Here is a 72,089-nt window from a genome sequence, read left to right on the forward strand (position 1 = left end):
TGATGTGGTCTGCAGGCGCTAAAGCTAGGACTGATACTGTCACAGACAGGCTGAATATTCTGTCAGAATGTTGGCACGCCTCCAGCCACAACCCCCACTACCGTTGCTTCCCCTCCAGATTAGCAGTAGCAGTAGCTGCGGCAGCAAAACAAGGGGCCTGCACTCTACCTACCCACATCCCATGGCTGCCAACCCCACCCCCTTTGACATCACTTCTCATTCTAGAGCAGAGCTGGTAGGTAGGATTCAGGCCCTATGATCGTATGTTTTTGTGGAAATCTTGAAAACCTGACTGGTTAGATTAAGGCTGCCAATTGGATCCAGATTTGTGGGATAGAATTGATCCAGTCCTTAGTTTACCCTGTTGCATGCAGGGACTTGTAGGTTCTTCGGATTTCCCATTGCATTCTCTAAGAAAAGCAAAACAAGTCCCAGCATGTACCGGGGTAAACCCAGGACTGGATCAACCCTGTCCTGCGAATCTGGATCCTGTTGGCAGCCTTAGGTTGGGTAAGTTCCAAGGACCATGTGAGAACCATTGCTCTAATGCACATACACCACACACATTCCTCCCTCATTCTAGCCCTCATCTTCCCTCACTCCATAACTCACAGCTTCCTGACTCATGCTCCAGTGTATTTCCTTACTCCTCCCCCCATTCTGTCCTCAGCTAAGCCTGGGATTGCAACAGCTGTGTTCTGAGTTGTGTCTGTTCCAGCTACTCCCTACCTGTTCATATGTGCCAGCGGAACAATCCTGCCAGCTGTGATCTGTTCACAATTTTAAAGAATATCCTGCTATTAAGATTGTAGGACTCAAGATCTGTTTCCAGAAAGCTATATCTTCCTCGTATTAACTTTAGTATGTGTTGCAGGAGCGGAGGAGTAGCCTAATGTTTAGAGCAGTGGGCTGGGCATCAGAAGGGCCCCAGTTCAAATCCCCAAGTTTCTCCTTGTCACTTAACTATGCACTCATATCATGTTGAGGGGGAGGGGGGAGGTTGGGTCCCCTCATTGTGTCTTTGCCAGGAGTCAAATCTGAAACAAGGGCACTTCTGGATCTGGATGTGTTGTAACCATGGCTGTGAGACATTGTCTTGCTCCTGTATGCCAGTTTTTTTGTGTTGATTTGATTTTTGGCTTTATGGAGGTGATTTGCTAATCCCAAGCTTTTCATTTTGTATTTGATTGAAAATCATCTTGTCATGCACAGGGAAAGGTGGTAAAACAAATGACTAAACAAAATTTAACTAAATATAGTATACAACGGGGCTAGTATCATGGTAAATATTGACTTTACTAGCATGACCCATAAAGGGAATGGGATGCCTGCTATTTATTTATTTATATAGTTCTATACCACACAATTCAAAGTTATTGGTGGTTCACAAGAGAACATACATAATAAATCAAACATAAAGATACATTTGATCGATTCATTCTTCTAAATTTGTCTCAATTATGTCACCCAAGCCAATAGCTACTACTACTATTACTATTTATCACTTATATAGCACTGAAAGGTATATGCAGTGCTGTACATTTTGACATTTAATAGAGAGTCCCTGCTCGGAAGAGCTTACAATCTTACTTGATAAGACATATAGGGTTAGGGATGCAGAACCCAAGGTTCATTATTCATTAGGGATATCTTGAAAACCCAACTGGCTGTGGGTCCCCCAGTACAGGCTCAATATGGGCAATATGTTTGTGTATATACCTTAATTTATGATTTGTCCAGTTAAACATTAATTTTTGTAGGGACTGCAATGTCAGGTAAAATTGTAAGGGAGATATGCATTTATTTATTTATTTAAATCAATTTTATTAAATACTTTGCACCAAGAACACAAGTTGAATGCCAACAACACAATACAAATCAACCCCCCAAATATCCCCATGCCCCTCTCACCAATCTCACAGTAACCCCAATAGCAAAATCAAAGTGCAGTACAGCTGTGTAAACCACGCAAGACAGCCAAACACATCGGGAAATACCTCTCAAAACACAATAAGGTAACCACCCACCCCTGATGAAAGAAACTACTGTACAAGAGTCCTTCCGAAGAGCAAGGTCAGCTTAGACATCAAATAAATGTGATCCAACTTAAGTAGGTCATCCTTAGTAGGAATTGCACTACGTTTCCAGTAGGAAGCCACACACAGTCTAGTTGCCGTGACCACCAAAGCAAGGAAGCGGCCTTTAGCCGGTGCCAAAACCCCCAGTACATTATTTAACAAATACTGGTAAACATCCAAAAGTAAAGGAACGAGATTGCAGCAACTGTTTCCAACGGTTCACAATCATAAGCGCGCGGGACAAAGGCGCGCCGACATTTGAGAGCAGCCAATTGAGCGCAAGACTCCAGTTTACTTAATAGTGTTTGCGCTGCTGTTGGGGGTGGTTTTGGGGGGTTGTAACCCCTCATAGAGGAAACAACTTTTTCCCCTAAAAATAGGTAAAAGTTTTCTGTATAATGTGGGGGGTTACACACCCCACACTCCCAACACAGCAGCGCAAACACTATTAAGTAAAGTGTGGGAGGGTTCCCCCCACACCTTCTGTCGGAGTCCTTTAAAATAAGCTTTTACGGCGGCGTGCTGGAGTCTTGCGCTCAATTGTCTGCTCTCAAATGTTTTAGAGAAAAAGGTCTAGCCTACCTCCTGATGGTGTCATCAAATCATATCTAGTACTGTACTGCTAAAGCTCTGGGGGAACAAATACATACAGCGAAAGATTAGAGAAACTGGGCCTCTTCTCCCTCGAACAAAGGAGATTGAGAGGGAACATGATTGAAACATTCAAGGTACTGAAGGGGATAGACTTAGTAGATAAGGACAGGTTGTTCACCCTCTCCAAGGTAGGGAGAACGAAAGGGCACTCTCTAAAGTTGAAAGGGGATAGATTCCGTACAAACGTAAGGAAGTTCTTCACCCAGAGAGTGGTAGAAAGCTGGAACGCTCTTCCGGAGGCTGTTATAGGGGAAAACACCCTCCAGGGATTCAAGACAAAGTTAGACAAGTTCCTGCTGAACAAGAATGTGCGCTGGTAGGGCTAGCCTCGGTTAGAGTGCTGGTCTTTGACCAGAGGGCCGCTGCGTGAGTGGACTGCTGGGCACTATGGACCACTGATCTGACCCAGCAGCGGCAATTCTTATGTTCTTAAAGTGCATCTCTTCAAATGGCACAGCCTATAAAGCAACCAACGTGCTCTACACATGTCCCACAGCTGTGTATAATGTTAGATAAGCTTTATTGGCCAGTCTACTGAGTTAGCAAATGGGCTATGCAACAATGTGTCCAGTGTTACAACTGCATTTATTCATGACCTTTTGCAGTGACTTGTCAAATGGCAGACATAGACATTTTGCACTCAGAAAACATTTGCACCTGCTGGTAATTCCCATGAACATTTATCAGTTGCATTGTAAAATAGCAGGCAATAGATGTTTTGCAGCCCTAAATATTTTCATATGCCGCCAGTTTCAGAAATTTCATCATACAAATTAGCAGCATTTACAGCCCTCTCATCTAGACATTTTTCTAGTGCATATTTATGCATTTAGCTTACAGTTTTACAATTTCTGTTGGTATCTATCAGTGACATAGTGAGGGTGAGAGGTGCCTGGTGGTCCCCCTCCTCTGCCCCCATGTGGTCCTTCCCTGCCCCCTCCTGCCGCATGCGCTCCTTCCCTTCTCTCGTACCCTGTTAATGTTCGCGGCATGAGCAGCATCCCCAAACTGCTCTTCCTCTGATGTCACTTCCTAGGCGTGGGTCCAGGAAGTGATGTGAGAGGAAGAGCCAATGCTGGCACAAACAGCAAGTGAAGGATGCTATTTGTGCCGCGAGCATTAATGACGTAGGGGAAGGAAAGTGTCACACATACACAGTAGTGAGGGGAGGGGGGGAGGAAGGAATGGGACGGAGTGGAGGATGGGTGTCGGTGCCCCCACAAAGATGGCACCAGGGGCAGGCTTCCCCCCCACCCTCCTCTTACTATGCCAGTGGTATCTACTTAGGGAAGTTTGGAATGGCTCCAAAACAGCAGCTCATGCCCTGCTGAAGCTCTCCTCTGATGCAAACATGATGAATCTGTAGGTCACAGAAAGCACAGAGCACATGGAGCTGAGCTGTGACACGATGGGCACCATGTGGACCACTTTCCTGCAGGATGGAAGCAATTAGTTAGTGGTTGGCCCACGTGACATGACCTATGGGGCCTGACCCCCTCCCCCCCGACTCAACACAGTGGCTACCAGCCATAACTCACCCACCCTCCTTCCCATGCCTGCATGGCAGCAGCAGAGGAGTCAGACTGCCTCCACGGGGCTGATCAGTGACAGGCACAGGGCTTGGCCTAATAATTCCTGGGGACATCCATGCTGTACAGGTTGCAAAGGAAACAAACATTTGTTACAGAGACTGACCCTCCTTCCTGGTGTTTCCACCATGTGCTCAAGCTGCCAGGGCAGCTGGCGTGATGACAGAGGACTCTTCTATTACTTAGACTGAGAGCTCTGGATAAAGAGGGAGAGGCACAGAACTCCAGCGCTGTTCTCTAGAGCAGAGTTTCTCAATTACTTCAAGCCAAATACCCCCTAAGTCTAACAAATATCAACTGAGTTTCCTGCCCAAGCTCTGCTCCGAACCCACCCCCATAATAATAGTACTAATTGTAATGCAATTTCTTCCATTCATTTTTCATATACACACAATATAATACATAATGTTAACCACAAAAATTTTTTTAAATCCACACAAAGCACATTGTATGCAGAGAAAATGTTAATTATCATTTATATTCGGGGGCTTTTTTTAGAAAGGTTAAGGCAGATGACTTTAAAATATGCAATAGCCGCTGGTAACCCAGATGTGATGAAAAACCAATGTATGATAGAGTAAACACTTTCAACACTGAATGTGAAGATGTCCAAAAATGTAAGACAGGAACAGCATAGACCTAACTCAATCCAAAAAATGAAGGAAAAAGCCTCAGAAAGGGCCCTCCCACCTCACCAAAACGTCTCAAAGAGGTGGTCGAGCGTTCACCTCTCTGCTGGAACAGTTATGTCCTGGGTTCACAATGCTTCAAGTCCAAAAGTGCTTAGTGCTCCCTGTTCACATCAAAAACGCCAAAAAGCATAATAATAAAAATTAAAAATTAATCCACAGTCATAGTCAATTCCATACAATTCATCATGCCAAACTTCATAAACTTCCTCGACACAGTATGTGTTCTCCGGTAACTACTTGACACAATCCCCACAATAGGGATACCCCAATCCTCATCTAGCATATTAAAACCACCTATTAGTAATACTTCCCCTTTTACAGCTATACTGTAGTTTGAATGTCTTCAAATTTCTGTCTACCTCTTCTGTCTGTGAAGGAGGCCTGTATATCGTACCAATGTAGATACATTTTCCATTCCCTCTTTCCAGATTGACCCAAAGTGCCTCTTCCTTACCCTGTAGATTCTGCAATTGTGTGGCTTTAATATGATCTTTAACATATATCACCACTCCTCCTCCTTTTCTTCCTATCCTGTCTTGCCTGAACAGATTATGCTTTTCCCACTTGCTCATTTTAGAACATAAGAATAGCCTTATTGGGTCAGACCAATGGTCCATCAATCTCAGTAGCCCGTTCAGTGGTGGCCAATCCAGGTCCCTAGTACCTGGCCAAACCCCAAGAGTAACAACATTCAGGGCAAGCAGTGGCTTCTCCCATGTCTTTCTCAATAATAGACTATGGACTTTTCCTCCTGGAAATTGTCCAAACTTTTCATAAAGCCAGCTACGCTATCCGCTCTTACCAGAACCTCTGGTAATGTGTTCCAGAGCTTAACTATTCTCTGAGTGAAAAAATATTTTCTCTTGCTGTTTTACTTTAACACTGTCTTATACGTATTCAATAATTTTTCCTTTATGTAGTGCCTCCAGGGCTATCCTGACCCCCCCTTAGTGGGAGATGCAGCTACATGAATGTAACTAGTGATTACAAAGTTTTCATTCTTTTGTTACATAATCATAGCATGTAAGTTGTGTTCTTTTTTTAATGGGCAACTGCTTGACCAGTTTTTTTGAGATGACCCTCTGTTCTCTGACCTGAGCCTTTTGGTTTCCCTTGTATGTGGGACACAATCTCATCCTCACCTCGTCCCTCCCTTGCCTTGAGCTGCCCCTGCTGCCTGTGTGAATAGCTGCATTAATCTTAACAGAGCAGCATAAATGTGATGCACTTTAGTGAATAGAGTTCTGAAAATATTACACAGTAACTATAAATTTAGTTTTTTATTTTTTATTTTATTTATTTTTTTTTTTAATTCATTTTTCTATACTGTTCTCCCAGGAGAGTTCAGAACAGTTTCCATGAATTTATTCAGGTACTCAAGCATTTTTCCCTGTCTGTCCCAGTGGGCTCACAATCTATCTAATGTACCTGGGGCAATGGGGGGATTAAGTGACTTGCCAAGGGTCACAAGGAGCAGCGTGGGTTTGAAAGATGCTCTCTGCAAGTGGGCTATAACTCGGTGGCCTTTATGGAGGTGAGGGGCACAGGAAGGAAGGAAATGTTATCAGATAATAGGCAAAAACCTCCCAAACCTCAAGAAATGAAACTAGATAAGGGGGAGAGACAAGTACAAGAATGGTAAATCTACTCTCAAAACAATCTACTAATAAATTTTGTGTGCTCGGGAGAGCCCTCAGTCACACAGCCACCCACTGGAAACTCCCAGAAGTAATGGCTGTCACTGACTTACACCCAGAAGAGTGTTCAAGGTCACAGCCAGTGGGCGGCTGTGTGACTGAGGGCTCTCCCGAGCACACAAAATTTATTAGTAGATTGTTTTGAGAGTAGATTTACCATTCTTGTACTTGTCTCTCCCCCTTATCTAGTTTTATTTCTTGAGGTTTGGGAGGTTTTTGCTCTTTTTGTGATTTTTTTATCTCCCATTTATTTTCAGGTTTTGCTATTTTTCATCAGATAATAGGCAGCATGGTCATTCTGCATAATAATGTCAATGATACCCCCTATAAAACAGCTAAGTTTGGTCATTAGGGCATCACAGTATTGTAGCCTATTCTCCCATTCTGTGTCTGTGGGGAAAATAAGTTCAGCTCTTAATTGCTTAAACCTCAATTTTATCCTATAAATATTAAGCCACCTAGCCAAGCTAGTCTAGTCCACATCAGCCCCACCCTGCAATTCCATTTCTGGTCCAACAGGTCCATGTAATTTATCAGCCACTTATGTGAAGGCGGAGCTGAATTGGTACCATCCCAAGAGTCATGTTTATATAATAAAAGCTCTCACACCAACAGCTCCAGAAACGGGGAGTCCTTCCTGTGACAAGTGTGAGATCAGCTGCTCCTGCCTCTTCACTGTCCTTTTTTGCTCCATTCGATTGCTGCTGACAAAGTTTTTTTTTGTCGTGTGGTCTGCAGGACAGGCAAGATGCTGAGGTGCGGTGTTGACTATCCACGCTGCAAGTGTATCTTGCCACTGCTGCTCCTCTGCGCTATTGTCTTTGGCATCATTGCTCTTGCAGGGACCCGATGGCTGGAGACAACAGACGTTGATGTGGAAAATGCCTCCCTGTGGCAGAAATGCAGGAAGGGGACTGGGACCGGGCCTGGAGACTGGACGTGCATATCCATCCTGGACTGGGGTAAGTCACAGTATTCATAAATTTGAATGTGACTGTTGGGCAGACTGGATAGACCTTGCAAGTCCTTTATCTGTCATCATTTACTGTGTTACTATGTTGTTTGTTACTGCATTTGTATTATTTATTAGTCAGCATTTGAAGAAAAGAATCTGCTTGACCATGTATACCAGTGGTCTCAAACACGCGGCCCGCCAGGTATTATTTTGAGGCCCTCAGTATGTTTATCATAATCACAAAAGTAAAATAAAAGTTTCTTGATCCTATGTCTCTTTAGCTATAAATGACAATATTATTATTAAGACTTAGCCAAAAGGAAAGATTTATAAACTATAAAGAGTTTTACCTCATGCAAAATTGTCATTTCTTTAATAAGACATTAACTATTTTTTTCTGAGGCTCTCCAAGTACCTACAAATCCAAAATGTGGCCCTGCAAAGGGTTTGAGTTTGAGACCACTGATGTATACTATTGTATTCTTGCGATTTATTAGTTGACATTTGCAGAGAAGAAATTGTTTCATTATTTTAGATTTTATGATTTGGTTTGCTATTATGTTATGTATGCTTTAATTGATGTAAGCCGTTTAGTTTTTTTGTAAACGTTATAAAAAAAGTTTTAAATAAACAAATAATGAATATTTTGACCTGCTAGAATCTCCCAACACTGTCATCAAAAAGCTAGATACTGTGAAGAATGTTTGATTCTGAAAGACTCCATTGTCTTATTCTCTATACGAACTTGATACTTTGAAAGGTGTGGAACCGTCCCTTGGCTGAGTATAAAGAAATTATTCTTGGCTGTTTTTGTATCTTAGGCCTTCTGCAAATGTTGCTACAGGCAGCTGTAAAAAAGGAGGCAAACTTTATATTACCACTCCTTTCCGCCGCCTCATTTTAAATATTTTCACAAGTTCCTTAGTACTGCATGCAACAATTAACAGATATTTCTGTGTATGGAAGGGAGTCTAGTCAAGAAAGGGGAGAATAACTATCCTTCGACAGGGAAGGAATCAAGAGAATGAGAATAGAAAAGTGAAGTGGGTCAGCATCAGCACTGCTCTAAGGTAAATCTGGATTCCATTCCTGTGCTTCATCTCTGCATCCTGGGTTCAGGAAACTTGTATGTACGAACGTGCCACTTGATTGAAATTACTGTGTGAATAATAATAAGCCACAGAAAATAAATTCTAATTTTGTATGTTATCAGTAAAGGAACATTTCTCAAGCAAGGGAAAGTGAGGGGGGGGGGGGGGGAGGAAGGAGCCATTAGTTGTGGTCTTGAGGATGCTTGGGTACCGAAGAGATGAACTTCCAGATTGGTCCGAGACACATTTTAAGAACAGATCTTTATAATGTGTAAAACTTTGGAAGAAAAAGTACAGTAAACACGGTCTAGGGGCACTAGGCTGGAACGTCATTGTCTGCATATGGTGCTAAAGTACATCTCGCTTGTTGCTACTGCAATCTGTATGCTTTATCCTGTTTTATTTATAAGTTGCCCTTTATCATCAGTACAATGTATGCCTTTGGAAAATACAGATTTCAATGGCTTCTTCTCAAAGGAAGCATGAATCCCCGTCCTATAAATATCCAAGCAGCCAACAGTGATAAAATGCACAATGCTTTTGCTGCACAATGCTTTTGCTATTCAGTCAGCCATGTTAACTTTCATAGAATCCGTTGGTTGTGACAGTTTGTACAAGACCAGCAAAAGGATGTTGTAGGACATAAGTCTTCCAGATATTGTACACTAACATATTTCTTGTCGGTCCTTTAAAAGTTATTGAATCTACAAAGACTCTCGGACCAGTATGATTACTGGAACTTACAGTATATCTTGACCAGTTGGACTAGAACAGGGGTGTCCAACCTGCGGCCCTGTGAAGTATTTTGTGCGGCCCCGGTCGAGGGTGATGCAGTGTTTTCCTCTGCTGCCCCCGAGTGTTTACCATCTTGCCTGCTCCCTCCTCTGTCTTGCTGCAGAAACATTTTTTTTCAGCCAATGCGGCCCAGGGAAGCCAAAAGGTTGGACACCCCTGGACTAGAAGATTTACCCAGAGACAAAACAGGAAAACCTCTTTAGTTCATCTGGTCCATAATAGGTTTAAAGGGACATGCGTAGTACATCTAATCTGTAGTAAATAGTTATTTGTATAGCAGCATATATTCACCCTGTCTGCTACGTATTAAACCTTTACATAACACTGCAAGATGTTTGCAATTCTTTATAGATACATAGAAGAAAGTCTTTGCTATATGGCGCTTACAGTCTATTTGAGAGACAGATACTTATGGCCAGATTCTATAAATCCAAACAAGCCAAACACTTAACTATGTCAATCAAGCTCATACAGCAAGTTCATTAATTAATCAGCTCCTGAACATCTTCTTAAATAAATTTTCTCAATCTTCTTCAGGATCTCAGCGATGCCACCCCTTTGCGATTTAAACTTTTTTGATTGCTAGAATTTTACACCTTATTTTCACTGATCCCACTTTCAATATTTCAATAACTTACAATCCAGTAATTTTTAAACTCATCGATGATTACTCAATAGATATTTCTTTAATATTTTCAATATTTCATTAATCTGAATGTGTTTCAAAAGAGTTTGATATGTCGCTTTTGCTGAGTAGGGGGACCTTTCTACCAGATTCTCTAAATAGCACCCTAGTTAGGAGCCGCTAGGCAGCCTAATTGAGGCCACTTAGACACACCTAACTAAAATCTGCACCTAACCTAAATCACTTGAACTAGCTTAAATGGCATGTAATTGACCACACCATTGAAGTTAACTGAATAATTAATTTAAAAAATAAAATTAAAATTAGGTGCGGAATTCTGCACAGCGCCTAGCAATGCCTACCTGTAAAGTAGGCATGTTTGTTGTTGTTAGGTGCCATCAACTCGAGCTCAAGTCCTAGAGACTTGATGAATTGCAGATCTAAAAAGAAATCTGATTTGTTGCTAGTTGGAAAGGTCCTCCAGCGTTATCCCCATGATCTTTGCCTGGTTCTTTCAACTTTCCCGAACGTGATATCCTTCTCCAGTGATCTCTCTCTTCTGATGGTGTGACCAAAATAAGATAGTTGCAACTTCATCATTTGGGATTTGAGTGACATAGCTGGTTTGACCATTTGGACATGGTTGGCTTAGGTGCTGCTAGGCATCTGACTGGTAAAACCTGGCCTAATATACTAGTGCCTACCTCCAAGATGCCTAGCAATGCCTTACCACGTGTAGGCACTACTAGATGGGATTCTATAAATGGTGCCTAGTGGTTAATTGACAACCGTGTCAAGCAGTGCCTACAATGTAGGCGCTGCTAGGCGCCCTTTAATGATGATTGAGGACAGATGGTCATTAAAGGGGGGAACATGAATGCTAAAGTGTAGGCAAGTTGTTAGAGCAGCACTTCCTCCTTCACTTCTTTATCCCTTACAACAAATTTATTTTTAAAATTTATATACCATTTATATCTAGACGGTTTCCATATAAAACATACATAGCATAAAATTAACATTACCAAAAGCTGAGTCTTCATGACATTTCTTGCCCACTTCCATCTATTACCTGTACATACAGAAATCTTTCCTTACATGAAAGCAGATACATATAGCAGTTTTCTGCGTTTTCAACAGTTTTCAGCGTAATTGCCCCATCAATGCGTTCTACATTTTAGCGACTTCCACACCAGTAGCAGCTGCTCTAGTCTCAGCATATCGCACTTTAGTCAGTGTTTCAAGTAACGTGGCATTTTCTGAATGTTTGTGAGATATGTTTCCCATAATTTTGTATTTTATTTAATGTGCATCGCCTAGAATTTGGAATAGGCGATTAATCAAATTTCATAATAAACTTGGAAACTTGGAACTCTGCTGGGACAGTATAACATCAGCAATTGCTTAATATATAAAGGTATTAGACGTTAAAGCTTTTGATGAACAATCGAGATTACTTTATATTGGACTCTCTGTGCTACTGGTAACCAGTGCAGCTTCCGAAGGACTGGGGTTATGTGCTCTTTTCTTGCAATGCCTATAACAGTGGTCTCAAACTTGCGTCCCGGGGGGCCACATGCGGCCCACCAGGTACTATTTTGAGGCCCTCGGTATGTTTATCATAATCACAAAAGTAAAATAAAACAGTTTCTTGATCATTTGTCTCTTTTGTTAAGACTTAGCCAAAAGAAAAGATTTATAAACTATGAAGAGTTTTACCTCATGCAAAATTGTCATTTCTTTAATAAGACATTAACTATTTTTTTCTGAGGCCCTCCAAGCACCTACAAATCCAAAATGTGGCCCTGCAAAGGGTTTGAGACCACTGGCCTATAACTAACTTTGCTACTGCATTTTGGACCAAATGCAATGCACTGATCCTTGTATTAGTTATTTTAAGGTACATTGCGTTACAGTAGTCCAGTCTGGAGATAACCATTCCCTGAACTACAGTAGTAAAATCAAAAGGTGTCAACATTAGCTTTAAACAATGTAGTATATGTAAATAGCCAAATCAGGCCTCAATAGTTTTATCAATTTGACACTTCATCATTAAACCAGAGTCCAGTTTTACCCCTAATACTGTCATTTCCTTTTTGACCAATAAGTCTACATCCAATACATCCACAACCTCTGGCCACATCTCTTCACCACCCTCTCCCACAAGCATTACTTTAGTCTTTCCCACGTTCAAACTCAAATCATGGGCATTCATCCAATCGACAAAATTTCAACATGACTTGACTGTTGTGGAATTTGTGATGGAATGTGTAATAGAAGCCATAATAGGAGCTTTTATTAGCGGTAATAGAGAGCAATATTCATTAGAAACAATCAGATTAACCAACCTGATTATGGCTGAGACAGAGAACTCAGTGTTAGTAACTTCAAATGGGTTACTATGCAGGAACGGGTTTAATCTAAATTGTACCAATGAACTAGAGCCAAATTATGAATCCAAAATATTTTAAATTAGCCAGAATAGATCAAATACAATAGTCTTTCTTTAATAATATATAGTGAACATCAACAGTTCTTTAAGAGAATTTGCCAATTAATATACTGAATAACTTTGGAGGATAATATTTGAGTGTATTACTTAATCACTATCTATATATATAAAATCGGAGGTATGTATGTGTGTATGTATGTGTGTGTGTATGTGCCGCGATCACGCAAAAACGGCTTGACCGATTTGAACGAAACTTGGTATGCAGATCCCTCACTACCTGGGATGATATGTTCTGGGGGTCTCGCAGCCCACCTGCACACGTGGGCGGAGCTACAAACATAAAATCAGATTTCACCCATTCATGTCAATGGAAAAAATGTAAAAAGCTGCCATTCTCACAGTAATTCAAAAACGGCTTGACCGATTTGAACAAAAATTGGTATGCAGATCCCTCACTACCTGGGGTGATATGTTCTGGGGGTCTCGCGGCCCACCTGCACACATGGGCGGAGCTACAAATTGAAAATCAGATTTCACCCATTCATGTCAATGGAAAAAATGTAAAAAGCTGCCATTCTTACAGTAATTCAAAAACGGCTTGACCGATTTGAACGAAACTTGGTATGCAGATCCCTCACTACCTGGGGTGATATGTTCTGGGTGTCTCGCGGCCCCCCTGCACACGTGGGCGGAGCTACAAACAGAAAATCAGATTTCACCCATTCATGTCAATGGAAAAAATGTAAAAAGCTGCCATTCTCACTGTAATTCAAAATCGGCTTGACCGATTTGGACGAAACTTGGTATGCAGATCCCTCACTACCTGGGGTGATATGTTCTGGGGGTCTCGCGGCCCTCCTGCAAACGTGGGCGGAGCTACAAACAGAAAATCAGATTTCACCCATTCATGTCAATTGAAAAAATGTAAAAAGCTGCCATTCTCACTGTAATTCAAAAACGGCTAGACCGATTTGGACGAAACTTGGTATGCAGATCCCTCACTACCTGGGGTGATATGTTCTGGGGGTCTCGCAGCCCACCTGCACACGTGGGCGGAGCTACAAACAGAAAATCAGATTTCACCCATTCATGTCAATGGAAAATATGTAAAAAGCTGCCATTCTCACATTAATTCAAAAACGGCTTCACCGATTTGAACGAAACTTGGTATGCTGATCCCTCACTACCTGGGTTGATATGTTCTGGGGGTCTCGCGGCCCACAACTCTATGTTGCTTGCTCAAGGGTGGGTTCACCCAAGAATTTATATGTTCTTGCTCCAGGAGGTGAAACTAAAATTGTTGTTTATAATCACGTTTTGCGTTAGTTGTATTGTATTCATTTTGTCAAATATTTCACATTATTATTTGAATATTGTACTTTTTATTAAGCTGTAAAAAAATACTTTCATTCACCACTATAAAGTATCTTTATTTGAATCCATTTACAGTGTTATTGCTATAATTAAATACCCGTGCAACGCCGGGGCATCAGCTAGTTTATTATAAAGCAGGTCATTTGGTCTATAAGAAGAATGGGAAACTGTAGGAAGATGTTTTGCCAGGTATGAGAATAATTTTGCAAACTGTACAAAAATGCAAAAGCTTACTTTGATTCCAACTATTTAGCTACAGTAGTATATATGCAATATACAACTTGTCTCATAGTAAGATATTTCAGCTGAATTTGACCAATCTTGAGGAATCGGTGCATATATTTCATAATGTTATTGTGCGTAATATGATTTTCCTCAAATTCTATATGCTTGCAAGTTTCAAGTTTATTAAAAGATTTTTTTAAACCGCTTAATCATGTTTCTAAGCGGTGTACAATATAAAATTTACATAAAAACATATTAAAACTGGGGATACTGGATAAAATCTAAGTGTTATGCAATTTAATTAACAAGCCAATTAGCGCCAACAATTAACTGCTAACAATCAATTCTTGGCATTAATTGGCAACAAGTAGGATTGGCGTGCACATCTTGCTACATGTTATTCTATAAAGATGTGTGCGAACACTTTCTGTGTGCCTCCTGACACACTGACGAGGAGGAGAGTGGTCCACGCTGGCTGACTGCCTACAGGATGTGCCTCTTGTGGTGAGAGGCATGTCCTGTAGGAAGTCAGCCAGTGCAGATGACTCTCCTCCTGGCCGCTGTCTCTCCTCCTCTCCCTGCACCTCCTGGATCCCTCCACTGAAGCGGGTCGCGGACAGATGGGCCATCGCGCACTTCCGGGTGCCTTCCAGCCGGTGCGCTGGAGTCAGTGTGCTGCCAGCCGGAAAGATTGCGAGATATTGCTTTAGTGTGTAACTGAAAAAAGGGAGCATGGCCATGGAAGGAGCATGGGCAAATCAGATGCATTCACTAGAAAACCCTCTAGACCACCAGGTAAGGCTGGGAAGGCGGCAGGGAGGAAAAAAAGACTGATTTTTATATTTTCCCACTCCCCAGAAAAAAATCGCGATTATATGAAACTGCGAGTGCAGGAACCGCAAATGGGGAGGGGGAAGTGTATTTGATTTTAATTGTTATCTGCTGAGAACTGTTGTAAGCTTAGGCGGGATGTCAAAAATTTAACATCCTCGCTTTCAAAACCTTCCATGAAACGATTCCGTACTACATGAAAACTAAACCACAAATCTACTTCCCAAAGCGACCACCGAGGTCCCAAGGAGAAAAACGACTGACCATACCTCCCAGCCGCTCCCTCAAAACTGAGCCCGCAAACGCTCCTACTCACATTTCATACCCAGACTTTGGCACACCATCCCCCATCTGTTAGATCACTAGATGGACTTTGGAGCTTCAGGAAGGCCGTGAAAACCTTCCACTTTACAAACCCAGCGCCTTAAAGTCATGCACCCAGAAATGCCACTCAGTCAACGCACCTACGCCACCTAATCTCACCAGATGCTACTTAGTGCATATGTTTTATTATCATATCTATATTGTAAATCATTGTCATGTCTATATTGTAATTTCTGTAAATTATGTCATCTCTGTCCTGTCTCAATTATTATGGATGTACTTTATAACCCATTCTGGGCTCCGTTGGGAGGAAGGGCTAAAAAATTGAACAAATAAATAAATAAACAAAAAAACATTGTTTTCAGCGGCCAAATATGGGGCACCATTTACCAAATCTACTCCTGTGCAATTTGAGGAAGTCATGACTACACACTAGAAGGAATGAGGATGATGAACTCTATGCCGCTCTCCCGTTCCTTATTATTGCAGTGCAGATAAAGACAGCAATGCCACCTTTTTTCTTCTTTTTTTCCTAATTTTCAAGTTCATTTTAACACCAATTTGCTACATTTCTAGGGCCTGTGTAAGCTCGCCTCAGACAAGGTGGGGAGATGGTGATATTCATCTCTGTTCTCCACTTTATATTCATGTGAATGTGGTATAAATGTATGAGAGTGATCCCTAAATAATGTCCTATCTATTGGAAATTATTATTTATTAATTTACTCTTTACATTAAACAAGAATCTGTGGATCACACAAAGGGCTCCTTTTACTAAGCTGCGATAGTGTTTTTAGCGTGCGCTGAATTGCCGTGCGCGCTAAACCCACGCTACGCAGCTAGAACTAATGCCAGCTCAATGCTGGTGTTAGCGTCTAGCACACGCAGCAATTCAGCGCGAGCTAAAACCGCTATCGCCGCTTAGGAAAAGAGGGGGTGGATTTTTCTTTGAATTGAATTTTTGAATTTTTTATTGATTGATGGGGTGGGTTGGATTGGTTTGGGTTTTGAATAATTAAATATTTATATAGGGGCTTATTATTTCCTTATAAAGATGAAAAATATGTTATTTGCACTTTTTGAAGGATATGAATATATTTCATTAAGAACTAATAATTTTTTGATGGGAAAAATGTATTGATCTATTTATATATTGTAAGGATTTTAAGTGATGTATAAAGTGTAAAATGAATTTTTCTTGTATTCACTTAATGAAAGTATTAAAAATGAATAAAGATATTAAAAAAAAGAAATAAAAGGAGCCCATAGTTGCTTCAGTCTATTAAGCATTACAACAACCAAATTCTCCATGTTAAACAGGCTTCCACTTTTGAATAAATCCATCAAGTATGTGGTTGGGTGAGAAACTATATTAAACCTTACATTAAAATGTTATAGGATAGGAGGCAATGATCTGTTGTGGATTAGGAATTGTTTATTGGAGAGAAAACAGAGGGGAGGGTTAAATGGCCATATTTTTCAATGGAGGAGGGTGAATGGTGGAGTGCCCCTGTTCCATCCCTCCACGCCCCTGTTCTGCCCCCACCACACTTTGCCCTGCCTCCCACACAGCCAACAGCTGTGCTGTTCACCAACTCTCCCTCTCCCCACCAGAGGAGAAAAGAGTGAATGGCTGCATATTGAGCTGCTTCCTCCCCCTGTGCCTGCCCAGAAAACTGACTGCTTTTGGGAATCAAGGGAAGCTGTACATAAACCTGCAGTTCATGAGCAATTGACTCTAGGCTGCTAGGCAGACACAAGAGGAGGAAGGAGCCCAATATGCAGCTGTTCACTGTCTCCTCCTCTTGTAGTGTGACTTCGGCAGGGAAGAAGAAGAAGAAGAGAGAGTTAACAGTCCTGCTTCTGTGTGTGACAGTATGGCTGCCTGGGGTTGGACTCAGTCTGGGGACTTACTGGCTCTGTCATTGGCCACAGGGGTAAGCAAGCACAAGTACACTTCTCCCTCCGATTTCACTGTGATAGGGGATTAACAGAACCGCAAATACAGAAAAAACACAAATAACTTTTTCATATGTTATTCACTGTTATTCTATTAAAAATCATGGTGAGGGGGAGGAGTGGCCTAAGGAAGATGGCTGCGGGAGTCTGGAGCTAGACGCCACGGATGTTCCCTGACTGCTGTTTCTTTTTCTAAAGTGGAGAAATGGTGAAACGAAAATCCAAGATTCGGATTTTCCCTGACGAATCCTTACCAGCAGCAACGGGCCCGATGGACGCCTTCCTTCAGCGAGGGACGCCAACACAGCCGGAGGCTTTCTCGGCTGGGAGAGACACGCTGGCTGAAGCGTCGCAGCTCTCCCTCGAGGCAACATCTCTGACCCCGGAAGAGCGGAGTCCTCCGAGTCGCCCGGGGGCGTTTGGCCAGTCGACGGTGGAGGAAATGCACCAGGGTGTCTGCTCTCCAGACATGCTGAGTTCGGAAGTCGGCTCAGTAGGAGGAGGAGTGAAGCCACTATTATCTGTGCATTCGGAGGAGCTGGGACAGAAACTTCCTCAGGATTTCCTGACATTAACTTCATCACCTGCTGAAGTTCCAGGTACTTTTACACCAGAGGTTCTGGGTGCTGAACTGACACCAATGCAGAGGCCCAAGGTTTTCAATATGGAGACAATTTGGGAAGCAATATCTACTTTGCAAATCTCTTTGGGAACTCAAATGCACAACTTACTACACGTTATACCTCTGTTGTGTCTGAAAATTTGGAAATGAAAAATAGGATATCCAGCGTTGAAAATAAAGTGGATGGATATGAAACTAGATTAAAAACAGTGGAGTCCCAGGCTTCGGTCTGGGTAAAAGACAGTGGAAACCTTAATTTTAAGGTGGAAATGTTGGAAAATATGACTAGAAGAAGTAATCTTCGGATTATTAACTTCCCAAAATTACCACTTATTTCAGCGCAGGATACATTAAAAAAATATTTGAAAGAAGTTTTGAAAGTTTCCGAAACCTCCTATCCGCCTCTCACTAAAATTTATTATTTACCAACTAGAGCATCTGTTCAAAAACTAAACCAGCAGAATTTGTCTGCTGATAGTTTGGATTTGACAAATTTCCTGGAGAGGTCAGGTGAAGAGATACCGGCAACTGCTACGCTATTTGTACAATTTGCTATAGATGCTGACAGGGAATGGATGCTTAAATTGTTTTTCAAGTTTAAAGATGTTCCATTTATGACTAAAATAGTGAGAATGTATCCAGACATGTCACGAATGACCCAAAAGAGAAGAAAACAATTTCTTATTTTGAGACCAAGGGTTCTGCAGTTAGGTGTGACGTTTGTACTCAGATTCCCCTGTAAATGTGTAATGACCTATCAAGGGAACAGATTTATTTTCTTTGAACCTCAGCAGTTGACAAAATTTATTTCTGCTAAAGAGCAAACTTAAATTCTTGAGAGAAGTTCAGTCTCAACCTGCTCAAGTATAAGGTTTTTGGTTATGTTCTCTCCCGCTACCATTTTCATTTTTCTTTGTACTATTTGATTAAGATTTCAGCAATTTTAAAGCTTTCTCCCCATGGATTGAGGTCTAACGATACAAACCAGTAAAAATTTATTTTGTGTTTAATGTTATGCCGTATGAGAAAGGGAAAAATTTTGCCTTGATTCCTTTATTTCAATTGTAAATGTTTATTATTACCTATTGTCTCATTTTAATCTTTGAACTGACTTGTATTATTTTCTTGTTTTGACTAATATTATGTCAATACTATAAAATGAAAATAAAGATTTAAAAAAAAAATCATGGTGAAACCGTGAATAACATGGTGGGAGACCTGGCCTGTTCCTGAAGGAGAAGTAAAACATGGTGAAGAAAGTGCTGGGAATCAGCGATTTTCTCTGTAAACACTTGGAATCAGCGATTTCTCTATGCAAGCTGATGTAATTTGGGGGGAGGAGCCAGCAAGCTAAAAACTGCGAATAATCAAAATCGCATTTGCTGAAACCGCGAATACGGAGGGAGAAGTGTACTGGCTCTGAGTTTCTTCTAGCCTAGCATCTGTCCCTCTTTCTCTCATCCCCATCCTCATAGCCTTTTATCTCCCTGTCCCTTCTCTCTTCCCTTCTGCGCTGTGTCCCATGGTACAGCATTCTTCCTCTCTTCTTTCACTTCGATTGTTTGGTATCTCTCCCTTTGCTTCTGGATCCAACATCTTCCTTTTTCTCCCTTTCCATCTCCTATGTATATCTCCCTTCCTTGCATTCACTCTCATATCCAACATCTCTCTTTCCCTCCCTTGTGCCTTGAGCCCAACATCTCTCTTTCCGCACCCTGCCCATACATCATCTCTCCCTTCTTCCCCTCCACTATCTTATCCAATATTTCTTCCTCTCTTCCCCATGCACCATGTCTCCCTTCCTCCCCAACACCATCTTATGTAACATATCTCCCTCTCTCCTCTATGATTCGTCTCTCCCTTCCACCCCTCTACCATATTATCCAATATCTCTCCCTTCCCTCTCCCATGTGCAACATTTTCTTCCTCTTCAAGCAGCATCTTTCCCTCCCCTATACCCAGTGGCGTAGTAAGGGGGGCAGGGGGAGCAGACTGCTCTGAGCTCTGTCTTTGGGGGAGCACTGGTGCCTCTCCTTCTCTCTGCCCCCGCGTACCTTTTTAAATGTTCGCTGGCGCAAGCAGCATTTTTCACTTGATGCTCACACTGGCTTTGGTTCTCTTTTGACATCACTTCCTGGTCATGGGATAATGATAAGTAGTAGTAGTTGTATGGAGAATTCAAAATCTGAATAGGGAACTGTAAGCCAAAGGTTCAATAACTTTGAATGGAAAGATGACAGTTGGACTGAAATTTCCAGAAAGACTGGGAGAGAGCATTTTCAAATTATTATGCTCATAATTATTGGAGACGCTTCTTTTATGATTAGAAATAGTAGGGGTGGATCTCTCGTTGGCAGTGCTACAGCTGTGCTATCTCCAAAGCAAGCAGCAGCATGCCAGATGTGTGAAACAAATGCAGTTGAGTTACTCCCTGTAGATGGAAAGAACTCCTAGGCAAGTAGGACTGGTTCCTGAAGAGACCCACCCACAGATATGCTGGTAGGAAGCCTGTCCCACTTCTGCTGCTATAATCTTCAGGAATACAGAGAAATGCTGAGGTGAGGGTAGTACCATCTTTGGGTCACTGTACATGGTACACTGGAACCCATGATTAGAGTAGTCCTGCTGTTTGCACCTGTACAGGCCTAAATACAGGGTGAGGGTGAGACTGTTCCATGCATCTACCACCCTTTCTGTAAAAAAGTATTTTCTTAGATTACTCCGGAGCCTATCATCTCTTAACTTCATCCTGCAATTGACTCCAGTCCACTGAATTCATCTTCCGGCAAAACGGTGTGCCAACACATACAGCATGCATTGTGCAGGACTTTCTTGGGACAACTGTCCAAATTTTATTACAAAGGACTAGTAGCTTCCAAATTTGCTGGACCTAAACCCCTTGGACCACCATGTCTAGGGAGCAATGTTGGAGGCCTACCACATGAACTTCTCAAAGCATCTGAAGGCCTATGCTAAAGCTGGGGGTGGACACAGCATTCACAGTGTCCACAAAATGCTGACACATTGTTAATTGTATTGTTTGAATAACATTATTTTGTTGTGTTTTATTTAGCTCAAACATTTTTAATGTGCAAAAATCACTAGCTAGTAAAGCTAAAATATCAGTAACATCAACATAGATTAAATAATTAACTCCACCTGCACTAGAGGCTAGAGGTCTTTAATGCGGGCCAGGAAGGTAAGTGCTCCGACACTCATAGGAATTCTATGAGGGTCAGAGCATTTACCACGATGGCCTGTGCTAAAAGTTTCTAGCGCAGCTTGATAAAAGGGGCCATAAATGTTGTTTAATAGTAATTCATAAGTATGATGACTAAATAAGTATGTAAAATGCAATTGCTTAAAAAATGGCAAAAATCTCTAAGAAGTTCCTTTTTTTTTGCCTTAATCTGTACATGCTAAGCTTTTCTAGAGATGGGGAAGTGGTAAATAGAACTAGAGCACATGAATTGAGATTACAGAGCAGTAAACGTAGGAGTAATGCCAGGAGGTACTTGTTCATGGAGAAGGTGGTAGATGCCCGGAATGCCCTCCTGGGGGGAGGTTGGTGATGAAATTCCAAAAATGTGTGCCATAAACACAAAGGATCTTTACATGGTAAAAGGATGGAATCCAATGACATGGTGACAAAATTCATCACTATTCCCGTCCCCGCGGATAACTGCGGAAAATCATCTCCATGTCATTGTGTAAGGAGAGAGGGAAGGATCGGAGTATGAATGGGCTCAGCCACTGACTCTCAAGCCTTGTATTGAAGAATCCTGGTGTAGAAGGACTGAGGTTGAGAATGACACAGGATTGGATGGGAATGGTGATTAATTTTGTCATCATGTCATTCTCTTAACAAAAGCTTGTCAGTGCTTAGACAGCAATTCCAGTAAGAAAGCTAGTATTGGGCTGACTTCTAAGGTCTGTATCCCAAATATGAATGGGCTTTGACTACTACAGTGATTGGGAAGTAGGACCAGTACTTGACAGATTTCTTTGGTCTGCATCCCAAAGATAGCTTCACTCAGTGGCGTAGTAAGGGGGTGTGAGGAGGGCGGTCCTCCCTGGGCGCCATTTGGTGGGGGCACCGACACCCCTTCTCCTTTCCGCTTCCTGCCTCTTCCTATTCCTCCATTCCACGCGCGTGCCCCCTTCTCTTCCCCCCATACCTCTAGTTGAAGTTGTTCGCAGCAGTCAACAACGTGCTGTTTGTGACCCCGTCAACTCCCCCACTGATGTCACTTCCGGATGCCGCACATAGGAAGTAATGTCAGAGAGAGAGCTGACAGGTCACGAGGAGCACATTTTTGACCGCTTCGAGCAACAACTTCAACTAGAGGTGTGGGGGATGGGAGGCGTGTGCAGCAGGTGGGATCAGGGAAGGAGTGGGGAGGCATGCACAGTAGGTGGGATCAGAGCAGGGGTGGGGGTGGAGATAAGGGTGGGGGAGGGGTGCCACTGCCCTGGGCGCCTGTCACCCTCGTTAAGCCACTGGCTTCTCTTTGAGTTTTATGCAGTATTTTTACCTACATTCTTCATTCTGTGTTCTCCTATACTTCATAAACGCCATCTGTTTTTCCTTTATTCCTTCAGCCCCTTGTTTGGTGAACCATATAAGTTTCCTTTTCCTCTTACTTTTGTTTACTTTTCATACTAAAAGATCCTATGGCCAACTCTACTTTCTTTATTTGCAAATTGCTGCAGAAAAATGTGTAATTTATAGCGCCCACAGGGAAGAACAATTTCTCTTTAGCAGGTGCATTTTCTGGACTTGGATTTTGATTTGAGATGTAGGGGAGAAGTTGTCATCGTGGACTGCTATTAAGATGGCATATTTTAGCACAGGCCCCATTTTATGTACTGAGACCTAGTTAGTAATAATCCATCTCAATAGTAGTCCACGTTGATAATTTCCTCCCTTAATTACGTGCCAGTTTCAAATCTAAGCCTGTGTTTGTGATATGATACTGGTGGTGAGTGAAGGCCATTAGGTTGTTTATGTTATCAACTTCATCGCTAAGGGTGTGAGCCTTCTTGTTCTTCAACCTGTCATCATTTCATAAACATTAGAGACAGTTTTAGAAACCCAATTTTCTTTATCTGGCTTGTTTGTGACTTGAAAGGAGAGATGACTACATTTCCGAGAATGCCTACAAAGGGAGCATATGATAGCGCCTTATGCAAACTTTGAAGACATATTGCCTGTGTTGACTAAAAATTTGGTATGAGAATCAGAAAAAAAACACATATTAAACTACGATTGTCACTGAGCTTACAGTTAGTGAGGAGTTTCTGTAATTTTTATATGACCATTTCTCTGTTCTCTTTTTTTTTTCTTCAAAGCTTGGGGAAGAGCAACCGCTGCCCTAATGGTCCTGGGCTTCATATTTCTAGTCATCTGTTTCTTCCTCTCTCTTGTGGCCCTCTGTGTTCCAGTGCTTGGCATGGCAAGACCAATTGGAGGTTTGCTCTTTCTTGCTGGTAAGACATGGTTCTTGGGGTTTTTTTTCTACTTTTAAGGGTGTAGTTGCAACCAGTGGAGTAATAAGGGGGTGGGGGGCAATCCGCCTTGGACGCCATCTTAGTGAGGGTGCAGACGCCCGTCCTCTTCTTCACTCCCCTGTTCCTTCCCCGCCCTCCCACTGCTGCGCATACACACCGCTTCCCTTCCACGTACCTCTGTAACGTTCCTGGCGCGAGCAGCAACGCCCAAGCTGCTGCTGCGCCAGTGTAGGCTCTTCCTCCGACATCACTTCCTGGACCTGCACCAAGAAAGTGATGTCAGAGGAAGAGCCAATGCTGGCGTGACAGCAGCTTGGGGGCTGGTGCTCGCACCAGGAAAGTTACAGAGGTATGAGGGAAGGGAAGCGGCATGCGTGAAACAGGAAGGGGTGGGGAAGGAGTATGGGGAAGAGGGTGCGGAAGGGGTGCCACTGCCCTGGGCACCTCTCATCCTTGCTACACCATTGGTTGCAACATGGGCTATCATTAAGAAGGGTTATTTACCACTAACTTGTGCTATTTTACTACAGGTACCATTTTATACAATGAGACCTAGTTGCCAATAACTGAGGTTAACAGTAAAATATGATTTTGTAACAGTAGCCCACACTGACATTTATTTATTTTAAAAATTTCTATACCGTTTTATTCCAAAACGGTTTACAATAAAATTACATACATAAAATATTAAAACAGGTCAGAACAGATAAAAACAAAAGCAGAAAGATTCAAACACTTTTTAATCATTGTAAACCACATAGAACATCACAGTCCTGTGGTATATAAACTGTTATTTTTTTAATTTTTTATCAAAATAATTACAAACATCCACTTGTTCTGGAAATACAGAGAATAAAGAATTAACAAAAAGTAAAATTCTTCAAACAAAGAATAATAAATGTAATCTCTTCCTTAGACCACAATAAAGCTTGAAGGGGAACACAGAAGATAAGGAAATCAAGTAAAGTTATATATTGGATTAAGGCATATGCTTAACAGGTTATAACAACATCTGCAATTTAATTAATTATCCCTGCTTTAATGGAGCAGTTTCTCAGTATCTACAAAGGCTTTAAGCTGATCAGGGGCAAGAAAGGTATATTTGGTCCCAGCATATCTTACACAGCATTTAAGTTTCAAGTTTCAAGTTTTATTTCACATTTGATGAATCGCCTATTTCGAAATTCTAGGCGATGTACATAATAATATAATATAGAGACTTAAACCTAATTACAATAAAATCAATTAAGACTCACATGAAAGATAGGGTAGGAGGGTAAAGTTACAATGGGGGAGAAGAAAAAACAAAAAACCAGGAAAGAACGAAAGGTAGGGTAAAATTTTCAAAGTTTTTCTTGCATAAAAAAATGATTAAAGGCATCCTTTAGTTAAATTATAAATCAAAGGCGTCCTTAAATAAATAAGATTTTAAAAGCTTTTTAAATGTTAGGATATCACTTTCAATTCTGATGTAATGGGGAAGGGAGTTCCACCATTGTGGCCCTGCAACAGTAAACATCTCAGCTCTTCTTGTTCCGATGACTTTTAATGATGGCACAGTTAATAAATTTTGATTAGATGAGCGCAAAGATCTTTGGGGTTTGTATAGGATAAGTGATTTTAAAATAAATTGTGGTTCGCTGAATGTGAGGGATTTAAAAATTAGGAACATCAGCTTGTAGAGGATCCTATGGTTAACTGGTAACCAATGCGCGTCAATTAATAATGGGGAGACGTGATCGAATTTTTTTGCATTGTAGATTAACTTTATGGCCGTGTTCTGAATGATTTGCAGTCTTCTTTTTTCTTTTTGGCTGATATTTAGAAAAAGGGCGTTACAGTAGTCGATTTTAGTTATGATGAATGAATGGATTAAAATCTTTAAAGATGAAGGATAGAGAAATTTGGAGATTGATCTTATCTGTCGAAGTTTGTAGAAACAATGTTTAACAATGGAAGAGATGTGTTCATGATAGAATAAATTATTATCGAAAAGCACTCCAAGAATTTTAACTGTAGGTTCCGTGCTGATAGGTATATTATTAATAAGAAAAGGTTTTATGAGTGAAATATCTTTTTTCCATTTAAATAGAATGGATTTTGTTTTGTTAATATTCAAAGCTAGTTTGTTTGAGTTCAACCAGTTATGTATTAATTCTAATTTTTGATTAATAGAGAAGATGTCAGTGTCGCTTTCGGGATCTACAGGGTGAATCAATTGGATATCATCCGCGTATGAAAAAGGGATGAAACCTGTTGCCTGACAAATTTCTAGGAGTGGTGATAAAAAAATGTTAAATAGCAGGGGAGACAGAATGGATCCTTGAGGGATTCCAAAAGTTGAGGTAAAAATAGAAGATTCTTCATTGTTAAATCTAACGGATGAAGTTCGGTTGTTGAAATAGGATTTGAACCAATTTAAGACATTCCCGGTTATTCCTTTTTCTTCAAGTCGATGTAGAAGTAGTTCGTGGTCAATTGTATCAAAGGCGGCCGAGATATCTAAGGAGAATAAGACGACAGATCTGTGGTGGTCTAAATAGTATTGAATATTGGATGTTAAACCTATCAGGGAGTATTCTGTGTTATGAAACTTTCTAAATCCGGTTTGATGTGGATGTAACGCGTTTGTTTTTTCAAAAAAATCCGAAAGCTGGTTGAATACTAGTTTTTCTGTAATTTTGGCAAGAAATGGTATGTTAGATATCGGACGGTAGTTAGATAACTCATTGATACTGATTTTGTAATTTTTAACAATAGGAGTAATAGATGTATACTTCCATTGAGATGGGACTGTAGATGTAATTAAACTGTTTTGAATGATAGATAGTATAAAAGGACCGAAATGTGAGTAGAATTTTTTCAAAAAAAATGGTGGAATTAATTCTAATCGAGAACTTTTTAGATTCATTTGAGGAAACAGAGATTCAATCTCTTGTAATACTGGAATTTTAAAGTTTGAACATTTTGCTGTTGGAATGTGGTTTGGTTGATCAGAATTAATGATATTTGTGGGTGTGTTTTGAATGAATGCATTACGTATATTGTTTATCTTGTTAGTGAAAGCGTTGGCTAATTCTTGGGCTTTTAGAGAAGATTTGTGCAAAGAAGTTTTTATTTTATTTGTGGGGTCCATAGATTTTAAAATATTGTAAAGTATGGAAGAATTTTTTGCTTTTTCTATTTTTTTAGAGAAATAAGATTTTTTTGTTAAATTAATTTTGGTTTTATATATGGGTAACTCAACAAAAAAGAAGCCCCCACTGCCTTAACCTCTTGTCACATGTTTAGGAATAATTTCCTTTGATCTTGGGTAGATTTAGTCACATCTGGATAGACCCAAATTCTTTGTCCGAGGAACAAAGCTTGAGAAAAACGAAAAAACATACGCATCACAGAATTTAGGTCTTGTTCAAAAACAAACAAGACAAAAAGGGTAGGGCAAGATTGAATTTCTAAAGATTTTTCCAGTAAATCAGAAAGGTTAGTAATATCAATAGATTGCGGTTTCTCAGCTTCAGGCCGATTCAAACTTCTTTTTTCAGGAAGATAGTAGAAACGGTTAATGGGTGGCATTGTTTCAAGTGGAAATGTTAATACTTCAGACAAATATTTTTTAAACATGTCGCCCGGTGTTACTCCTGTAGCCTTAGGAAAATTTAACAGTCTAAGATTCAACCTTGTGTTAAAGTTTTCAATTTGTTCAATTTTTCTATGAATAAAAAATTTATCTTTCACCAAGTTCCCAGTCAAATTCTGAAGAGATGATATCTCTTTGCCCACCTGGTCAAGCCTATTTGTTGTATCATTCCTTATGAATTCCACAGATTTAGTCAAATCATCAATTTTACTCACAACCATTGAAAATTCCAACGTTGATTTTGTTACTGCCATTTCCAGCCTTTGTAGAACACTCCAAAATCCCTTCATAATAACCGCCACGGGGGAGTTCAATTCTATCGCTCCCTGGTTGATTCTGACTTCGGCATCAGTCTGCAGGTCAGCTCCCTCGATGCATGTCTGCCCCAACCTTCCCTGGGATGGAGACGCTGCAGCGTCACTGAATTATGATGTCGGCCATGGTGGGGGCAGGGAAAACGGAGGAGAGAGAGAAGTTTCCAGCCCAGAAACTCCGGAAGCTCCTTCCCCCGAAGTAAAAATGGGCAACTCGACTCCTAAAGCAGATGGTGAGCTTGCCATGAAGCGGTCCATCCTTATCTGTCCCAGGAAAGAGGGATTCGGCCAAACAGCGCCCTTCCTTTTAGTAGTATCCTCAGCATACTGGATTATTGCAATATCATCTACCTAAGCTCCACAAAGAAAATCACCAGAAGACTAAAACTGATTCAAAACACAGCTGTCCGCCTAATTTTCGGCCTGAACAAATGGGAACACATCACCCCCTTCTACCACCAACTGCACTGGCTACCCTTCGAATCCCGAGTCCTCTTCAAGTTCGCCTGCATCTGTTACAAGACAGTATTTGGTCTCTCACCAAAATACCTCTCCCCACATTTCAACATGTATTGCACCAACAAGAAATCCCGCAGAATCCAGTTGTTTACCTTCCCCTCCATAAAATCATGCCAGCTCAAAAGATTCATCGACAAAACCTTCGCCTTCCAGGCGGCCAAGCTGAACCCTTGGCTAGCCCAAATGATGCTAGAGGCCCCGACCTACCTAGACTTCAGAAAACTTCTCAAAACACACCTCTTCCGCGAACAAGACCCTTAATCCTCACCCCCCGCATACACTCCAACCCCCCCTCCCCCACCTCCCTCTCCCCCCCCTCCTCTGGTTTCCCACACCCTCCATTTTATCTTCTCACCCAACTACGATAAACCTGTGCTAAAACTACTTTGCTTCCTTCCACGCTACCTGCAATTCCGACAAAATTTTTGTAAATCCGGGTTCAGACCGGATCCTAATGTAATGGATGTAAACCGCCTAGAACTCTTTGGGTATGGCGGGATATAAGAACATAATAATAATAATAATAATAATAATAAATTGTCAATATAGAATGCCAAAAATCCAGCAATTCTTGAGGAAAAATAGTCAGGCAGGACGGAACGCTAACCTGGCTGCTAGCCCGTTGCTAACTTGGTTCCCCACTCCTAAGTCAACTGTTATTATTATTATCCTTGCAAAAAGGTCAAATGCTCAAAGAAATGCATCAACAAATAATTGCATTTTCAGCAATTTCCTAAATGAACTCCCATCCCCACATTTCCGAATTTGACCAACAAGGCCACAGTTTTACTCCTGCGCATGAAAAGGTCATGGCATTCGTTTCCATATACTTGGGACTGGCCTTTGTTTTAAAAACTTTCTCCCTTACCCCCCTCTTTTACAAAGCTGCTTTCGTGATTTTTAGCACAGGCCGGCATGCTGAATGCTCTGCGCTGCTCCCAACAAAACAGTCAAACAAAAAAAGTGGGACTGAACAATGGACCTCCAATGAAGAGCCAGGAGACTGATCCAATAAACCAGTTTATTGTGTGAAGTCCACTAAAAGTTGAGACCCATACACAAATCAATCAGCAACACAAGTGAGGTACTAATCAAACTTGTGGATCTAAAAACATAAAAATAAATAGAAACACATAAATGAATGTATAGTATAAAACTACATGTGTAGTATAAAAAGGCAATAATGAGGGTATACTGTAAATATAGCACAATAATAACACTTTAAAAATGTGAATGTAAGCCCTGGAGATGAACATGACCATAAAAGATACTGATAAAAAAAATTTAAAAAAATCAAAAATTCAATATAGTTGCAAACTGAGCACAGAATGGGAAGATTCATCGTGGAACGTTTCATCGCAGCCACACTGAAAAGGCAGGAATGAATCGTCCCATTCCAGCAACAGATTAAAAACATCGGACAGCAGCTATGGGCTCGGTCTGTTTTTGATCGGGGACCGGCATGTGTTTTCGCAACTATGTCTGTATTCTCTGGCTCCTGCTGCTGTTTAGTCTCCCGCCGCCTTCCAGCTCCTGAGACAGTGGCTTAGAAGGATGGTTTGCTCTGGGCCGGGATTTGTGGTTTGTGACGTGCTGCTTAGAAAGAGGTTTTGCTCTAGTCTAGAGGTGGGCAAACCTTTTGGCTCGTGGGTTCTTAAATTTTACAGAGGGGCCGGATCAAGAGCATCTTTCTATCCCTCCATCCCTCCCAGCCCCCTGTGCAGCAGAACCCTTGCCCAGCTTACATCCTTCTCTCCCTCCCTCCTTTCCCTTGTGCAGCAGAACCCTTGAGCACCCGCCCCCGCAATGCAGCTGAACCCCCCACTGACCCTCCATTCTTTCCTCCCATCTGAACCCCGCCGACCACGAGCCCTAAATACCTCCCTTCAGAGCAGCGTTGAGCCAGCAGCACTCTAAACAGGCTGCTTCGCAGCCTTCTCTCATCGGGGCCTTCTGTGTGCCACATTACTGATGACATCATCAGTGATGCGACAGAGGGAATTCCCCGACATGAGAAGGCCACAAAGCAGCCTGTTTAGAGTGCTGCCAGCCCGACGCTGCTCTGAAGGGAGGTATGTAGGGCTCATGGTCGGCGAGGTTCGAATGGTCGGTGGGCCAGATTAAAAGACTAAATGGGCTGGATATGGAGAAAGAAGAGTCAAAGATGATCCCAATATTACGAGATGACAAAACAGGAAGGATGAGAGTGTTGTCCACAGAGATGGTGAATGAGGAAAGCAGACATGTGGGTTTAGGCAGGAAGATGAGCAGCTCTGTTTTAGCCATATTCAATTTTAGATGGCGGTGAGACATCCAGGTGGCAAAGTTGGACAGGCAGGCTAAGACTCTGGTCTGGGTTTCAGTAGAAATATTTGGCACAGAGAGATAGATCTGGTTGTCGTCAGCATAGAGGTGATACTGGAAGTTGTGGGAGGAGATCAGTGCTCGAAGTGAGCAAGTGTAGATTGATAAAAGGAGTGGTCCCAGGACAGAGCCTTGAAGTACACCAATCGATAGTGGGAAAGCTGTGGAGGAGGAATCCATATGCCTTATGATGTAGACCATGCACCATTTTAGTAGCCTTCCTCTGGACCAACTCCTCTGAACCAAGATGTAGTCTCCAGAATCGTACACAATATTCTAAATGAGGTCTCACCAGAGTCAGGGGTATCAATACCTCCTTTTTCCTACTGGCTATACCGCTTCCTTTGCACCCTAGCATCCTTCTAGCTTTTGCCATCACCTTTTCAACCTGTTTGGCCACCTTAAGATCATCACCTACAATCACACTCAAGTCCCGCTCTTCTGTCATGCACATGAGCTCTTCTACCCCTAAACTGTACCATTCCTTCGGATTTTTGCAGCTCAAACACATGACCTTGTATTTCTTAGCATTAAATTTTAGCTGCCAAATTTCTGACCATTCTTCAAGCTTCGCTAGGTCTTTCTTCATGTTATTCACACCATCCAGGATGTCTACTCTATTCCAGATTTTGGTATCATCCGCAAAGAGGCAAATCTTACCTGACAGCCTTTCAGCAATATCGCTTATAAAAATGTTAAAAAGAACAGGCTTGAACAGAACTTTGAGGTACACCACTGGCAACATCCCTTTCCTCAGAGCAATCTCCATTAACCACTATCCAATACCACTACCTTCCACTCAACCAGTTTCTGACCCAGCCTGTCACTTTGGGGCCCATCCCGAGGACACTTTATTTATTAGATGTCTGTGTGGAACACTGTCAAAGGCATACTCCCTCTACCCAGTCAAAGAAGCTGATCAGATTTGTCTGACAAGACCTACCTATAGTGAATCCATGTTGCCTTCAGTCCTGTAATCTACTGGATTCCAGAAACTTCACCATTCTCTGTTTTAAAAGTGTTTTCATTAATTTGCTTATCGCAGAAGTCACTTTCTACCATGTCGACCCCCCCCCCCCCCGAAAGAAAATTGGCAGGAGGGAGACCCACTCCCTCCTGGCCAATGCAACTCCCCCCCCCCCATGGTAGTGATGCAGCAGGAGGCCCCACCTGGAATACTGTGTGCAATTCTGGAGGCCGCGTTATCGCAAGGATGTGCTGAGACTGGAGTCGGTGCAAAGAATGGCCACCCGTATGGTCTCGGGACTCAAGGATCTACCATACGAAAAACGGTTTGACAAATTACAGCTATACTCGCTCGAGGAGCGCAGAGAGAGGGGGGACATGATCGAGACGTTCAAGTATCTTACGGGCCGCATCGAGGCGGAGGAAGATATCTTCTTTTTCAAGGGTCCCACGACAACAAGAGGGCATCCGTTGAAAATCAGGGGCGGGAAACTATGAGGTGACACCAGGAAATTCTTTTTCACTGAAAGAGTGGTTGATCGCTGGAATAGTCTTCCACTACAGGTGATTGAGGCCTGCAGCGTGCCTGATTTTAAGGCCAAATGGGATCGGCACATGGGATCTATTCACAGGGCAAAGGTAGGGGAGGGACATTAAGGTGGGCAGACTAGATGGGCCGTGGGCCCTTATCTGCCGTCTATTTCTATGTTTCTATGTTTCTATGATGCCCACTCCCTCTTGCCACCGAAGGCACAATCCCACGCTAGGTGCTCCCCTAAACATTCTTTACCTTCCCCCCAAAATGGCAGTAAGGATACCCACTCCCTCCTGCCACTGGAGGTCCCCCATGGTCTCCCGTCACCCCCTGAACTCTCCCGTACCTTCTTAGAGACATTGGAGCAGGACAGAAGCTCAGTCTGGCTCACTACTCTGGAATGGCGGGGCTTTCCCTCCATGGTGCATCATGTGAGCCACAGGTAGGAGCCTTAGGTGTCTGAGCCAATCAGGGCTCCATGCAGATCATTTGCATGCACACTTGATAGTGCATCGATCGCTGCTGGAGATTCAGCCAGAGAATCGGCCAACAGCGATTGAGTCTATAGTCTGTTGAACCTGTATACCTCTTTCAGTTCTGACTGCCAACATTGTAGCTGTAAGCTCCTCCCAAATTTCTCAGTTTAGTCAATAGGTAGGTGTTGCTGTGAGCTTAAATCCCTCCTCTTCTTTCCAAACCACCCTCACCCAATCCTCAAGATCTCACCCATCCACTGAAGCTCAGGGGTAGATAGCTGCTGTTTTTCCAGGCCAGCAGGCCTGTTCCTGCTGTAGTCTCCTGGTTGTTCTCCATGAGCTCTGAGGACCGCTATCATCCCAAGAGCTCTGCCCCTCTGCTGACTGTTTCTAGGAAGCCTTCTTCCTCTTTGGGCTACTGGTGCCAATCACACCCCAGTAGCCTGGTTCCTCCATTGGGTTTCTAGTGCAAACCCATACCCCGGCAGCCTCTATTGGGTTACTAGTGCCGACTGCACCCTGGTAGTCTTGTTCATCTTCAAGAGGAGCCTCTGGGGTAGTTCCATACTGGGATTCAGACTACCAGCAACAGGGCTTCTTCTAGAGGGCTGTCCCTACTCTTCCCAGCCTCTAAATGCCCTTTTCTTCTGCCTCGAGCTGCTCCCAATGGCAATATGTTTTGAACTTAGCTCCCAGGGGCTGCTGGTCTTTCTTTGACCCTAAGCTTTCAGTACTCAAGAGTTTCTGATTATTTTCATCTTCAGGAGCACCTGTAGGGTAAATCTCAGTTGGTACTCAGAATACCAGCTCTCATAAAAGCTCTGTAGTAGCCCATAATAGGGTGTCACCTATAAAGAGCTATCTCCCAAATAGTAGCGTACCTAGGGTATGTGGCACCCGGGGCCCATCATTTTTTGACACCCCCCCAACCCATGTAAAAAAATATTTTTTGTAATGACCATGAAACGGAATAAATGGTCAGAATAGAAACAGGCAGTGAAAATTTTCTTATATTCCAAACATAACATAACATAAATTATGTCTGAATTGTCATGACATCAGAAGTACGTATGGAGTAGTTGCAGGTGATGCTTGGGACAGTTCTGATTGTGTTAGTTCGGTTTTATGTGTTTTTTGAATAGAAGGGTTTTTATTTCTTTTTGAAGGTTTTGCAGTATGTGGTCGATGTCAATTGGTTGTAGGGATGGGGGTCGAGTGTTGCAGCTCGAATGGCTAGGAGGTTGTCGAACAGTTTTTTTCTTTTGACGTTTTTGGTTGGAGGGTGTGTGAATGGTGCGTGAGTTCTCCTATGTCTGTTTGAAGTGGATTGAATTATTTAGCTGAAGAAATTAGTTACCCCCTCATCCCACACACATTAATTCTCTTCCATTTTTGTTCCCATTATAAAAAACACTGATAAGTTCCCAGAAAAAAAATACATTAAAATAAGAAGTGAAAACAAAGGCCCCTACAGATGAGAACATAACATAAGAATAGCCTAACTGGGTCAGACCAATGGTCCATCATGCCCAGTAGCCCATTCTCATGGTAGCCAATCCAGGATACTAATACCTGGTCAAAACCCAAAGAGTAGCAACATTCCATGCTACCGATCCAGGGCAAGCAGACACTTCCCCCATGTCTTAATAACATATTATGGACTTTTCCTCCAGGAATTTGTCCAAATCTTTCTTAAAACCAGCTACACTATCTGCTTTTACCATAACTTCTGGTCACTTCATTTTTAAGTTTAGATCTTTCCTTTCAAACAGAGACCTTGCTAGATGTCAAATACAGCACAAGGTAACTTCACATGGACTTAGCTGTGCAGGAAATGTGAATCTCCTCATACACCCACCATATAGTGCAAAAATGTGCAAAGGTCTGTTTTTTTCTTTCGATCACTACATAGCCTAATGCCACACAAGCAGCGCTGTTACAAACATATTCTGTAGGTCAATGCTAAGGATAACAAAGTTTCCTTCCTTGGACCAGAAGGAGATACTGATAAACCACTGGAAGAGATCCCAACACAACACCCAAAGACCCACTCAGTGTGTGAACCAATTGAGTGGAGTGGACTAACTGGGGGGTGGAAATGGGCCCAGAGTTTGCTCAGCAGAATTTCCCAGACCACCTCTTCCTCTCAACACATTGACACGCTGCCACCACCACCACTAGAAACACCTCACTGGGTAGGCCAGCTATGCTATAAACTTTATAAAACACATTATTATATTTTCTTATAAAGCACATATTTTAACTGAACTCTCTGACATCCTCAGCCTTTCCATTCACAAAAATAGAAGGAAGAAAAGTTCCCATTTCCTGCTGTTTCATGTCCCCGGCCTATACAATATTTTTTTTCTGCAGACCCTTCAAAAGTCTGACCAAATCCTCGTTTCACTTGCATTATAAAGTACTGAGGATGCTATCTCTCCCCAATCCCAGGTCCTAAAGTCTAAGACAGTAGCGCAAACTAATGCTGCCAGATTCAGGAAAAAAAATTTCGATTCGATTCAGCCTATTGAATTGGTTTTTCAATTCGATTTTCCTGCCCAGTTGGGTGATTTTTTTCAAAACTCCTGGTGGGTTTTATAGCTTTTTCACCCCCTTTGGCTTCTCCTAACCACACTGGCGCTGTGGTGTAAATAAAATAAAGAAACAAAAAGGACTTTTCCTCTCTCTGTTAAATCCTAGCTCACGTTTGCAGTCCAACACCAGCTCTGTCAGGATACACATTTCAAATCTGACATATTATAATCACAAAACAGAAAATAAAATTAATTTTTCTACCTTTTGTTGTCTGGTTGTATTTCAAATCTTGTTGGTCCAAGGCTCTGGTTCTCTTCTGATAACTTGCTTGCCAGGGTCTCCTTCTTTCTTCTTTCTGCGTGCTAACCATCCATCTGCCAACTCTGTCCTCCCTTTCCATTTCCCTTCCCTCCCCAGGAAGTCTGGTATCTTTCCTTTTTTTCATCTCCCTCCACAGATCCACCTTTTCTTAACTACCCTTTCATCCAGCATCTCTCCCTCCTTCCCCACCACCCCAGAGTCCACTATCTCTCCCTTTTTTTTCCCAATTACCCTCCTATCCAGTATCTCTATCCCTCCTCCACACCATCCCTTGTGTCCAATTTCTCTCCCTTTCAGTTCCTTCCCTCCCTAAATCTCATGGTCCATCATTTCTCTCCCTCTCCTCTATTTTCAGACCCATTATTTCTTCATCCCCCCCCCCAAAGTTTGGCATATGCACATCTCTTTGAACACCCCCTTCCCTCCGTGTACTTCTAAACCAGGGTCCCCCCCAAAGGCCTGTCCCCCCTTAAAGGTCTGCCTGTCCCCCCTTGAAGGCCTGCACCCCCCTTGAAGGCCTGTCCCCCCACCTTGAAGACCTGCCTGCCTGTCCCCCCCTTGAAGGCCTGTCCCCCCCTTGAAGGTCTGCACCCCCCCTAAAGGCCTGCACCCCCCTGAAGGCCTATCCCCCCCTTGAAGGCATGTCCCCCCCCCCTTGTAGGCCTGTCCCCTCCCTTGTAGGCCTGTCCCCCCCTTGAAGGCCTGCCTGCCTGTCCCCCCCTTGAAGGCCTGTCCCCCCCTTGAAGGCCTGCATCCCCCCTGAAGGCCTGCACCCCCCCGAAGGCCTGCACCCCCCTGAAGGCCTGTCCCCCCCCCTTGTAGACCTGTCCCCCCTTGAAGGCCTGCCTGCCCCCCCCTTGAAGGCCTGTCCCTCCCCTTGAAGGTCTGCACACCTCCCCGAAGGCCTGTCCCCCCCCTTTGAAGGCCTGCCTGCCTGTCACCCCCCCTTCCCCTTGAATGCCTGCCTGCCTGCCCACCCGCCCCACCCTGAAGGACCGCTCGCCCCCCTGGCCTCCCCGCACCACCTATGAAGCAGCACTACCTATGCTCCCGGCCTTGCCGTTCAGTCCCCACCCCCCCCGAAGGACCGCTCGCCCCACTGACCTTCCTGCACCACCTATGAAGCAGCCGCAGCAGGATCGCGACGTCAGCTATCCCTGCGCTGCTTAGGCGCTGCTTCCTGCGCCACGTTCCCGCCCCTCCTCTGACATCAGAGGAGGGGCGGGACCACGGCGCAGGAAGCAGCGCCCAAGCAGCTCAGGGATAGCTGACCTCGCGATCCTGCTGCTTGCTGCTTCACAGGTGGTGCAGGAAGGTCAGTGGGGCGAGTGGTCCTTCGGGGGTGTGGGGGGACTGAACGGCAAGGCCGGGAGCACCCCTTCAGGGCTGGCACCCGGGGCGGACCGCCCCTCCCGCCCCCCCCCCCTTGGTACGCCACTGCTCCCAAATGAGTACAATATATATATATATATATAACTTATATGCAGTACAAAACTCATTTCCACCAAACTCCAACTCACCCCCCTTTTGAACTCATAGGGAGTAGATTTCTACTTCCCCTATTCTGATTCAGCTCTTTTCAGTTTATATCCTCACATTTTTGGGGGGTCCACAAATTTTATTCACATTCATGAGCGTTTCTTTAAAAGTATAACATTCCTCCCTGTGTGTTCATCCCTCAGTGCATGATTTGCATAAGGTGTTATCTAACCTCCCACCATGTAACCTCTGTGAACTGGATGCAATTCTGCAGCACAAATAAATGGCAATCACAACTGTTACCATTAATTTTCAGAGCAGATTAATGCTGATTTTAAACTAATTATACACAAAGATTTTCTTATTTTCAAGCTGTGGGGGTGGGGGGGGGGGAGGTTGCTCACATGGAAGTTCCTATTAAGGGGCGAGATATGGACAGGGACTTCACTCTGCAGCAACATACAGGTTATTATTGTGCATTAACTGCAAATACAGCAGATAATGAGTGAAAGAGGCTCACCTCCTGTATGCTTATAGCTCAGAGGTATTTAAATGTCTCTATCATATCTCTCCCCTCTCCCACCTTTCTTCCAAAGTATACATATTGAGATCTTTAACTCTCTACCCATATATTTTATGACGAAGACCATGACCAGTTTAGTAGCTGCCCTTTGGACTGACTCCATGCTATATCTTTTTGAAGATGCTGTCCCCAGAATTATACATAGTACTCCAAATGAGGTCTCACTAGAGACTTATACAGAGGCACTATTACCTCCTTTCCCCTGCTGGCCTTCCCTTATGCATGACCTTTGAGCTACATTTCTCTAATGTGTAATAATGTATGCATGATAAAGATATGTTCTTATGTTTAATAAAGAAAATTTTGGTTTCTTAGCATCTAAAATATCAAAGCTTCTGAAAATTTAATAAAAAGACTGCAAATATTTGTATCTAAGTCTAGATCTGAAAGATCTAAGCCAGGCAAATATAGGTGCTTGAGTTCAGTTTTCAAAGAGGATTTGTAGATGTTGTGATGGACGGTATTACAATGTGATGAACTAACAGCACTCATTCTCATGTGTCCTCCTCTTTTTTCTTTTTGTTTAGTCATACTTCAGTTTATTGCTCTGATCATCTACCCAATAAAGCTCACACAGGAACTGTACAATGATGAAAATGCATTGAACAATGCGTACTACGTTTACAGTTGGAGTTACGGTTTCGGTTGGGGTACTGTGATCGTCATGTTTGGTGCTGCCATTGCATTCTGCTGCATCCCCACGTATGAGGATGAAATCTTAGGAAACACCAAGCCCACATATTTCTACACTTCCTCCTGAACAAATGTAGAATCCTTTCCAATTCAGCTTAATATTTAGTTATCTGATTGCTAAATGCCATGAAATCAATAAAAGGAAGCAACCTTGGCACAGGGTAGCCTCGAGTAGATACAGCAGAAAAGAATACCTTGAGTTTTAGACTAGTTTCCTACATGGAAGCTGGCCATATAAGATCATCATCTCTGTATGTGTTTGTCCCCACCAATAACATTTGAACTGTTTATTCGGTTTATTGCAAATTTCTGCCAAGGACAGTAGATTACTCAGTGATATTAGCTCACATTTTTCATTTGTCCTTGATTCCACCTACACTTAAAAACCCAGTTTCTTTTCCTGCGAATAAGAAAACAGGCCAGGTCAGTACAATTGAAATCCCAGGGCAGTCATAGCACTTTGTGATGTCATCCAGCATTTTGAAAGCTGGCCTGCTAATGGTTAGGCATCATAACCATATGCAAATTACTGTACCACAGAAGGAAGCTTGGCTTCCTGAAGCATTCACATAACCCTTTGATTTTCTTTTAGTTTGAACCTTGATGGTACTGAGTTGCCAGAAAAGGTCAGCAATTAACAAGGGAATGCAGTCTTAGATACCATTTAATTTGGTTCAGTTTCAAGATTTGCCAAATGCCTTTTCATTGTTTGGAACAAATAAAATGATGTACCCCTAATAAAACAATTAAAATTACAATAAAATATTACAACAACAAAAAATAATAATTGGAAAGATAGTCTGCAAATCATTTTAAGACATGGCAGAATACTGGAGTCCTTTTACTAAGCTGCGGTTAGGACTAATGCTTGTTTACTGCAGCTTAAAATGCCTTTACTGGGCATGCTCAGGTGCCACAGAGTAATTTTGGCACTGGCATATGCTTCCCACGTGCTAAAAAATAGATTTTAGATTTTATTTTATAGCTTTGAGGGTGGTGGGGGTGGGTGGGAGGGTCTGGGGTACAGCTATATTGCCACAAACTAATCGATTAGCACATGAGGCCTTACTGCCCACAAAACAGGTGGTGTTAGAGACTCGTACGCTATGGGAAAATTAGCATGTGGCCATTAATGAAGAAATAAGAAATTCGGCCATTTTACCCATGTGAAAAATGCCCTTAGCATGTGGGAATGACCCGTGTAAGCACATGCTAAGGTCATTTTATACCATAGTTTGGTAAAAGGACCCCATTGCTTGCCTTGCTTATCCTCCTTTCCTAAAATCTGTTTCTGGATAGGATATAGCCTTGTGTTAGATGGAAATGATAATAACTGTACTGTTGGAGTTTCATATCTTTTATATGCGTGTACAGATGAATTTGACTCTTGTTACATGTTTTTCTTGGTTTTCTTTTGAACAATAAACCATTTTGAATTAAAAAAAAAGGCTCTCTCTTAAATTGAATGGGCAGAATATATAAGGCAGTAACTTGGAAACAGAATCTTGCCAAGAAGGTAGACAGCGAGGTGAAATGTCTTTATTCTGTTTTTCATTTTTTTGGAAAGTTTATTCATGAAAGTGATTCTCAGCTTAGGAGGAAAGTGTGGTGTAATGGTTAGAACTTCAGCCTCAGCACCCTGAGGTTGGGGTTTCAAATCCTGTGCTGCTCCTTGTGACCCTGGGCAAGTCACTTAATCCTCCACTGCCCCAGGTACATTAGATAGGTTGTCAGCCCGCTGAGACAGATAGGGAAAATGCTTGAAGTACCTGTATGTAAACTGCTTTGAATGTGGTTATAAAACTACAATTCCCAATCCCTTTCCTGGGGACATACCCAGCCTGGTGTTTAGGATATTCATAATGAACTCACATGATGTGGAGGGGGCATTTTAGAAAGGATGACCAACTCAGAATATAGACGCCTATCTCACATGTATTTTAGAACAAGATACAGTCTATTCTAAAATTCATGGGAGACGGGCATCCATGTAGTGGAAATGTTCAGCATGAACATCCAGTTTACAAAGTGAAACACCTAAGGGGGAAAACAAGGGATGTCTGTATGACAGCATAGCACTGTCCATCTTACAAAATATACTTCCAAAAAGGCACAAAGGGTACCAAAATAGTACAGCAAATACAGGAATAAAAATAGCTGAATAGAATTCTACTCAGATCATTGCAAAGCTAGTTTAAGAACCTCAGCGATACTACTCCAGCAGCTCAAAAAGTCATTGCCACCTAAGCTTTATATGTCAGATCCTCATCGGTTCACCAATCTATTTTTTTATTTCTAATTAACTTAGTTCAAGTACTATATCTTAAATATCAAGACAAGCCTCAAATAGAAAACAGAACAGCATTTAGCTTAATCATAACTAGTAGCAATATTTGGGAAGTTTATCCATGAAATAGTAATGACTTGAGAGCTTAAAGGCTTTAAAGCCCATCAGCAGCTCCAATATGGAGACTGTTTGGACAATATGTTTTACCCTAAGCTTTCTCAAGACTAGTCTCCTAAAAAACAAGAAAACAGTATAATGAAAATTCATTATTATCTTTGGTCAGAAAATTTTTTAAAATAATTCTTAATACTACAATATGTAGTCACCATGTTGTTTCCTTAGTTTAACGATGGTCACTACCTTTCTTTCTCCCTTTGCAAACATTCAAACAGCAGCTGACCCAAACTAACCAATCATAGAGCATCTAGGATAAATCAATGGTATCCATTCTAGCTCAGCATTTAAGCCAGATGGATTCACCAAATTAAGCCTATATATTCACCAGTGGTGTACATAGCATATGTGACACCCGGGGCCCATCATTTTTTTGACACCCCCCCATCTGTATGAAAACATGATTTTTAGTAACAATCCACATGTCATACATGAGTACCTAGGAAAAGGCAGCAACTTACATACTGCAATGAGCAGTACAACATCAATACACCCATTGTAAAACTAAACAAGCCAGACTAGTACAGATCAATCCTGCAGCCAATCCTAACAAAAAACCATGTCTTCTGAACACACAAAACACCTTCGCTTAGTATGGAATATATAATCACAAACTAACCCCTCCCTCTTTTACAAAACTGTAGTGTGGAATTTAGCCACGGAGGTAACAGCTCTGACGCTCACGACTGGCACTAAAAAACTCCACAATTTTGTAAAAGGGGGGGGGATAAAATAGAAATACATAGACAAAGGTTAAATTGAACCAGGAAGAAGCTGGACTCTGCATAAAATGCACCACAGAAACAGTGACACATGTCTCCTAAAGCAATAAATAAATATAAATTTTTTTCTACCTTTGTCTTCTGTGGTTTCTGCTTTCCTCATCTTCTTGTAACTCTCTTCCTTCCATCCACTGTCTGCCATCTCTCTTCCCCTATATGACATCTTCTCTCCTTCTATGCCCCTTCCAGAAACTGTATTCCTCCCCCCTTCCATCTCTCCTTTCACCCCCATTGGTCTGGCATCTCTGTCCTCTCCTTCCCTCTCCCATCTCTCCTCTGCAATCCCTTTCCCTTTTTTCCCTTTCAATTTATTTTCTGCATCTGTCTAGATTACGTTCTTACTACCCTCTCATCAATTTCCTTTTTTACTGTCTACTGCTTGCCACCTCTTTCCCTCATCCCTCCAGTGTTTCCCTAACTCAATCCTTTTCTCCCCATCATGTGCCCTCCTTTTATTTAGCCCCTCCTTCCATCATATACCCTCTTTCTCTAACCCTTCCATCTAGTACCTTCTCCTCTCTCTGTCCACTTCCATCCAGCGACTGCTCCCCTCTTTCTCTCCTCCAATTTCCTTCCTGCATTTGCTCCCTTAACTCTCCCATCTGCACTTCCATCCAGCATAGGCTCCCCACTACCATCCAATGTTTGCCCTTTCTTTCTCCATCCACCCCTCTTCAATCAGCATCTGCCCCCTTTCTTTCCCTCCAATATCCTTCCCCCTTATGTCTCTCCCCTTTCTCTGTACATCAATTCCATCAGCACTATCCTTCCATACCATCCTGTGTCCATAGTGCCCCCAGTGCTTCCTTCCCGTGTCAGTACCCCCAGTGCCTCTGTCCTGTGTCCTTAGTGCCCCCAGTGCCTCTATCCTGGGTCCTTAATGCTCTTAGTGCCCCCAGTGCCTCCTTCCCGTGTCCTTAGTGCCCCAGTGCCTCCATCCAGTGTCCTTAGTTCCCCCAGTGCCTCTGTCCCTTGTCCTTAATGTCCCCAATGCCTCCGTACTGTGTCCATAGTGCCTCCAGTACCTCCGTCCTGTGTTCTTAGTGCCCCCAGTGCCTCCTTCCCATGTCTTTAGTGCCCCAGTGTAGAGAATGACACGGGGAAAAAATCTGTCCCCGTCACCGCCCCGTCACCGGCCCACCATCCTCTGCACCGCCCCGTCACCGCCATTCCATTCACCGCCCCGTCACCGTCACTGCCATCCCTTTCACCGCCCCGTCACCGCCACTGCCATCCCATTCACCGCCCCGTCACCGTCCCCGCAGCATCTTTTGGGATCTTTAACTCATCATCGCTAGGACTCGAATCTGAGTCCGTGGCACCTAACATAGAATGGAATTAGTATGGCAAAGTAATGAAGAATGGTCCAGCAGCCCCTACCCTCCCTCCACCTCACCTTATATTCGTTCCGAGTTTGCCGGCTTCCTTTTTCCCTAGCCGCACGCGTTCAAAAAGCCGTGCATTTAGCCAGCTCCCTCCCTCCACCTCACCTTAAATTTCGAGTTTTCCGGCTTCCTTTTTTCCGAGCCGCACGTGTTCAAAAATCCGTGCACGCGCGGCTGCGCGAGTCAATCAAACTTCTCTTCTCCTGCAACTTCCTGTTTCCGGTTGCGTCAGAGGAGAAGATTGATTGACTCGCGCAGCCGCGCGTGCACGGATTTTTGAACACGTGCGGCTCGGAAAAAAGGAAGCCGGAAAACTCGAAATTTAAGGTGAGGTGGAGGGAGGGAGCTGGCTAAATGCTACGGGCGGGCGGGCGGTGGCTGCGGGGACCGCCCGATCCTTGATACCTCACTGCGGAGACAAGACCATTCACCGCCCCGCGGGCGGTGAATGGCCTTGTCCCCATCGCCGCAGCGACTGCTAGTTTTCTTCCCCGTTTTCGGCGGGTGACCCGCTGCTAAAATGCGGTGGCCGCGGGTAAACCGCCACCGTGTCATTCTCTACCCCAGTGCCTCTTTATGTCCCCCACTGCCTTCCAGATTTTGTTCACCCCCAAAGCCAGCCTGCCTGCCTACCTATCTCCCTCCCTCCCTGCCGTGCTAAAGCCAGCCAGCTTGCCTGCCTACATCCTTCCCTCCCTGCCGCGGAAAAAAAAGCCTTCCTTTCCCCCGGTCCACGCCGCTACAGTCTTACTTCCCTGCTGCTGCTGCTAATCACCAACTAGAAGTTTTCTTTCCGACATCAATTCTGATGTCGGAGAGGACATTCCAGGACAGCCAGGCAGTGATTGGCTGACCTGGAAAGTCCTCTCTGACGTCAGGGAATTGACGTCGGAAAGAAGACTTCTTGTCGGTGATTAGCAGCAGCAGCAGGGAGGTATGACTCAATGGCGCGGACCCAGGGAAAGGAAGGAGGTGCAGGTCCAGTTGCACAGTAGGGCAGGAGGACCCGGACCTGGCCGGCTGCGCACCCCCCAAGGCATGCACCCGGGGCGGACCTCCCCCCCCCCCTTGGTATGCCACTGATATTCACTTTTGTTCTTTATAATTCAAAAATTTGTCATAATTATAAAATGCCCACACAAATATCTATACAGAGCGCAGGGATAGCCATATAGTTAATGCAGTGAGTTGGGAATTAGGGCACCCATGTTCATAAGAACATAACAAAGTCCAGTATTCTGGTTTCAACAGTGGCCAACCCAGGTCACAACCAGTGGCATAGTACAGGGGAGAGGCAGACAGCCCTGGGCACTGTCTTTGTGGGGGACGCTGGCACTGGCATGTATCCTCATTGCCCTCCCCCCACTGCGTACCTCTTTAAATGTTCATCCTCATGAGCTGCATCTTTGAGGGACGAGGAGCCGAGGCTGGCACAAGCAGCAGGTGGAAGATGCTCATGCTGGTGAACATTTTACAAGGTATGTAGGGGTGGGGGGAGGGCACTCAGGCAGCAGGGATGAGTGGGGCACGCATAGTGTGGCGATGTTGGGCACAAACCTCACTTGCTACGCCACTGGTTACAAGTACCTGAGAAGATCCCAAAGAGTAAAACAGATTTTATGCTGCTTATCCTAGGAATATGCAGTGGATTTTCCCAAGTCCATCTTAATTATGACTTATGGATTTTTCTTTTAGGATATTATTCCACTTCAGCTATTTGTAGAATTCTATTTTATCTGTGAGTCCTCCAAGAACAGGAATATATCAACTGTACCTGAATTTACACCACTTTACTAGCCTTCAGGCTTGCAGGGGTCAAATATATATTCAGGTACAGTTGGTATTTTTCTGTCCCTGGAGGGATCACAATTTAAAATAAAAAGAGCTGGTGGGATTTAAACCTGGGTCCTTGTTTCTCATTCCTCTGCACTAAAAATTATGTTACTCCTCAGATCTGCATGCTGCTCTATTAAGAATGTCCATAGTATCTGAAGCTATGTTGGAGCCTGGTATCTTTGTGGGTTTCACATTTGGAGGAGAGGGATGGTGATAGCAACTACTAGGGGATTGAGGAGGTGTTGTGCCTTAATCCCTTTAGTAAAGAGCTGCTCAATTGGAACACTTTTCTGGAACTTGGCCATGACAATTACCAGGTCTAAATATGGATGTCCATCTTTTTAGACTTGGATGTCCCTTCTCTTTCTGTGATCAGAGTTGGACAACCATATTTTGAGCCCTCCCTACTCCTGCCCAAAATATGCTCAGATCATGCCCCCTTGCCTTCTGGACATACTGCAGTGTGAGACGTCCAAATTCTGTCTCTTGAAGAGGCCTGGTTTGGCGCAGAAGCGTTAGCAGGACATGACAGAGACCTTCCTAGTTCTGATCAGAGGATCTTATATACATGCAAACACATTTAAAACTTTGAAAAAGTCAGGATGATAAACAAAAGACCAGGAAACCGATATATAGCAAAGGAAAAGGGGAATTCACTATTTGTGTGAGGTGTTAGGTGGGGCAGAATCATAGAGGAAATCAGGTAATGCGTAACAAACTTCTAAAGGTATTAAGAACTCCATCTTGAGTTAGTGACTCCATTTTGTGTCAGTGACTTTCTGTTTCTGTCTCTGTTCTTTCTGAGTCTTCCCGCCTTGAGCCTCGTGGCTCTAATTAATACCAGACCTCTCAGTCTGGCTTGTGGAAAATATAGGGTTTCATATTTTTGAATACAAATAGTTATATGTATCGTATGAATGCAATATACCATGTTGGGGGTGTGTGTGGAATCCCACGAGTGATTATCTGTGTGATATGAATGATATGTGAGAAAATGATTTGTATTTAATTTCAAATGTTTTATATAAGATATAGGAAACTAAAAGGAGAGCCTAAGAGGCAACATCTGGAAAGAGTTAGAGCCAGAAACACTGTACTAGTCTTTGAAAGACTCAGAGCAGGAAGGGTCAGCTGGTTTGACCTCCAACATAGGAGGGAGGGGGATTAGGCCTCCTCCTTCTTCTGGTGCTGACAGGGACACAAATTTAACAGCAGATGCTTAAGAGAAATGCAGGCAGACTTTAATACAGACAAACTGTCTGATTTAAGTTTTGAGAAAGACAAAAAAGGGTATTTGGTATGTTATAATAGTTTTAGGCATATTTAGAAAGTTAAGGTAAACAAAAATATGATTTGTGAAACTTTATTTCGATGTCAAAAGGAAGTTCTTTGTTTAAACCTAAGGACAGCCTCTGTTAGCCAATTGGCTGACAAATGTGATGTCAGACTGGACAGAAAATATATATTGATCAACAGCTATTATAGGAAGGGGATTCTTTGCCAGAAATGCCAGCGTTGGCACCTGTAACGACTCCCACCGATGATGCAAATAATTTTTTGCTGAATGTTATGGAAATAAATAAAATTAATACATTTTTTATGTGGAACCTTTTGCGTCATATGCCATCATTCATGTACACTTTACCCACCTATGAGCAAACCTGGCTGCCTACTCTGTAAAATGGGGATTTGGATGTCCATGCAATATGGATGTCTAAATATCAGTTTTCAAGCATCCAAAAGAAGAATAGAGCTTCTAAAATAACCACAATAGATAGATTTATATGCACCTCCTCCCTTGAATGCAAATCTGTCTCATATATATTAATTGTAGATATCCTGAATATATGTCCAGGATTAACCAGCAGAGGTTCCTTGCTCTAACATGGGTTAACAATGAAGAGATAATATTAAGTGTAATTAACCAGGTTCATAGCACTAACTGGGACAAACCAAGATATTTAGTGGCATGTAAAGGGGATTTATTTATTTGATTTTTTTTTAGCCCATCCTCCCAAAGGAGCTCGGAATGGGTTATAAATCAGGGACTTGACATACAGTACTTTTTTTTTCTATGTCACAGTGGTTTACACAGATGTGAGTTTTAAATTACATAAGCTTGACAGTGCTTTAGTCAGGAAGGGACTAAAGGTTCCCTCTTTTTTCATACTCAGGCCAGCTCACTCACTCCTGCATTTCAGTTCCCAGCTCCCAAATCATTTCTTCACTAACTGTGAACTCTCAGACATACACTCATCCTCACTCATACAAACAGGCGATTCTGGCTCTGCTAAACTCCCCTCAGACACAGATAACATGTCTACCTCTGGGCAATTAAATGACTGACTTAAGTCTTGGTAGCACTTATCTGCCTGAATTGGCCTGGGAAGTTCCTTTTGCCATATTCTTAAAGTCAGCTCTTTCCTGTCAGCAGCTGAAGAGCTTAAGGGTATGGAATGTGAGCTCTCCTTGCCCTAAGGTCTGCAGTGCTTAAGGTTCTCCTGGGAACTGATGCCACTCCCCCTTAACTTCAGATCCATAGGCTATTTAACTGAAACACACAGTGCAGCAGAGGCTCCCATTGGCTTTCTTTGAGATTGCCTGATTGATCTTGTTATCGCCTGCTTTGGTGTGCTTGCAAGGGTTCTTTCACTCGCCCTTCCCTCTCTCTGTATTCTGCTGGAAGCAGTGGGTGTGAATCCTGTCATTGGGTTTGGGCTAGCTGAATGTTTATGCAAGTGCAAATTCAAGATGGTAGCTCAGGGCCATTTATACTCACTGACGCCTTTTGCCTTATCCTAGGAACATTACTGGTGGGTTTCTTTATAGTGACAAGACATGATACTGGTGTCAACCTTTGTACATTTGGGACCTGGGCCTTATCCCTGTCACATTTAGCCATTGAGCTAGCGTAGGTATTCATGTCTAAAATTAGGTATGCAAATGCAAACTTACATTAGTATTTTATAAAGGCAGTTGTGTGCATAATTGCTATTATAGAATTCATGCATAGCACACATCATCTTGGAGCCTAACTTTAGGTGATCTACATAGAATTACTCCCTATGGGCCAGATTCTATAAAGTACATCTAAACTAGGTGCCTTCAGAGACTGATTTAGGCATCCAAATTAATGAACTAGACAAATAAATTCAATTATGAGCTTTAACAAGCTCATAATTGAAATATTGGTGCCTATCTGATTCTCTAAAATGTGGACATCTAAGGCAGGATGCCTAATGGCACCTAACGCCTAAGTGGGTGTGCTTATGAGTGGAGCGAGAATTAGGCATCCTTAGGCTTGATTCACAACTGAACTTAGACATCCTACTTTGGCTACTTTGACCTATTTTGCGGACATCTAAGTATTTTTTAGGCATCCTTAGTTGCGATTCTCTAAACAGCACCTAAGCGTGATTGACACATGAATGATGCCATTTTTTAAGGCAGCTGCCAATTTAGACACCGTTTACAGAATCCAACACTATGTGTCTACATATCAAAGTGATCATAGCGAGGGGAATGCTTCATTACATTTATTGTGATACAGAATCTAAGACTTCAAGCTCTGTATTTTCTTCTGTTATGATTTTATTTTATTATGCTGCTGTTATTTTTGTAACGATTTGTGTTTAGGACTTGACATAAGTTGGGGCAGTCAGATTATTTTCCATGTTCCTTCCTGTCCACAACTGTGTCCACTCATGGTGCACTTTGAAGACCTTTACTTATACAGAAGAGAGAGGCTTCTCAGGATGCATTCAAATTACAGTAGTTTTCTGCTTTCTTTTCACCTCCTCTCCTGAAGTGTAGTCATTTGCTTGTTTCTTTGCTCTGTACTGACAGCCCTTATGTACCAGGCTTATCTGCCTACCATTTGCAAGTAAGAAAGGAACAAGAAGCAATGAGAACTGAGCATGCTCAGTTTAGCATAATCACACTGTAGCTTTCTCTTGGCAGGTGTTCAGGAGAAATCTTTATCAGCAGAGAACTCAAATTCAAGTCATCCCCTTGTTGGTTTTAATGTACTCAGATTAATGATAGAGCTGGTTTCATAGATCAGACCTGATGGATCTGGGTTTGGATTCCAGTCAGGCCCAGGAGCACTGCAGAAGTAGTGCATTCAGACTGGAGAGGGTCAGATGGAGGGAAGATTAGCTGCTAGACCATGCTAATGTCCCATCCAACTTTTGGACCAGTGAGGATTTCTCAGAGCTCTCCATCATGCTGCCTGGAAAAAAGGAGTCAAAAAAGAAAGAAAAGAAAAACATCTCAAAATACACTACACTATTGACTAAGTTGATTCCATGGACACAGTCAAAAATGAAACTCTCCAGATGATGCATTCTACATCACTGCTTTGGCTGAAACCACAGTTAGCCTTAGGGCAGGGATGGACTCCACACCTGACTGAATGAAACATTGAAGCATCAGATCTAAGGGTGTGAGACATTGGAAGTGAAGCCAGAGTAATTCTGAATACAAATGAAAGGCAGGTTTCTCATGTTATGGTTTCTGCATGAGTGAGGATGTTATAATTATAGAGCTTCATCATCAGAAGTTTAGGCCCTTGCCTCATTATTCTTTATAAGCTCTTCTAGCGTTCTAAGCAACTTCTGAAAAAACATATAAACAACTGATATGTCAGCTGTATTCATTGAAGGAGCAGAATTAGGACAAAGTTCATGAGGTACTTTTCTTTATCCATGACATTTCCTTTTGGAAGTTCTTGGTTCTCCAACTGCTTTACACACAGATAGATTGCTTATGGACATAGATTTGAAACTTTAGTCTAAGTACTTGAGTTGTAAAGATCTATATACACTTCTCCCTCTGTATTTGCTGTGATAGGGGATTAACAGACCCGTGAATACAGAAAAATCGTGAATAACTTTTTCATATGTTATTCGCTGTTTTCTATTAAAAACCATTGTGAATATGGTGAAACCGCGAATAACATGGTGGGAGACCTGGCCTGTTCCTGAAGGAGAGGCAAAACACGGTGAAGAAAGTGCCGGGAATCGGTGATTTTCTCTGTAAACACTTGGAATCAGCGATTTCTCTATGCAAACTGATGTAATTTGGGGGGAGGAGCCAGCAAGCTAAAAACTGTGAATAATCGAAACCGCGATTGCTGAAACCGTGAATATGGAGGGAGAAGTGTAGACTTTTTGCCAGATTGGAGCAGGAAATTTTCAAACAGCCAATTTACTCTGGTAACTCATTATTTTCCCACATCAATGGCTCTGAAATTTTCTTCCTCTACTGGAATATTTCCTTCCTCATGATAATAGTAAAGTATACTCTATCCACAAGGTCCATACCTGTATGGAAGCACATCTTTCTTTTCGTGGAATACTGAAGCTGAGGGAAATATATAATATTAATTAGGCATATTATTATCTCACTAATCTTTAAGCCCATTACATTATTCGCTGTTTTCTATTAAAAACCATTGTGAATATGGTGAAACCGCGAATAACATGGTGGGAGACCTGGCCTGTTCCTGAAGGAGAGGCAAAACACGGTGAAGAAAGTGCCGGGAATCGGTGATTTTCTCTGTAAACACTTGGAATCAGAAAAACTTGACTGCCTACCACCCCAGACTATAGGACGTTCAGAAAAGAAATAAAAACCACACTTTTCAAGAAATTCCTGAAGCAACAATAACATCACGACCTCTTAGTAACTCTAAAACTGACATCTGATCTACCCATCACTGCACTAATAATAACAAAAGAACCTCCACTATGACCACCTATTAATTCTTTTACAAACCACCTCACCCTCAACAACCCGTTAAATGTTTATAAGATCTACAACTTACCTATCTAGCTAATCATTGTAACTCTGTTTTTTATTTAAATTAACCTTTTGTAATCCGCCTTGAACCGCAAGGTAATGGCGGAATAGAAATCCCTAATGTAATGTAATGTAATTAACGGGTGCAAGAATAGATGTGTGTGTCTGTCTTTCTTTCTTTCTCTCTCTTTCTTCGGCTGTCCACCACCACCCCTTCCCTATACCCCCTGTCCAGTAGTAGCCCTTTTCCCTTCCCCACTGTCCAGCAACACCTCTTCCCTGCTTCCCCTGTCCATCAATACCTGCTCCCCAACCGTGGCTGCTTCCGTTGCGTGGTCCTCTTAGAGTGAGTGAGGGTGGGAGGGGGGAGTCGCCAGCGTGTTCTACCTGCTCCAAAAACGCAGCACCTTCTCCCTTCTCCGTTGCATGGTTCTCTTAGAGTGAATGAGGGCGGGAGGGGGGAGTCGCTGGCGTGTTCTCCGCCTCCTTGCGTCCGTGGTCGCCATTTCAAACTCCGCATGCGCAGGAGCCAGAAAACCGCCACAGGCTCATTCTACTGGCACAGAGCTACAGATCACGGACGCAGGGATCACGAAGTTTGAAGTGCGCATAAGCGCTTAGGGTTTTATTATAGTAAAGATGGATCTGATATATGCTGCTTCTCTTTAGCACAGCATTTAAACAATAGCGACCATATCTGTGTTGAAATGCTCCTATGTCAGTGTGTACTAACATCATAAAGATTTGGTACCACTGCCTACAATCAGGATACTTGTTTATAGAATCAGCCCCTAAATTTTCAATGAAACCATTTCAAATAGAGAAATATTGAGCAGAGCAACACATCTAGACTGATGGTTAGAATCTTAAATATTCAAAGCATGAAGTAGCAGGTCCCTGGGGTGGACTATGTTTTGAAAAACTGCCTCAGGGAAACCATCCACCACAAAATCCAGTTCTAACACTTGTCAAAGAAAACTTCATTCCCGCCTGTATTGCAATGCAATTACATGTGCTGTGGATAAATTTAGGATTTCTGTTCCAGTGCTCTAAATCTGAAACCTTTTTCATACCAGCCTTAATTTTCTAGCTAAAAAGTTGAACTTTCACCATAAAGTTAAGAATGTACCATTTCCTACTGATGCATTAACTTATGAAAATATTTTGTCATGCTTGGATACAAGTGGCTATTGTTCTTGTGCACACCCGATGAGAACAGCTCCAAGAAGGGTGTGCCAAACTGCCAAGGCAATCTACAGGCAACTGCTACATACAAGGACAGCAAGAGGGCAGTCTGCCATATCTAATCCATCCTGCACTGCAAGACAAAATAGAGCAGCTTGGGAGCTTGGATTTGCTTTAAAAATTTGACACAAAATCAGACATTGTTTTGCATGATGCTTTCATTTTTTTCATGTTTGATCAAACAAAAGGGTTTGAAACTGAGTAAGGGAGGGAAGAAACGAAATGCAAAAGAAAAATTAGAAGTGACAACCCCCCACCCTCCCCACACACACACATCGTTTAAACTGTTTTGGATAATAGCCATGCTTTATTGTGTTGTCTTTTCATCTCCTTTTCTTTCCCTTGCCAGGGACCCAGGTTTCCTTCTACCTCTGCCATTTCCGGCCTAAGACTTCCAGCTGGATCCAGATTTGCAGGACAAGGTTTGATCCAGTGCATGCTGGGACTTGTAGCATTGTTTTTCTTACGGAATGCAATGGGGAAATCAGAACTTCAAGTCCTTGCATTCAACCCTTTCCTGTGAATCTGGATCTAGTTGGCAGCCTTACTCCAGCCCTATCCCAAGCAAATGTTGATGTCCTGCGTGCGATTGTCTGGGCGGGTTTGTCCGTGCTCGATATTCTTGCATGCTTTTGACTGGATACGCAAGCAAATATGCATGGCATCCATGAAATATCTAAACCTCATTGGCCCTGCTTGACAGGGGACTTGGGCCTTCTGCACTCAGTAGAACAGCAAGGCATGCATGCAGCAGAAACAGAGCCTTCTGAGCATTCCAACGATAAATGAAGAGATGGACAGCTCTCCAAAGTAGCTATACAACATATGTACTCCTGCTGTAGTTACTACTGTTCTAATACTGTATATTATTGTGAACATATTATTTGGTCAGCATATGCTTATTTTCTGGGCAGCCAGGAACAAGTGTATATCCTTCCTTAGAATGCCAAAGTCAGTAGCCTTTGATCCAGAAACCTCAGTATGCAGGATGGTCCTTCTCTGTTTATTTTGGTGACTAGTTAAGGAACTAATCTCAGCTGCTAAGTGAGAAATCATGATTCAGCAGGGCGTGAGTCTTGCATATGAATGTATGGGTCTGGGCTGGTTCAGTCAGATGGGTGCAGCACTAAATCACAGCAACAAACACTCCCATCAAATTATTGTATCTGGAGAAAGAATCCAGAAAAACTGGATTTTGGAGAATGGAAATATTAGTGGTTTTTACAAGGATCTAAGCCGAACTCTATTCAGTGAAACCCGGAGAAGTTTATAAATGTGTTCTGAACTAAATTTAGCTATCCCACCTCTCAGGCCGGTTCAAATTTATTTTCTGGAGTAGGCAAAAAGGTGCCATAGGTTGGACATCTCCAAACATTTGGAGAGTCATTTTAAAGACAATATTTGCACATAGAGGCCAATATGTGCACATATCTGGGCCTTTATAGATGACAGATATGTATAACTTTGTTTACTGTACAACTAAATAAAGAAAATCCCAATATCTGTGCATACCTTAAAATGATCCAATTATATGTGAAACTAACTTTCAACAAGCCAACTATAAGTGGACTATATGCAAAATTAACATATCTCTGGAACTGCTAATGTAAGATGAACTATCCGTAGATTATAAATCCTTGTTCTGTACTCCTGATTTAAGATGAACAACTAACTGTATTAGACAAATTCCACTATAGCCATATTGCCTTAACTACCTGTATCTCGTTTGTTTAATTATGTAGGTTACCATTTAACCCATTCTGGTCTCTCTAGGGAGGAAGGAATATAAATCCAATAAATAAATAAATATGTGGGTAGTTCTATAAGAGTGCCCCCAATGCTCCTTCTAAGGAATGGCTGGGTGCATACAAAATTTTGTGGATATGAGCAACATGTTCTAAAAACCAACAAATTTCCAGATTTGCAAGTATTTTTATGAGCAACCATGTAAAATCTGTGAGCGACACACTTAGAATGTATGAGCAATTGCTCATGCCCTCCGCTTAGAGGGAACACAAAGGGCTCCTATATTTAGTCCCCCAGAGGGTACCTGTCATGCACCTAGGGCAGACATGGGCAACTCCAGTCCTCGAGGGCCGGAATCCAATCAGGTTTTCAGGATTTCCCCAATGAATTTGCATGAGATCTATTTGCATGCACTGCTTTCAATGCATATTCTTTGGAGAAATCCTGAAAACCTGATTGGATTCCGGCCCTCAAGGACCGGAGTTGCCCATGTCTGACCTAGGGGCTGATTTTACAAACAGGCTCCCCGATTATAGGCTGTGGTAGGTGTCCTACCACCATCTGGCAGCCAATTGGGATGCATATTTTTAGAAAAATACTCAGGCAAGGAAGGTCACCTACATTGTAGGCGGGTCTACAGAGACGTGTAGGGACACAAACACGCCCAAGTTGTGTGTGTGTGTGTGTGTATGGGGGGGAGGCAGGAGGGAGTGGGCATCCCTCCTGCCAATTTTGGGGGTGAGTGATTGTGGGTGTTTGGCAGGAGGGAATGGGCATCCATCTCAGCTGATCATGGCAGGGGTATTTCCCCCCCCCCCCCAATCAGCTAAGCTAGCAGGACTTCCCAAACTGTGTTGTTTTTTTTTGGGGGGGGGTCCTGCTAGCTCAGCTGATCAGGGATTCCTATCCCGCGATCAGCTGATGACAAGAGATCCCCAGGCAAAGATAGGCAGGCACGATTCTCTAACTGGTGCTGGTTGACATGGGTGCCGGTTAGAGAATTGGGGTTAAGGCGTCTGTTCTTTAAGATAGATGTGATTCTGCATAGGACGTCAGTCCGCGTTTCTCAGCTGCTTCTTAGGCAGCCACCAAAACCAGTGTCCTATACAGAATCAGGCCTCTAGTGTCCCTTATAGAATGCTGCAACACAGCAACAAGCAGTGGCACATGACAATGGACTTGCAACAGAAAGCAAAGGAGTCCAAACTCATATTAAATCAGTTTATTTTAGGGTCTCAACAAGGTACCATATCAGATACAGTATATATATACAGTATATCTGATGTGTATATTATGGTATTCTAGTATATTTGCTGTGTAAATATTGACACCCTCTTTATAGAATTGCCCTCATAATGCCTCTTATAAAATTACTCTTTCTTTCAAACAAAAATAACATACACTCCAGACAATTTGCCAAAGTTGATCATGTCTCACTCTCTGGTCTTTAATAGATAAATGTGAAGGAAAAAGCCTCAGATGTCCACATGAGCACAACTCTGTGCACTATTAGAAAGTGAGCTCATAAAACTTTGCTCCATTTACAAACAATTTAATGAACAAATGTGCTGATCTGAAAACAGGATAGGATTCCCCGATAGTGGCCAGCGTTTTGGGCCAAAAAATGCTGCTTCTGAGTTAATGGGATCGTTTACAAAACAAATGCAAAGCTCTCAGATCTTTCAAAAATAGCTGTTCAAACTCTTGACAGAGAACTTTTAAATACTTACTCAGCAGAACTTGCTTAGTCTGACCTCACGGAGTCCATCACAAACATGGTGACTTGGCATTTATTTCCTCCCTTATCTATCACAGATAAGCTAAACTGTGATTGGGCCTCGATGACAACAGTCATGACAATGGGCCAATGAGCCTCTAATACATGTCTGATGTCTTGAAAATAAGAATAGCCTTACTGGGTCAGACCAATTTAGTCCATTTTGTCCATTTAGACAAGTATCTGGTCTTTATGGAGGCCAATCTAAGTCACAAGTACCTGGCAAAACCCCAAATAGTATCAGCATTCCATGCTACCACTCCTTGTCTGTCTCAACAGCAGACTATGGCCTTTTCCTCCAGGAATTTGTCCAAACCTTTTTTAAAACCAGCTACATTAACTGCTCTTACCATATCCTCTGGCAACGCCTTCCAGAGCGTAACTATTCTCTGAGTGAAAAAATTTTTCTCCTATTGGTTTTAAAAGTATTACTCTATAACTTCATTGAGTGTCCCCTGGTCAATAAAAATAGAACCAATCTACATGGCAAGATTCAATCCATATGTAAAAGAATGCACAGTGGCTAGATTACATATACTTGTATGCACATTTTACATAGACATGTTCTGGGGGCAGGGTTTCAGTGGAGGCATGATTTACAAGTCTATTTTATAATATGTATGATGGCATATAATGTACACACCTACATTTACAGCTTCTCATAAGAACATAAGAAGAACATAAGAAGTTGCCTCCGCTGAGGCAGACCAGAGGTCCATCTCGCCCAGCGGTCCGCTCCCGCGGCGGCCCATCAGGCCCATTGCCTGAGCAATGGTCCCATTTTTCCGAGTGCCCCCTTGTACTTGTGGTTCCCCATAATCTGAAAAATCTGTCCCTGTCTACTTTTTCTATACCCTTCAGGATCTTGAAGGTTTCTATCATGTCTCCTCTAAGTCTCCGCTTTTCCAGGGAGAACAGCCCCAGCTTTTTCAGTCTGTCAGTATATGAGAGGTTTTCCATACCTCTTATCAGTTTAGTTGCTCTTCTCTGGACTCCCTCAAGTACCGCCATGTCCTTTTTGAGGTACGGCGACCAATATTGGACACAGTACTCCAGATGCGGTCACACCATTGCACGATACAGTGGCAGGATGACCTCCTTCGTCCTGGTCGTGATACCCTTCTTAATGATACCCAACATTTTGTTTGCTTTTCTTGAGGCTGTGGCGCACTGTGCCGACGCCTTCAAAGACGTGTCCACCATCACTCCCAGGTCTCTTTCAAGGTTCTCAGGTGTAGTTTACCCATGATTTGTGCTAGCATTTTAAAAAAACACACGGAGCCCCATTTTCCAAAGAATGAATATATGTCTGCACCTGGAGGCTGGAGACATCATTTTACAAGAGCAAGGGTAAATGTAGAGGCCATTTGCAAAATACACATATCTCTACCTCCCGACATTGATGCAGGAAAAAATTTAATAACTACGTGGTGAGATCTACGTGGAATACTTTCAAAATTAGCTGTAAATACATGTGTGGAGTCCCTATGGAAAAGAGGGTGCAGGACAACGTGCAAGCTGATGTAAGATCAGGGTGCGTGTGGATCCATGACGGCGTGACAGTCTGTACGTGGAAAATACACAGTGCCCTAAGTTGCTATTACGTTTTAAGTAGGAATGTTTTGCACCGATCCACATGTGGGATGCAAGAATTGTGCTGGGCTTGAACATGAAACCTCCTCCTTGCACTGCTCCTCGTGACCCTGGGCAAGTCATTAACACTCCATTGCCCCAGGTACATTAGTCAGATTGTGAGTCCACCGGGACAGATAGGGATAAATAATTGAGTATCTGAATGTAAACCACTTAGGCTGTAAGTGGTTTATAAATATTAAAATAAATAAATAAATGTGTAAGAATTGCCATGCCTGCCATATCTAGGGCTACCAGACGTCCGGGAAAACCCAGACATGTCCTCTTTTTAGAGGACATGTCCGAGAGCCTGGATGGACTTCCCAAAACCCGCAGTTTGTCTGGGTTTTGGAAAGCCCCACCACATCTGAAGAGCCTCTGAGCACGCGCAGATGATGTCACACACATCCGTGTATGCTCGGAGGCCCTCCAGACCTGGTGTAAAAGAAAAGGCGAGGCTGTGGGGAGGGTGCGGGGGGCGGGGCTGGGGGACAGAACAGGGTGGAGTTTGGGGCAGAACAGGGCGGGTTTTGGGGTGGAACTGGGTGGGGCCGGGTGGAACTGGGCGGGGCCACGTGTCTGGGATTTTTTTTTTTTATAGCTTCAAATATGGTTACCCTAGCCATATCCATGTGTCTTCCTGAGCTGCTCTGGTACATGGCAAGATCGGCCATGCAAAGCTGCAATGATACGTTTCTGGTCCTGCTATACTCAGCAGCATCTAGTGGGCCGTTTTCATAGATCACACACATGGCTGCCAGAAGGGAGCAGAAAGGTTTCTCTGACTAATGGTTCAGTTGAGAGGGGTTTGGGTATGAGATATTCAATAACCCATCTCAGAAGAACACTTAGGGCTCCTTTTACAAAGGCGCGCTTAGCGCGCGCTAGCCGCTAGTACCTCCTTTTAAGCAGGCGGTAGTTTTTCTGCTAGTGCACGCTATAGCGCGCGCTAATCTTGTGCGTGCACTACAAACACTAGCACACCTTTGCAAAAGTCCTCTTATATTCTTCTCACTTTTACCTCTAACCCTCTGTTGTAGTTCCTTCCTATTTAATCTACTGTAAAACGCGCCGAGCTCTACGAATGTGGAGATGATGCGGTATACAAACCTAAGGATTAGATTAGATTAGATTAGGAGCCTTTGAAGTCTTTTTCTGCCTGCTGGTGAGGAATTGAAATTAGAGCATTAAGTCTGATCTGTTTTCTATGGTGCCAGAAGAGCGTGTAATTGTAGCGAGGCACAATGCAACCTTTTGGCATGCCTTGTGCTTGCCAATGTGGCCATACTTTCCTACCACAAGTGGCAGAGGCCAGACCGTGCTGCAGCTAGCAAGGTCTAGGAAGAAATCCAGATGATCCAGCAAGCAAAACATGTGTCCATGCATTCACATCTAGACATGGCAGATACCCAGATTGCTGAGGGATGGCATCTAAACTTCTACAGCAATTGGACATGGAGACTGTACTGGCGAACTGATGCTACTGTCCTGCACTAGATCCTCCCTTCCTTGGGTGTGAAACAGAGCTATACAAATAGCCAAAGAACCACAAAAACATAGCGGCAGCCACAAACAGACAACAGCCATAGTGAATCTGCCATCTGGCATTGCCATCAAAGCAGTGTAAGCTTGCAGGCAGTACCCTCCAAAGCACTTCCCCCTCATTAAAGGGTAAAATATCTGTCACACATGCTACTATCATCACTGCTTGCTAAATTCGCTTTTAAATCAGTTTACAGTACCAGCCATGGGGGGACCCTTGACAAAGTACGGGATGCAAAACATGTTGGGTCTACTTCTCGTGGGTCATGTCAGCTGTTAAGATAAGTGGCTGAAAAGTTTAAAACACTATTACTGAAAGAAATTAATTTATATATGTATAAAAAAACAATTAAATATTAACTGAGATGATAAAATGAATTTATGGCTGATGAAAGTCAAAATAATATAATCTCATTGTTGATTAACCTTTAGTGGATCTGATTGTTTGAAGGTTTGGGATCGATGAAACATAAAAGCAACAAAAACAGTGAAGACGGAGGGTGAGGTAATGAGTAGTGTCACAACAAAACAAATCCTCACTTATCAGGGCATTTATTCCTGGGCTGTTTTATTCTTTGAGGTAGAGGTGGTAAGTTGGTATGTTCTTCTCATTCAAAAATCCATACAGACAACTGTGGTCATTCTAACTCTTTATCTTTATTATGATCCTTGGAGTGGCAATTCTGAGATTCTTTCCTTCATAAGAACATAAGAAATGCCTCTGCTGGATCAGACCTGAGGTCCATCGTGCCCAGCAGTCCACTCACGCGGCGGCCCAACAGGTCCAGGACCTGTGCAGTAATCCTCTATCTATACCCCTCTATCCCCATTTCCAGTAGGAATTTATCCAATCCTTTCTTGAACCCCAGTACCGTACTCTGCCCTATTACGTCCTCTGGAAGCGCATTCCAGGTGTCCACCACACGTTGGGTAAAGAAGAACTTCCTAGCATTTGTTTTGAATCTGTCTCCTATCAGCTTTTCCGAATGCCCTCTTGTTCTTTTGTTATTAGAAAGTTTGAAGAATCTGTCCCTCTTTACTCTCTCTATGCCCTTCATGATCTTATAAGTCTCTATCATATCCCCTCTAAGTCTCCTCTTCTCCAGGGAAAAGAGACCCACCTTCTCCAATCTCTCAGCATATGACAGGTTTTCCATCCCTTTTATCAGACGCGTCGCTCTCCTCTGAACCCTCTCGACTAACGCCATATCCTTCTTAAGGTACGGCGACCAATATTGGACGCAGTACTCCAAATGCGGGCGCACCATTGCCCGATACAACGGCAGGATAACCTCTTTCGTTCTGGCTGTAATACCCTTTTTGATTATACCAAGCATTCTATTCGCTCTCTTAGCGGCCGCTGCACACTGTGCCGTCGGCTTCATTGTCATGTCCACCAATACCACCAATACCCTCATTTCATTAAAAGATTTTAATCTCTGGGTTGATTAACCTTTAGTGGATCTGATAATGAAAGTCCACATAATTCTTTACCATATGAATTTATATTAGTGATGGAGTGGTGGGGCTGAGGCCGTAAAATATTCAAAGGTACATATAATCCTGAATATTTGGATGATTCAAGATATTTATTGGTGATGGTTCCGGAACACTAATAGTTATAAAATTTTACATCATTTTTTTTTTACTATCATCACTGTGGCATTATAAATTCATGCACATTGTGATCAGCATTATGTAATGGTAAATACAGGGATAAAATATACCACATCTAAAATAGTTCAAGATAAAAGCAAGGGCCAGGTAGGGACCCCTTTCTCAAACCTAAACCACCATGGAATGTCACTGGCAGAAACTGATTTGTAATTTATTCATTTATATCCCACTTTATACCAAGCGGGTCACAATAAATACAAAAACACTAATACAGACAGTACAAGCCTAAGAACAGTAAACATATCAGCGGCCAGCTCTCATATATGCACATAAAAATCCCCCAAATAAAAAACTTAGACCCTATACTTCAATTTGCAAAATAAATATTGTTTTAATAATCGCTTACAATTGCACAGATTATCCTGCTGCCATATATACATTGGAATCTCATTCCATTCCCGAGGGTCAATAGAGGAAAACATACTAGCCCTAGACACCTTCAACTTCAGGCGCCTGACCAATGGTATATACAGATCAGTACGCTTTACAGAGCGCAATTTCTGTAGTGGAACATAGGGCAGAATACTAGTCGTCAGTCTAGCCAAACTTTGTACGCAGAGGTAGACCATCAGTAACAGTTTAAAACACATCTGGTACTCTAGTTTCAACCAATAGAGCTTCACACAGCATTCTGTCCAAACCCAGAGTGGCAACAAGCTGCACTCTACCAACTACACCAGCACCCATCCTGTCCTTTGTAGATGGATTGCCCTGACCTAGTATGAGGGTGTTAGAGAGCCAGGATTGTGAGGTAGATGTCCAAAAGGCAGTTCTGTAATGGCTCTTTCAGAAATAAGTGCACTACATGCTATCCTATAAGGTACTTCAAGCTCCGCCTCTGGCAGTGTTCAAGTCCAGACTCAAAGTCCATTTCTTTGAAGATGCTTTCAGTTCCAAACTCCATCCTACCTCCTAAGCACCAGTAATTTCCCACCCGAGCACTGTGTATCAATGCACCTTCTTGTCCAGTGTGTCTGTCTTGACTAGACTGTAAGCTCTCTTCTGTGTTTTGATGTATAACGCTGCATATGTCTAATAGCGCTGTAGAAATGATTAGTCCTTAAACAAGGACCCGCACTATCCAGACGACCTAGCCCTACTTGCTACAGCTGGGTGCGCTGAGGTTGGGGGAGCCAGTTGGGGGCCCCCATAGTACATAGGGAGCTGGCTATGAGAGAAGCTTGGACTCCCCCCCCCCCCACTGCGAGAGAAGCTTGGACTCCCCTCCCCCCCCACTGATGTCATTAAAGCACCACCAGTGGTAATAGCTTGGACACTCCTAGGAATTCTATGAGCATCAGAGCTGTTACTGCCGGGGCCGGCGCTAAAAACCGCACTACGCTTTTGCAAAAGGGGGTGGGGGGGGGTTATTGAGTCATTAACTGTTGAGGATGGGAGTCCATGAAAGCCCATGCCTCAAATTGGTTAGTCTATGGTATATAAGGTGTCATCTGCATTACACCACACTAAATAGGGCTATCCCTTTGAAAGTTTTTATTTCATAGGGCTCCTTTTACTAAACCACGGAAGGGCTTCTTACCACGGGCTGGCAAAGTAAATGCTTCAATGCTCATTCAATTCCTATGAGTGTCGGAGCATTTGCCTCACCGACCTGCAGTAAGAAGCTCTTCCATGGTTTAATAAAACCCAGCAATAGTGAATAATATATTTCAGAACTACTTAGAGAAATTCTCTTAGACTTTAAAGATAAAGGGGCCTTCTATTAAAAGATGTTAAGTCTTAAATGTGATTTTAGTGCGGGAAAACAGGCTACAGCAAAATGTTTTGTGACATTTTGCTCAGTTTTTGCATAGTTAGCATACCATAACTGACTCAAAACTTTTTTTTTAGAGGCTTAAAGTCATGGGCAAAGAGTGGGCCTTTTTGCGTTATATGGCTAGTGCATTCTAATTATCATGAGTTAACCGGATAATGCAGAGTTAATGTGGGAAGCACTTAGCATCTCCTAATCAGGAGGCAGAAGCTAGCAAATTTTTTATAACCCTCCTAACATTAGAAGCCTAGATTGGCATCCATAGCTAATATAGGTGCCTAACTTTCAATTAAGTCCAATTAAAGACAATTATGAGGTGTTAAGTGCCAATTACAAACACGGAATAAGCCTATCAATCAATTAAGTTAGTCCTGTCTGTCCAAATTAGCTTGTAAGCTCTGCTGAGCAGGGACTGTCTACTGACCTTTTCAATGGGCTAGATTCCCTAAGCAAACCGATCATGTACTGATCGGTTTGCGACCCCTTTGTGACCTGATTTTACTCCGGCCCGATTTACTTACCTCTGTGCCGATCTGTACATGCAAATGAGGGGAACAGCCTGCAAAGTAGACAGGGACGCAATTCACTAAAGATATTTTTGAAACCGACTGGGCTAGTCGATCAACACAGGAAGCGACTTGCTGGGGACCAGTCGCAAACATCCTTTGTGACCTGTCCTCGGGCCTGAAATCCCAGCCCTGCAGCCCATCTCTGCCGCTCTGCTCTCTGCCCTTTTCAGCCGAACCCTGCTCTTGCCGCCCCAACTCTCCTGCTCTTTGCTGCCCTTCCCCACAGTGCGAGTCAGTGGTTTTAAAGCAGGGCTGCACTTTGGGGAAGGGCGGCAGAGAGCAGGAGAGTCAAAAATTGCCTGCTTTTAAGAGGCTGCTGCCGCCAGGGATCGCGGCAAGCACTTAAGATGCTTTTGACTTCCTTGGCATTTCTGGTAGATTAACTTTGCCTAAATACCTGTGTCTAAGAAAACCCTGGCATAAATAGAGTGCACCTAAATTTAAGATGCCTAGCAATGCCTAAGCATACCTAGGCGGTGCTAAGCACGATTCTATAAAGTGCGGGTCTAACTTTTTTTAGAATCACACTTAGCACCACAACAGTTGGTGCCTAAATTATAGGCACAGTTTATAAAATCAGGGCCTAAGTACTCCTGCATTATCTTTTCTCAGGTGCTGTTTGGTAATGGGAAAATGGTGCACAGGTTTAATGCCAAGTTCAAGTTATTTGATATACTGCAAATATAAAATCAGGGTAAATCTAAGTGGTTTGCAATAAAATATATAAATAAATAAAAATAAAATAAGAATAAGAACAAAATAAGAAGGGCTTAGTGGGCAGGAAAGTCCTGTTTTAGAGAGTGCTAAGCCCAGATTTCGTTGCATCTTACAAAACATAAACTTTATTCTTCTATACCGCCATAACTGGATGATTTCTAGGCGGTTTACACTGAAGAAAACTGGACAATCAGGGAAATACAAAAGAGTTTAAAAAGTACAAAGTATTTCATTTAAAGTACAAAACAAACTTTTACTTAATACCCCAAAGATCATAAGCTTTATAACTTAAATTTTAATGTGAATAATCAGGACACGAAGCAACTAGTGTCACACTGAATTCAATTCAGATGTTTGCTGAATTAACTGGCTGAAGAATTCTACTGTGGACCTTATCTCCAGGAAAAATATTGCCAAATATCTTTCTTTTTTGTGTGTCTGGAGACCTAGCCCAGAGGATTTATATAGCTTGTGTCCAGGAGCCGAGAATAAAATTCATTCCAGAAATTTATGGTTAGCTGTAACTGTGATTGAACATCACATCTGGCTAGGAAGATGGTGTTTTTTCTTATCCTTACAATGTGTTATGCCAGACTAAAATTGCTGTGTTCATTGATTGTAAGAGGGAAGAGTTTATTTAAAGGTAAAAGACTACTAAAGGAATTCTGAAAGTATTTGGTGGCTACATATAGTAACATTTTTTTGTTTGCAAGAAGTATGTCATGCTGGGCTGAATGGCTGACCCTGTCATCTCACTAATAGCTTTGGATCATCTTTCATGCCTTAGGTATGCTGGGAGTGTCTGCTTTATTTCTCACCGACGGTACTAAATTTGAGAATGTGCAAACTGTTTAAACCTGCGGATCTGGAGACTTGAGAAATATTTTCAACAAGTTTTCCTCACTAGATTTTCCTTTGTTTGACAGAAGGGGATTTTTATGCAGTTTGCCTCTGTGCCTTTAGCAACTGTGTTTGGTGTTCCCAGATTCTCCCCTAATAGAGGACTTGAACTCCTAAGGTTTTTTTTGTTTTTTTTTTAATGTTTAAATGATTTTTATTATTCCAGCAGTAAGAAGCAAATACAAACAATAGTACCATTCAGGAAATAACATTTTCAACAATATAATCAGTTCCCCTCCCATCCCCCCTCCCCTCCCTTCCCCTCCCCTCCCCAAGAATCCATGGCCGGTATAACAGCTGAGAGTGGGAATAAAATCTTAAAGATTCAAAAGTCTACTGCGAGCACGCGGTGTGAGGTCCTGCCAGAAGTGCTCCCACACCTGACAAAATTTGCAACCCGGGCCAAGAGTCAAGTCTCCCACCATGCGTCTCTCCAGTGTTGCGTGCACTATCATTAGGGATCTCCATGAACTCCTAAGCTTTTAAGGCTTCTTTGTGAGTAGGAGTGGCTCCTCATTCTTTGTGAGGACATACCACTTCTACTACTACCAATCATTTCTATAGTGCTACTAGACATACACAGCGCTGTACATCATTGTTTCTTGATACATAAATTATCACACGAGTTATTACCATATAATGCCATGTTCTTGAAGGACTCTTTCAGAAGGAGATTGCCTAGTTGAAGATAGAAAATTATCACACGAGTTATTACCATATAATGCCATGTTCTTGAAGGACTCTTTCAGAAGGAGATTGCCTAGTTGAAGATAGAAAATTTCCTTTAGAGACCTTTTCATTGGATTTATAAGCAGACCATAATAGAGATTATTCAATTTGCATGATATGCAATGAGTGTTGGCGATATCTTTTTTTTTCCAATAAATTTTATTGCATTTACAAAGTTAACAACAGAAATATATAAACATAGATACAAAGTAATGAATAACAATTACATAAAAGTACCTATAAAAATGTATACTTGAGAGTGGTAGAAAACTGGAATGCTCTTCCGGAGTCTGTTATAGGGGAAAACACCCTCCATAGTTTCAAGACAAAGTTGGACAAGTTCATGCTAAACTGGTGAGACAGGACTCATTTGGAGCACTGGTCTTGACCTAGGGCCGCCACGTGAGTGGACTGCTGGGCAGGATGGACCACTGGTCTGACCCAGCAGCAGCAATTCTTTTATTCTTAATATATAGTCAAGCTGAAGCTAATAGATAAAAGATAAAATGGTTACAATAATTATTGAGATGCCAAAGTTTTACAAGTGTGCTATTGTACAAGATTTTAAAAGCGATAACTTTCATATTTACGTAGAGAACACACATAACTCCACCATTCACTAAAGCTGAGCTTAGTATTATCCTTCCAATTACAAATTATAAGACGAGTGACAGCAGCAAGGAGGATGTTAAAGTTTTTTGTTTAGCGGGAACGGTAATATTAGGATTTGAAGAACGAAAGATAAGAGTTTCATAAGAAAAAGATATAGAATTAGTTATGTTCAATAATTTTCTTATTCTATGCCATATTTAGTTCCAATATTGGTGATAATTACTGTATGTTGGATTTTGATTTGGGACTTAAATACTTCCCTTTCCAAATCCATATGCAAGGTGAGTTACAATTCAGGTACAGTAGGTAGGTCCTTGTTGCAGGAAGGATTTGAATTCTAAGTTGGATGATAAAGACTGACATAAGGGACGCCAGATAAGACTGTCCTACGTCAAATGAACACTTGTGGTGGAAGTCAACACATTGCTGTTTACAGTTGATCATGAGGGGCAATAACATAATGTTACTTGTCAGCTTACTCCGTTTCCTTCTCAAAAAGAGGTATGCCCATGGGAGTGTTGGGAGCATTCCAAAAAGTTGCATGCAGAATTACAGAATACTAACATATCGTGCCAAACCTGGGCACCAGCGTTTACACTAGGATTCAGCAAGCATAAGTCCAGCACTCAAAGGTTAGGCAAAGGATCCACATTACATGCTATTCTATATAAGGTATATGTCCCCTATAGAATAATGCTTAGAAACAAAGGCCAAATGGCCCATCCAGTCTGTCTATCTGCAGCATCTACTATCTTCTCCTCTCCATAAGAGATCCCACGTGCCTGTCCCATGATTTCTTGAATTCAGACACAGTCTGCCTCCACCACATCTACTGGGAGACTGTTCCATAAATCTACCACCCTTTCTGTAAAAAAGTATTTCCTTAGATTACTCCTGAGCCTATCATCTCGTAACTTCATCCCATGCCCTCTCACTCTGGAGTTTCCTTTCAGTTGAAATAAAAGACTAGCCTCATGTGTATTTATGCCATGTACAGTACGTATTTAAAATGACTCTATCATATCTTCCATCTCCTGCCTTTCCTCCAAAGCATACATATTGACATCTTTGAGTCTGTCCCTATACGCCTTATGATGTAGACCACCAACCATTTTAGCAGCCTTCCTTTGGACAGACTCCATCTTGTTTATCTTTTTGAAGGTGCGGTCTCCAGAATTGTACACAATATTCTAAATGAGGTCTCAGCAGAGTCTTATACAGGGGCATCAATGCCTCCTTTTTCCTACTGGCCATTCCTCTCCCTATACACTCAAGTGTCCTCCAAGCTTTTGTCTTCGCCTTTTCAATCTGTTTGGCCACCTTAAGATCATCACATACTATCACACCCAAGTCCCGCTCCTCTTTCATGCACAAAGGTTCTTCACCCCTTAAACTGTACCATTCCCTTGGGATTTTTTGCAGCCCAAATGCATGACCTTGCATTTCTTAGAATTAAATATTAGCTGCCAAATTTCAGACCATTCCTCAAGCTTCACTAGGTGCTTCCTTGTGTTATCCACACCATCAGGGGTGACTACTGTATTGAAAATTTTGGTATCATCTGCAAAGAGGCAAATCTTACCAGGCAGTGCTTCAGTAATATTGCTTACAAAAATGTTAAAAAGAACAGGCCAAAGAACCAAAATTTGAGGCACACCACTGGTAACATCTCTTTCCTCAGAGTGATTTCCATTGCCCACTACCCTCTGCTACCTTCCACTAAACCAGTTCCTGACCCAGTTTGTCACTTTGGGGCCATCCCGAGGGTACTTGGTTATTTATTAGATAAATATGTGGAAAACTGAGACAAGATGGCTGCGCTGTAGTGAGGATGCCGAGTCATATTCTCCTGCTGTGTGTGATTTTCCTGTCTGTTTTCGGGCTAAACCTGCTGGTGATATGCCAAAAAGACGAGGCAGAGCAGCTGTTTCAGCCCCGGCAGCCGGATCAGTCTCAATGAGACAGGAGGAGATAACTCGTTTCCTTACATCTTTGCCACGAGATGAACCGGCTGAGGCGAATTGGAGGGAGATTTTGGTTGTCGGGAGCGAAGTCTCGCTTAGCCCCGAGGGTCCTGCACCTCCTCTGTAACCACGAGACTCGGGAATAGTGGCGGCTCCACAGGGACGGACAGAATTATCAATGGAGCTTGAGGGCTTGCCAAATCCTCAGGTTTCTTCGGCGGGAACAACTTCTTCAGAGTAGGCTGCTGAGATTTCAATGAGTGAAGGACGTATTTCATCAGTCCTTCCTCTGGTAAGACCTGCTGAAATCACGTTAGAGTCTATTTGGACAGCGTTAAGACTCTTCATATAAATTATGTGCAGGAACCTTACCATTGGTGAATATTCAAGAACGGAGATTGGATAAACTTCAAGAGGAAATGAAGGTTCAGCGAGAAAAAGTTAATAATCTTGACCAGCGAATTCAAACTTTGCAAGCCTCTCAATCTACTATATCGCAGGATAAACTATTGTTTGCCAGGAAAACAGAAAATTTTGAAAATTATATGAAAATGCTGAATCTTAGAATCCTTAATTTTCCTAAAGTGCTAACAATATCTCCCAAAGACTTATTCTATAAGTTTTTAAAAGAAATATTCAAATATCCTGAGACTGGACTTCCTCCTTTACATAGGATATTTTTTGCCAGTATCTAAACAGAAAGCTTCAGCCCCAGTTCCTGAACTTCCTAGTCTCCTGAACTTAACAGAAGTCCTTGAAACTTCAGGGGAAGAAATAATCTGTCGCTCTACACTTGTGGTGACGTTTGTCTTTCAACAAGACAAAGAGGCACTTCTTAGGCTGTTTTTTAGGCTGATAGAGGTGACCTTTCTGGACAGTAAGATCAGCATGTTTCCAGATGTCTCAAAAGCAACTCAAACCAGACGGAAAAGGTTTCTTGAACTGAAACAGTTTGTAATTTCATTGGGTCCAAATATCAACTGAGAGATCCTTGCAAATATAAGATCCTTCTGGATCAAAATTCCTATATATTTTTTGAGCCCTCTCAATTATAATTTTTTCCCCTCACAGGAAAGGGAATAACAATTTCCAACACCTCTAAAGAAAATTAGGATACCCTGTTCATTATGTAATGGGCATTTGATCCATGTATTATTATTTCCTGTAGAATTGAGGAAGATTTCTATTTTTTTCTTTGTTTTATATATATACATATATATATATAAATTAAAAAAAAGAATGTGGAACACTGTCAAAGGCTTTGCTAATATCTAAATACACCATATCTATCGCACTCCCTCTATCCAAATCCTTGGTCACTCAAAGAAATTGGTGCAAAGGAATGCAGTTAGGCACCATTTATAGAATCACGTCTAGCGGCACCTAAATTGGACTTAGACATCAGTAGGTGTCAAAATCTGAGGTGCCCCCTATTTATGCCAGGGCTTTCTTGGCTAACATATCGGTGCCTAAGTTCAATTTAGGCACCTATATGGAAAACATGCCAAAGATCCGCCTATGATTTGGTCTTAACCACACCTCATTTCTGGTAGGCATCTCAGGCTAGAAGCATACATGAAATTGGTAAGAATCTACTGGATTTCATCACCTAACCAGTAATTAATTTTAATTTAGGCCTAATGAGCCAATTAAACTTGTTATTAGTGCCAATTAAGCAAACTAAATAATTAAGTTAGGCATCTAAATCAGCTAGGCATGCTGATTTAGGTGCCTAAATTTAGGCTTCTATTATAGAATCTGGACCTAAGTATTGAATTTTTTTAGGTACCTAAGTTTTGGTGCAGATTATTGAATTCCCTTCATTGTCTACAACCTGGAGCCATTGTTTCCTCTAAGCTGAGTGGGAGTCCTCCAACTTCAGTGCTGCGGGGGTGGGGGCGCTGCTTCAATAGTGTGTTTTCAATCCCTAGGTTCTCAACCCCTGAAGAATTTGCCTGTCCCTCACTTGAAAAAAGTATTAAACAGCACCCCCTACTGGCAGGACTATAGATGCAGAACTCTTGCTCAGCTAAGAGGGAACTGACTGGAGTACTCTTTTGGACTTCTGTATGGTCATCAGAAATGACTCCAGCACCAGATTAAATAAGAGAGATGACAGAGGGCATCCTTGTCAGGGCTCTCTACTAAGGCAAAATTCCTTTGATGAAACTCCTTATAGTACTTCCATACATCACAAGGTCTCACCTCTATACTAGAGCTGTCCAATTCAGGAAAAATGTTTTGATTTTGCCAATTGCATTGATTTTTCGATTCAATATGATTTGATTTGCTTTCTATGATAAACTTTAAAATTAGCTGGTAGATTTCTTTCGCAGCTTCTTCACCCACCCCACCCCCATTTGCCCTCTCCAAACCCACGCCAGTGCTGTCATGTATAAACAAAACAAACACTGTTAAGTCCTAGCTCTTGCTCACTGTCTAACACCAGCTCTGGCAGAATACACATTTCAGATCTGACATATTGTAATCACAAAACAGAAAATAAAATTATTTTTTTCTACCTTTTGCTGTATGGTCATTTTATTATTCAAATCATGTCAGGGTCTCCTGCCATTTGACATTTTCTTCTTGCTCACCATCCATCTTCCATCTCTGTACCTTCCCTTCCCTCTCCTCCTCTCTGCAGGTTCAGCATCCTTCCAAAGGGTCCAGCACCTTTCCCCTCCAGCTCCAGCCCCCAGTGACTCTCTCCCTTCCCACCAGCACCCTCTCCATCCCATGTGGCCAGCCCCCTTTCTCTCTTCCCTCTAGCCACCCTCACCCCATGGTATGGCATCTGTCTCCTTCCCTTCCCCATATCCTGACATCTTTATCCTCTCCTCTCCTTTCCTTCCATCTCTCCCCCTCGATGCTCTGGCATCTCCTCTCCTTCCTTTCCCTATGGTCTGGCACCACTCTCCCTTCCCTCCAATTGGATGGCTTTCTTCCTTACCCCTCCCTATCCCCAATTGGGTGCAGCTTTTCTCTACCCCCCACCTGGATACTTCTCTCTTTCATGGTCTGTAGCCTTTACAACTCGCTGCTTTGCTGGTGATGGGCTTTCTTCTCTGCTGGTCCTGCCTATTTCCTGTCTCTGTGAAGGCAGGACTCAGCAGAGAGGAAGGCCTGATACCAGGTGAAGGCTGCTGCCATTGGAAGGAAATGTTTGGATGCTGACCTCGGAAGCACTCCCTTATGATCTGTACCCAGGGCATCTGCCCCCTACCCCATCCCGTGGTGACCGAATTGGTGAATCAAAATAAAAAAAACAACAAAAAAACAAAACAAAAATAGATTCAAATCGATTCAGCCAAACTGAATCGGTGAATCAATTCGAATTGTGAATCAGACAGCACTACTCTACACCCAAACAACTCCAGAGCTTCAAACAGGTAGTGCCATTCTACATGGTGGATTTCTTGGCACGGTACAGAAGTGGTTTGCTATTTCCTTCTCCTGAGGCATGGAGGGTTAAGTGACTTTCCCAAGGTCACAAGGAGCTGCTTTGGGATTTGAACCAATTTGCTACTCTAACCATTTGGCTGCTTCTCTACTCTGTTTCTAGGGAAGTATGACATTAATTGAAGCAGGACATTTTTTCTGGGGTATGATGATAAATCCTTAAAATTGCTTTACCTTCCTAATAATGAAAACGATGGTGAGTTGATGGAAAATCTCAGTAATCGTAGAGAAATTAGCGAGAAGGTGGTTTCTCTAAGACTGTGTATTATGCATTGATATTTTATTAGCTTATTACACATCTTTTCATAGCACTTGGACTGAATATACTTGAATGGAGTGGTGCAATAATAAAAAATATAATAATAAAATAAACCCCAATGCATGATACATTTGCAAGTTATTGATGTGTTTTATTATGTATCACCATTTATAAATGATTGTCAGCAAAGCATTATATTAAGATCACATCTCTTATTTTGTGACTAGAGAAGTTCTGAACAGTCATTTGTTTAGCAGTGCCCCGCCCCACTCTAGGTTATCCTTTTTTCAAAAAACAGACTAAACTGGTCAAATGCCACCCTATCTGCTAGAGTTTAACCATGTAATAGTGGCCCAGTGGAATTCACTATTTGCTTCTACATTTCATACCTTATGAGTATTAGAAGTGTACCGCTTCTCTGTGAACGCATTAGGTACAGTGTGCAATGCATTTCTGAAATGAAGGGGCTCATTTTCGAAGCACTTAGACACAAAGTACCATAGAAACGTATGATGCTTTGTGTGTCTAAGTGCTTTAAAAACATGGACTCTTCTTCATAGTTATTGTAAGGATAATAATTCCTCTTGATATGTCATTGCTTGTAACTACACTATTGATATGATGCAACAATTCTTTTCATTGTTCTACTGATGTTCATGTTTTATTCTCATTATTTTTTATATAGAACTCAAAGATACTTGAAAAAAAAAAAGAGCCCCTATATCACTAAATTGAGTGGCAGCTCCTCTCACTTTTGATAACATTTCTTTATACTGTGGTACCATGGCACTGTTATGAAATAGCCTCCTCTGCCCCCCCAGCCCATAAAGTATGGGAGATATAAAATATACCTTAGGAAGATTCAAGTTACACAGTATGCAGCTGCTTTCTCCATGCGTAATTATATATTGTAGGTACTTGGTGCAACCATGCCATCTGCAGGCAAAAACTGCATCATGTAGAAAATTACAAGAAAAATTTTGGAAAGTTGAGGGATGTGGCTCTTTCTACTATACAGTTCACCTTTATAATAAAGTATTCATTGAACACAAAACAAAAAAACAAATCATTTCAAAGGATCATCTAAATACCGTAGAAATGCTTGTTGGCTTTGTTGGAGACCACTCAGAGGAAAGGGATGTTACCAGTGGTGTGCCTCAAGGTTCGGTTCTTGGACTTGTTCTTTTTAACATTTTTGTAAGTGATATTGCTGAAGGGCTGTCAGATAAGATTTGCCTCTTTGTGGCTGATACCAAAATCTGCAATAGAGTAGACACCCCTGATGGTGTAGAAAACATGAGGAAGCACCTAGTGAAGCTTGA

The 72,089-nt window shown here is 42.4% G+C and overlaps 1 protein-coding gene across 1 annotated transcript; it reads left to right on the forward strand.

Moving 5' to 3' along the window:
- Positions 1-7,339: 7,339 nt before the first annotated feature.
- LOC117357684 (p53 apoptosis effector related to PMP-22-like) lies at positions 7,340-38,892 on the forward strand. Its single transcript, XM_033938622.1, has 3 exons — positions 7,340-7,672; positions 23,313-23,450; positions 37,731-38,892. The coding sequence occupies exons 1-3, from the start codon at positions 7,459-7,461 to the stop codon at positions 37,961-37,963; spliced, it is 585 nt and encodes a 194-aa protein (XP_033794513.1). The 5' UTR covers positions 7,340-7,458; the 3' UTR covers positions 37,964-38,892.
- The last annotated feature ends 33,197 nt before the right edge of the window (positions 38,893-72,089 follow it).

The sequence above is a fragment of the Geotrypetes seraphini genome, chromosome 3 (assembly GCF_902459505.1).
Source record: "Geotrypetes seraphini chromosome 3, aGeoSer1.1, whole genome shotgun sequence".
NCBI classification, from domain to species: domain Eukaryota; kingdom Metazoa; phylum Chordata; class Amphibia; order Gymnophiona; family Dermophiidae; genus Geotrypetes; species Geotrypetes seraphini.

Bases quoted from the DNA above. Each gene is read 5' to 3' on its own strand.
- LOC117357684 (XM_033938622.1), top strand. From the start codon at position 7,459: ATGCTGAGGTGCGGTGTTGACTATCCACGCTGCAAGTGTATCTTGCCA. The intron at 7,673-23,312 runs GTAAGTCACAGT...TTTTCTTCAAAG, and splicing joins CATATCCATCCTGGACTGGG to CTTGGGGAAGAGCAACCGCT. The intron at 23,451-37,730 runs GTAAGACATGGT...CTTTTTGTTTAG, and splicing joins AGGTTTGCTCTTTCTTGCTG to TCATACTTCAGTTTATTGCT.